Source organism: Sciurus vulgaris (assembly GCF_902686455.1).
Source record: "Sciurus vulgaris genome assembly, chromosome: X".
Taxonomy (NCBI): domain Eukaryota; kingdom Metazoa; phylum Chordata; class Mammalia; order Rodentia; family Sciuridae; genus Sciurus; species Sciurus vulgaris.
This window is the reverse complement of record NC_136471.1, coordinates 92,158,798-92,230,886: the sequence shown is the minus strand read 5'-3', so window position 1 is coordinate 92,230,886 and position 72,089 is coordinate 92,158,798. Positions and strand designations below refer to the sequence as shown.

The 72,089-nt window shown below is 43.6% G+C and overlaps 1 pseudogene across 1 annotated transcript; it reads right to left on the bottom strand.

Annotated features, from left to right (window-relative positions):
- Positions 1 to 23,918: 23,918 nt before the first annotated feature.
- Positions 23,919 to 63,408, bottom strand: LOC306651593 (cyclin-Y-like protein 1; annotated as a pseudogene). The gene is made up of 2 exons: positions 63,169 to 63,408; positions 23,919 to 24,714 (listed from the first exon to the last, which is right to left on the bottom strand). The product of its transcript is annotated as a cyclin-Y-like protein 1 (transcript).
- Positions 63,409 to 72,089: the final 8,681 nt, after the last annotated feature.

The following is a 72,089-nucleotide window of genomic DNA, read 5'->3' as shown; positions in this document are numbered from 1 at the left end:
CATTTCCAGGCCCTTTCCTCACTGCCTGCACTGCTCCCTGCCAGAGTTCTGATGGAGGTCTCTAAGATGTGGGCCTGGCAGACGCCTCCAGGATTCATATAACTCCATCACCACCCCCAGCACTCACCCCATGTATAGACAGCCATCCTCACCACAAGCTGCCTTTCTCCCGCCTCCCTGATGCTCCACTATCACAAACACCCAGGGCCTATGGTGGTGGCGCCAACTGTGAGAAGGACGATGACCTCCATACCCCCTCTAGGGAACCCTGAGCCCGACCTGCTGCAAGTCCTCTGCCTTCTCTTTACACTCCCGCTCAACTGGACTTTGGACAGAGCTGATGTAAGGACCTACCTCCTCACGCTCAGAAGAAAGAAGATTGCTGAAAGAAGGAAGGTACCACTCGCCTCGTTATAGCTCTACGCACATCTCAGTAGACAATAGTGCACATGCGCAGTAACTGACAAACAGAAGGGAGCATGCGCACTGAATTAGGCACCCTTGGTGAGGGCTGGGCTTTGGTCATTTCCTTCTTCAGCAGAGACATCCTGTCTTGCGGGAGATCCTTGTGCAGCCCTTTTTTCCCCTTGCCAGAACTTACTTTCTCCACCAGGAACTTTGAGAATAGATAGCCCTAACTTATCCTTAGGGAAAAATGTGTTTCAGAAAGACCTGCTGTGAAGTAGTAATTATTAAGGAACTTAATACATTGTGTCTTGTTTTGGTTTTTGTTTGTTTTGCTCTACTAGTAATTGAATAGGCGGGCACTCAAATGCTGATTCACATCCCAGCCCTTTTTAATTTTCTTTTGAAACAGCTTCCAATGAAGTGAGGCTGGCCTTGAAGTTGCAATTTTCGTGCCTCAAATTCCTGAGTCATTGGGATTACAGGTATGTGCCAACTTGCCTGTATTTTTCTAAGTGTTTTTTGTTTTGTTTTGTGTTGTTTTTGGTACCAGGGATTGGACCCAGTGACCCTTAACCACTGAGCCTCATTCCCAGGACCTCGTTTTTGAGACAGGGTCTCATTAAGTTGCTTGGGGCCTTGATAAATTGCTGAGGCTGGCTCTGAACTTGAAATCCTCCTGCCTCAGACTCCAGAACCATTGGAATGACACGTGTGTGCCACTATGCCTGAATTCTAAGTATTTTGAACAGAATTCCATTTTTACTGATGCTTTTCTTTTTTCCTTTCTTTTTTTTTTTTTGTCATGATTTAAATGTCTTCTTTGACTCCTATAGAATCAATGCATTCAGACTTATTCCCTTTGGGGAGTACATTGTGTACATTTACCAGAAAGTCAAAGGTGGACTGTTTTCTGTGATATGTGGGTGTGTAGTCTCTCTTGTGCCAGGCTAGCTCATATGTGGGGTAAGGGTGCAGAGTCAAAACCCAGACTCCAGGAGTTGGGTGGAAGTATGCTTGTGGCCAGCAGCCTGCAAACTCATTTATTGTGGGAACAGCTATACACTTTATAGGTTTCTTGCCCAATCAGAATGTGCCATGGGGAATCAGACCACCTGGTTCCTATACCGGTTCCCTTGGTAACACTGAGTAAACTTGGGGCAGTTGTTTCCTTTCCTAGGTAGGAGAAGCAGAATGCTCCTCCCTGCAAGTTCTCCTTACACACTTGAGACATTCACTGCTGCCAGTCAAGAACTAGGATTTCTCCCAACAACTATCAGTAAGAGTTTCATGCTTATAGCAAAGAATTAAATCTGATCCTTACTATCTGGTATTCTGCCAGTACTTCTGCTTGATAAGGGATTATTGGAAAACAAGTCACAGAATTTGAAGATAAACTTGATTCTCCTTAGCTATTCAATACTTTTCACAGAACCCAAGGACTCACTGCAAAACATTTTTGCAAGTTGGAATACTTATATTGAATCCAGGAACAATACATTTTAGACTGGTTTAGAGTGGCTGGTAGCTTATTTTAAAGGAAAGGAAAAACAACTGAGCATGAGTTTTCTGTCTTTAGAACAGTTTGTGGAAAAATGGTATAAAAGCATTCTAAGAATTTCATACCTATTAAATATTTTCTAATACAAAGTTTACATCAAAATGTTTTCTTTGATATTGGTTTACAGCATGTCTTGGGGTCTATGCACTTGGGTAGTATTGAAGTGTTTCAAATACTATAAAACTTATTGACTTTCAATTTTTTATAGATTACTGGGGTCCTAAAAGACCATGCATGTTTAGAGGGGAAAAAAATCCTGGGAATAAAATGATGCACTATAAAATATAGAAATATGTTTACCAAAACTAGTGCAGCCATCATATAAAATTTCAGTATCTATTTGATGGGAATCCCTAGTTTACATTTTATTGTTATTGTTCATTAGACTGAGTTTTTGTGAATGCAGACATTTTTTGCCCACTTGAAAACATTGAAAAAGACATGCAATTTTTAGCTCTATAGTGACTAATGAACTAATGGGTATATATTTGTATTTGGCAAGTGGAGATCTCTCTCTCTCTTTCTCTCTCTCTCTCCCTCTCTCTCTCTCTCTCTCTCTCTCTCTCTCTCTCTCTCTCTCTCTGTGTGCCTGCTTTCTGATCATCATGTGAGCTGCTTCCCTCCACTATACTTTTCTTCACCATTTGAGCCCCAAGGAATGGTGCCAGTCATCTATGGACTGGGACCGCTGAAACCATGAGTCCCTAAATAAACTTTTCCTCCTCTATGATTGTTCTGCTCAGGTCTTTAAGTCACAGTATCAAAAAAGCTGAGTAAAACAGACCATAAAACAAAAATAAGCCAGTTGTTAAGGTAAAATCATTTTCTTTCTTTTTTTTTAGAGACTTTAAATAATTCATCTATTTCTTTTTAAATTAAAAATCATAAATTTACATAGGGCAATGTTGTTTGATTCATTCTGTTATATTTTTCCCTTACCCCACCCCTCTTTTCCCTCTATACAGTCCCTCCATCCTCCATTCTTACCACCTCCTTATCCCTAACCCTAAACCTAACCCTAACCCTAATGCTAACCCCTCCTACCCCCCCATTATATGTCCTCCTCTGTTTATCAGCGAGAACATTCGTCCTTTAGTTTTTTGAGATTGGCTTATCTCACTTACCATGATATTCTCCAATTTCATCCATTTGACTGAAAATGCCATAATTTTATCATTCTTCATGGTGGAGTAATATTCCACTGTATATATATGCCACAGTTTCTTTATCCATTCATCAACTGAAGGGCATCTAGGTTGGTTCCACAATCTGGCTATGCTGAATTGAGCAGCTATGAACATTGATGTGGCTGTATCTCTGTAGTATGCTGATTTTAAGGCCTTTGGGTATAGGGCAAGGAGTGGGATAGCTGGGTCAAATGGTGGTTCCATTCCAAGCTTTATGAGGAATCACTGTACTGCTTTCCAGAGTGGCTGCACTAATTTGCAACCCCACCAGCAATGTATGAGTGTACCTTTTTCCCCACATCCTCGCCAACACCTATTGTTGCTTGAGTCCTTGATAATTGCCATTCTAATTGGGGTGAGATGAAATCTTAGGGTGGTTTTGATTTGCATTTCTCTTATTACTAGAGATGTTGAACATTTTTTCATATATCTGTTGATTGCTTGTACATCTTCTTCTGTGAAGTGTCTGTACATTTCCTTAGCCCATTTGTTGACTTGATTATTTGTATTCTTGCTGTAGAGTTTTTTGAGTTCTTTATAGATTCTGGAAATTAGCACTCTATCTGAAGTATGAGTGGCAAAGATATTCTCCCACTCTATAGGCTCTCTCTTCACATTTCTGATAGTTTCCTTTGCTGAGAGAAATCTTTTTAGTTTTAATCTATCCCAGTGGTTGATTCTAGCTTTTATTTCTTGTGCTATGGGAGTCCTGTTAAGGAAGTCTGATCCTAAGCCAACAAGTCGAAGGTTAGGACCTACTTTTTCTTCTCTAAGAGGCAGGGTCTCTGGTCTGATTCTGAGGTCCTTGATGTATTTTGAGTTGAGTTTTGTGCAGGGTGAGAGATAGGGGTTTAATTTCATTCTGTTGCATATGGTTTACCAGTTTTCCCAGCACCATTTGTTGAAGAGGCTATCTTTTCTCCATTGCATACTTTTGGCACCTTTGTCTAGTATGAGAAAATGGTATTTATTTGGGTTTGTGTCCATGTCCTCTATTCTGTACCATTGATCTACCTGTCTATTTTGGTACCAATATCATGCTGTTTTTGTTACTATTGCTTTGTAATAGAGTTGAAGATCTGGTATTGCAATACCCCCTGCTTCGCTCTTTCTACTGAGAATTGCTTTAGCTATTCTGGGTTTCTTATTCTTCCAGATGAATTTCATGATTGCTTGCTCTATTTCTGTAAGGTACACCATTGGGATTTTAATTGGAATTGCATTGAATCTGTATAGCACTTTTGGGAGTATGGCCATTTTGACAATATTAATTCTGCCTATCCAAGAACATGGGAGAGCTTTCAATCTTCTAAGAATTTCCTGAATTTCCTTCTTTAGTGTTCTGTAGTTCTCATTGTAGAGGTCTTTCACCTCTTTCGTAAGATTGATTCCCAAGTATTTTATTTTCTTCGACGCTATTGTGAATGGGGTAGTTTTCCTAATTTCTCTTTCTGAAGATTCATCACTTATGTATAAGAATGCATTCGATTTATGAACATTGATCTTGTAACCTGCTACTTTACTGAATTCACGTATGAGTTCTAAGAGTTTTCTGGTGGAATTTCCAGGTTCCTATAAATATATAATCATGTCATCAGTGAACAGGGATAGTTTAAGTTTTTCTTTTCCAATTCGTATCCCTTTAATTCCTTTGGTTTGTCTAATTGCTCTGGCTACAGTCTCAAGAACGATGTTGAATAGAAGTGGTGAAAGAGGGCATCCCTGCCTTGTTCCAATTTTTAGGGGGAATGCTTTCAGTTTTTCACCATTTAGAATGATATTGGCCAGGGCTTAGCGTAGACAGGCTTTACAATGTTAAGAAATGTTCCCACTACCCCAATTTTTTCTAGTGTTTTGAGCATGAAGAGATGTTGTATTTTATCAAATGCTTTTTCTGCATCCACTGAAATAACCATGTGATTCTTAACTTTTAGTCTGTTGATATGGTGAATGACATTGATTGATTTCCGGATGTTGAACCAACCTTGCATCCCTGGGATAAAACCCACTTGATCATGGTGCACTATCTTTTTAATATATTTTTGTATGCAATTTGCTAAAATTTTGTTGAGAATTTTTGTGTCGATGTTCATTAAGGATATTGGTCTGAAATTTTCTTTCCTCGATGTGTCTCTGTCTGGTTTAGGTATCAGGGTGATATTGGCTTCATAGAATGAGTTTGGGAGGGTTCCCTCCTCTTCTATTTTATGGAATACTTTGAGGAGTATTGGAATGAGCTCTTCTTTAAAGGTTTTGTAGAACTTGGCCAAGAACCCATCTGGTCCCGGAATTTTTCTTTGTTGGTAGGATTTTGATGACCTCTTCTATTTCATTGCTTGAAATTGATTTATTTAAGTTGTGTATGTCCTCCTCATTCAGTTTAGGTAATTCATATGTCTCTAGAAACTTGTCGATGTCTTCAAGATTTTCTGTTTTGTTGGAGTATAGATTTTCAAAATAGCTTCTAATTATGTTTTGTATTTCACTCGTGTCTAGTGTGATATTTCCTTGTTCATTCCGAATTTTAGTAATTTGAGTTTTCTCCCTCTTTCTCTTTGTTAGTGTGGCTAGGGTTTATCAATTTTGTTTATTTTTTCAAAGAACCAACTATTTATTTTGTTAAACTTTCTGATTATTTCTTTTGTTTCAATTTCATTGATTTCAGCTCTGATTTTAACTATTTCCTGTCTTCTACTACTTTTGGTGTTTGTCTGCTCTTCTTTTTCTAGGGCTTTGAGCTGTAGTGTTAAGTCGTTTATTTGTTGATTTCTACTTCTTTTCTTGAATGCACACAATGAAATAAATCTTCCTCTAAGTACTGCTTCCATAGTGTCCCAGAGATTTTGATATGATGTGTCTTTATGCTTGTTTACTTCTAAGAATTTTTTTATTTACCTCCTGATGTCTTCTGTTATCCATTCATCATATAATAGAGTATTGTTTAATCTCCAGGTATTGGAGAAGTTTCTGTTTTTTATTCTGTCATTTATTTCTAATTTCAATCCATTGTGATCTCATAGAGTACAAGGTAGTATCTCTGTCTTCCTGTATTTGCTAACAGTAGCTTTGTGGCATAAAACATGGTCTATTTTAGAGAAGGATCCATGAGCTGCTGAGAAGAAAGTGTATTCATTCTTTGTTGGATGGTATATTCTATATATGTCCGTTAAATCTAAATGGTTGATTGTGTTATTGAGATCTATGTTTTCTTTATTCAATTTTTGTTTGGATTATCTATCCAGCAGTGCAAGAGGTGTGTTAAAATCACCTAGTATTATTGTGTTGTGGTCTATTTGATTTCTGGAATTGAGAAGGATTTGTTTGATGTACATGGATGAGCCAATGTTCAGGGCATAGATATTTATGATTGTTATGTCTTGCTGATTTATGCTTCCCTTAAGCTGTATGTAATGTCCTTCTTTCTCCCTTTTGACTAGTTTTGGCTTGAAGTCCATATTATCTGAAATGAGGATGGATACTCCAGCTTTTTTGCTGTGTCTGTGTGCATGGTATGTTTTTTCCCATCCTTTCACCTTTAGTCTATGGGTATCTCTTTCTATGAGATGAGTCTCTTGCAGGCAGCATATTGTTGGATTTTTCTTTTTAATCCAATCTGCCACTCTATGTTTTTTGATTGATGAGTTCAGGCCATTAACATTCAGGGTTATTATTGTGATATGATTTGTATTCCCAGTCATTTGACTCATTTTTGTTTTTTGACATGATTTGGTTTCTCCTTTATTTGGCTATTCCTTTAGGCTCGTTCCTCCTGTTGCTGATTTGCATTGTTGTTTTTCATCTCTTCTTCATGGAGTATTTTGCTGAGAATGTTCTGTAATGCTGGCTTTCTTTTTGTAAATTCCTTTAGCTTTTGTTTATCATGGAAGGATCTTATTTCATCATCAAATCTGAAAGTAAGTTTTGCTGGGTATAAGATTCTTGGTTGGCATCCATTTTCTTTCAGGGCTTGGTAAATGTTGTTCCATGCCCTTCTAGCTTTTAGGATCTGGATTAAAAAATCTGCTGATATTCTTATTGGTTTCCCCCTGAATGTAATTTGATTCTTTTCTCTCGCAGCCTTTAAAATTCTGTCTTTATTTTGTATGTTAGGTATTTTCATAATAATGTGCCTTGGTGTGGGTCTGTTGTAATTTTGTATATTTGGAGTCCTATAAGCCTCTTGTACTTGTTTTTCCATTTCATTCTTCAGATTTGGGAAATTTTCTGATATTATTTCATTGAATAGATTGTTCATTCCTTTGGTTTGTTTTTCTAAGTCTTCCTCAATCCCAATAATTCTTAAATTTGGCCTTTTCATGATATCCCATAATTCTTGTAGATTCTGTTCATGATTTCTTACCATCTTTTCTGTTTGGTCAACTTTGTTTTCAAGATTAAATATTTTTTCTTCAATATCTGAGGTTCTGTCTTCCAGGTGTTCTATCCTATTGGTTATGCTTTTTATGGAGTTTTTAACTTGGTTTATTGTTTCCTTCATTTCAAGAATTTCTGTTTGGTTTTTTTTTCAGTATCTCTAACTCTTTATTGAAATGATCTCTTGATTCCCGTATTTGCTCTTTTAAGTGTTGATTGGTGCGATCATTTAATGCCTGCATTTGCTCTTTCATTTCCTCCTTCAATGCCTGCATTTGCTCTTTCATCTCCTCGTTTGCTTCCCTGATTGTTTTAATTATGTACATTCTGAACTCCCTTTCTGACATTTCTTCTGCTGTGCTGTCATTGGGTTTTATTGATATAGTATCTAGGTTTGTTTGGGACATTTTCTTCCCTTGTTTTCTCATATTGGTCAGATGTCAGTGGGACTCCGTGATATGCAGATTTCCTCTATTGGCTTATAGTGTCCTGTCAGATTTCCAGTGTATCACCTCCCAGCCTTCAGTAGCCTGAATTCTTGGAGGAACTTGATAATGCAGTGCTTCTGAAGAAAGCTGCCCCTAGCCCGCTACTGGTTCCAGGGCTTGGAGCTGGCTCTGTGTGGAAAGGCTGTCTCTGGGGGACCTGTTCCGAGAAGCTGGCCGAGTGGGAGGAGCCCACGGCCAGAGTGCCCAGGGCTGCCTAGAGAAGACTCTAGCTGCCCTGCCCTACTCTAATAAGCCTACCAAATCCGGGCCTGCCATCCGGGCCGAGCCTCACCAGGTGGGGGAGACTCACCCCGTGGCTCTATTTTAGTCCGAGTCTCAATGCCTCCCCTTCTTGAATCCTGGGTTCTGGAGCGACTGGAGATGCAGTCACCCTCTAGTCTACCATCTTGGATCACCCCATGGAAAAAGCCTGCAGCCAGATGGGGCAGGTCCGCCTGGAGAGGTCTCTGGCTGCCCTGCCCTGGTCCCAGAGGCTGCTTGTGGGTCGGAGGTCTCTGCTGGTTTGGGGACTTGTGGCTGGCTCTGTGTAGAAAGGCTCTCACTGGGCGGTCTGCTCCAAGAAGCTAGCCTGAAAGGCACTTCCCGCCAGTGGGAGCCAGGCTGCTTGGGGAAGTCCCTGGCTGCCCTGTCTTGGTCCCTGATGCAACCTGCAGGCTGGAGCTCGCCAAGCTGGCTCAGGGACTTGGAGCTGGTTCTGTGTAGAAATGCTCTCACTGGGAGTCCTGCTCCACAAAGCTGGAGAATCTGGCCCTGTGGGAGGAGCCCACCACCAGAGTGCTCAGGGCTGCCTGGGGGAGACTCTATCTGCCCTACCCTACTCTAATAAGCCGCTCAAATCCGGGCCTGTTGCCGGGCCCAGCTTCACCGGGTGGGGGAGACTCACCCTGTGGTTCTAATTTAGTTCGAGTCTCTCAATGCCTCCCCTTCTTGAATCCTGGGTTCTGGATCGACTGGAGATGCAGTCACCCTCTAGTCCAGCATCTTGGATCGCCCCATAATTTGGTTTTAATGTAAGCAAGTTGTGAGATATCTGTAGTGACACACTTCAAGCAAGTAACTTGCAGAGACGAGAAGAATTGCCTGACACATGATCCTGTGTTATTTAGCTTTTTGTCACTGTGATCAAAATACCCAAGAAGGACAACTTTGAGTACAAAAGGGTTATTTTGGCTCATGGTTTCAGAGGTTCAGTCTATGGTGAGCAGACACCATTGCTCTGGGTCTAAGGTGAGCAGAACATCATGGTAGAAGGGCATGGTGGCGGAGGTTTGCATTTTTCATGGTGGCCTGGAAATAGAATAAGGGGAAAGGGCTATGGGGATATGATCCCTTTCTGGGCATCCCTGGTGACCCATCTCCTCTAGCCATGTCCCATGTTCCTATAGTTACCACCCAGTTAGTCCATTCAAACTGATTAGGTTATTAGTCTCATAATCAAATTGTTTTACCCCTGAATATCCTCTCATTAACACCAGAGCATTTGGGGACACTTCATGTTGGAACCATAACAAGGTCAGTAGGGAGGCCTGGGGGCACAGGTCTCAGGGGATGCCAATCCTGCTCTGCCACCTTGTTCAGTGCAGAAAATTCTCCCTGTGGTCCCATCTCCTTGTTCTCTGTGCTTCCTAGCCAACATAAATAGAGCAATGCTCCCCAACCAGGCCCTTCCCACACAAAAGGATCTCAAGGCAGCATTCTCTAGCAGGAGATAAATTGAGCTCATCCACAGAGCATATTTTATGATGCCCACTCACAGCAGGAGATAAATTTCATGTGGAATGAAGTACACACAGAGGAAGTGCTGGGAATGCTCTGATGAATCTTCCTGACCTTGAGAAATGGTAGAGCACTGAAGGTGGTCATGGGCATTCTCAGCAACATGAAGAAGCATTCTTGAGGCATGAAGGTGGTATTCTATGCAGAGAGGGTTGTATTAGGGGCTATATTAGGGTCTGTGGAAACTGGTCTGGGAAAGAACCAGGTTTTACAAAGGCGGGTCCTGTCTGACAGCTGGAAGCGCTCCCTGTGAGCTGGGAAGAGCCCCTGGAGTGTTTTAGGAAGAAATATCATCACAAAAGTTGTGTTTGGGGGTGATGGCATTTCAGGGGCAGAGTGGAACTGAGGGAGCAGGACAGAGCAATAGTTACCACACACAAGGAACATGAACCAAGGCTGTACAAGGAGATAAATCTATTCCAGGTTGCATCTCCGTGGAAGTCCAGGAGTTGAGGAGATGCCCATTCTGCCTGCCCATCATGGGTGGCTGTGGAAAGGGCAGAACAAGAGTAAAAGATATGAACCCTTCTTAGGCATGCCTTTAGTGACCCACCTCCTCTAGTTATGCCCCACCTTCCTGGTTAACTAGTTAACACCTACTTAACAACTAGTTAGTCCATTCAAATTAGGATGAACTTATTAGGATACAACTCTCACAATCCAATCATTTCACCTCTGAACATTCTTGCATTAATACAGGAGATTTGGGTGGACACCTAACATACATACCAATACTGGTGATGTAACAAGTCCTGTGATATGAACTCTGAACTTTTTACCCTGCCTTGCCCAAACCTGCACTTGAGTTGTTTGCATATACCACTCATTTTCCCAAATCTAAATCGCTTTCCTTATCCTTCTTCACCTACTCCCACCATCAAATCAAGGTGTTATACAGACTAATTACTGTTTATAAACTATAAAGCTCTGGTTGTAGCCAGGGTTGCTTGCCTGGGGTCCTTAAATGGAAGAAAGGAACCTGGGGGACATGGGAGGGTCATTTTCTGGTGAAGGGAGAACCAATGAACATGGGGTACCAGGGCACAGAAAAGGCATGGGAACCACTGGCAGCCATACCAAGTCCCATATTTTCTACATTTCCTGTTAATGATGAAATGAATTGCTACAAATGTATGGCTTAAAGCAATGCAAATTTCTCATCTTACAGTTTTGGAGTCAGGAGTTCAAAATCAGTCTCTCTGAACTGAAATCAAGGTGCCAGCATGACTGATTCCTCCCAGGTACTCTAAGGAGATCCCTTACCTCCTTTCCAATTTCCAGAGGCACTGATGTCCTCTGCTCTGTGGCCCCTCCTGTCTTCACCATATATGACTTCAGTCTCTTGTGCCATCATCATTCAGCCTTCTCTCTGATCTCACCCTCTGCACCCAATTAATAAGAGCATTTGCAATTATGTTAGGCCCAGGATAACCTGGGATAATTTTCCACCTCAAGATCCTTAATTCCATCTGCAGAGTCCCTTTTGCCATGTAGGGTCACAGATTCACAGGTATGGGGGATTAGGAGGAGGCATATAAGGGACATTTTTATTCAGTTGACAATAGTTATTAAATAAGAAAAAGATGTTTATGACTTTGTACATGGAACTAATAATGGATCTGTACCTTGGTTGATTTCCACAAACTCTGACTTGGAGTGTCTTGGAGACATTTCTGAGACTCCATTGCAGTCAAATGAGTGTCACTCTCTTTAGCTTCTTTCCACCTGGCCGCAAAGTACTTAGCTTGCTTGTCTGGCCCCTGTGTTTCTGAAGAACGAGCTTTGGGATCATTGTGTTAATGTTCAGGTTACTGTGGCAAGGGAGGTGGTTTGGGGCCTCTCCTTCCTGCTTTCTCCATGTGGCTTATAGGATATAGCTTGGCTCTTCCTCCCATGTCCACACCTTGCTCTTGCAGGAAAGGAGGGTGTTGGTGGAAGCTTTGCTCTCTACTCCCCACTCCCATGCTGTTCAGCTAACCTCTGGCTCCTTCCTCCTTGATTCCTTCCACTCTACCAGGTTGAGGATCTTCTTTTTCTCTCCTTATTTCTCAAAGTCACTGACTTCAGAACTCCAGTGAAACTCTTGCAGATAAGGAGAGAGAAGTGAATGAATGAAAATCTATGTGTCCCCACCATCCCTAAGTGTGGCACATGCAGAACACTTTCTCAGTGATTCCTGAACCACTGGCCTCTGGGGCTCTGAGACATCATGTCACTACCTGTGCAGCAACTCCAAAGACCCTTCTGCTCCTGCTGTGTCCCCATGAAGGCAAGAAGCCTCTTAACTTGTCTTGGTAACTGTTATCCTCCAAAATGAGAGGCTCCAAGTATCAGGGCCCACAGGAGGGCTGCTTGCTCCAATAGTTTAGATGTTATGGAAATAGGTCATGCAGTACACACTGAGATGGTTTTGTGTGTGTGAGTATAGGGGTGTGTGTGTGTGTGTGTGTGTGTGTGTGTGTGTGCGTGCATGAGCATATTGAGCATATGTATGTAAGTATGTACATATGTGTAACTAAAGGTGTGTGCATGGGTGTGCAGGTTTTATGTGTGTATAGATACATATGCTCAAATCTCTGCAAATGTATACATGTACATGTGCATATGCATGCCCATGAGCATTGAGTTTATGTGTGTGCATATGACCTGGAGAGTGCATATCCCCTCTTGGCAGGTTTGGGACTCTTCATAACCCTGGACCTCCTGGCACCCAGCACCAGCAACACCTGTCCCATGTCTGTTGCTCTATCTGATTGACTCACCAGGTTCCATCCTATTTCTAGGACTCATTCAACCACACAACCTCTGTCAGGAGTTCAGTGCTGTGTGATCCCATACACAATTTGGGAGAATTTTGTGACTAATCAGGTCAGCCTACCACTTGCTCTGATGAGATATATGTAAACGAGTAAGTGCCTTGACATAAATTCACATATTTCAAAGGCATTGCTTTTAGAATAATGAGTTTTGTCTGCTCTCTATCCTGACCTTAAGGAATAGGCAATTATGTTGAAAGTATTCATTAAATTGAAAAACACTGGGGCCAAGTTACTGTCCATTTTGAGGATGTGCCCACCCCATGGTTCTGTCTCATGCTGTCTTTGGAAGAAGGGTTTATTTTGTACATGGCTAAAACAGGTCAGTGTGTTTAACTAACCAAGGACATATTTTGCTGCAATTCTTTCTTACTGAAAACAAGGGAGAATGTTGCCTATGGCCAGGATGAGTTCTGTTAAACCTACCCTGGTAGAAGCCTACCTCATGTTTGAACATAGCCATTGCTCCTCTGCCACTTAGGCTTATTTTAAAATGGATATGGTTTCTTTATTTCTCCCTCTGTCCCTCAGTGACCAGGGTGGGGGAACAGAATTACCCTTTTCCCATCCTAGGCCACAAATTTTCTGTCTTTGAGTGCACAACCACCACAGAAACCAAGTAATTCAGGGGTGGCAGCAGAAGATCTAAGAAATAGCCATCTCCCAAATTAACAAACGAATCACAACCCCCAACAGGAAACACCTGGAATTAATCACTTCTTTAAAAACCCTCTGTTCTCCTGGATGGGTGGAATCACAGCCTCTGGGATGGAATCCCCTGTGCTTCTCCTTTGCTAGCAAAGCAATAAGTCTTCCCCCTGCCTCAAAACCGTGCCATCGTTATTGAATTGCAATTACGGACAAGGACCAAGTTTTCAGTAACAAGGGGACTTTTCTCATGAACCATGGCTTCCTTGGTGGGCCACCCACTGTTGTCTGGAGCAGGGGTATCTTTAGCAGTGTTACTATCCTCCTTATCTGTGCTCCAGGGCTACTGGATCATCTGGTGTAGAAAGTGGCATTCTTCTCTCCTTGTAGCTGCTTTGTGGTGCAGGGGATGAGGGAAAGGAAAAGAAATAAAAGATCCTAAACAGCTCACATCTTCTGGGACTTGCATTTACTCAGCCCTTTCATCTCTGGATATCCAGGAGTTTTATTATCTCATTAACCCTCAGAATCCCCAGAGAACAGGCCAACCTTAGCAAGTCAGTTGGGAGTGGCTGTTAGGAGGGTCCCCGGTCATGCACAGACTCAGGCTTCTGGACCTCCTGCTCTATACACATCCTGTACCTCCTCACACATCTGTCTGGATCAGGCTGTGCCTCCCACCCAGTGTGCACAGCTGAAGAGTTCTCACCCTTGTCTCCCTTTTTGGCCCTTCTCCTTTGGCCAGACCAGGGGTTAAGATAGTATGCCTATTCTTTCCTTCCCTTCCATGTGACCTTGGAGGCACTGTACTGGAGATGAGGGGCAAGAAGTGACCTTCCATTGCATCCAGCCATGGAGACAGGGTGGAGTACCATAGCTTCTGTCACTTTTGCTATGTAGCAGCCCAAATGAAGGACTGACTCCTCTCCTGCCACAGCCCTCCAGTGTTTCCCTAGGTGTGCAGAATCCCCCTACCAGTGGGCATTCTCATGATGCATGGAAGGGTGAGGCGGGGTGTATCATCTTTTCCTCTGCAAATCAGCCACCTACTCCAGGAGCTGACTGCAGAGTTTCTATGCATCTTTGCTGTGTTGTGTCATAGAGGCAGCTAGAGTCTGATTCCAGTACTTTTCCAGATGACTTGAAGAATAACCCTAAGGTTTCAGAACCCTCCCCACTGACACCAAGCATTTAATCAGTGGGCTGGTTTCCTTTAGACCACGCAGGAAATATGACTTCTGTGGGACACCTGAAATCATGCATTATCTTGAAACAATGCTAGTATCAATGTTAGTTAATGAACTAATCAAGTATGTATGTTAAATTTTGCCAGCATCTCAAAAGGATCTGCAATGCTGAACACCTGAGTCTTACTTCGGATGGTGCCTTCTATGTTTGATTCATTCCTAGGCCAGCCATCACCACACTTTACCATAAATGCAGGACCTGAGAGTTTCCTAAAGTGGAGACCTGGGACTCTGCCACAGATCTGGGATGGTGGAGCAGGGCTGCGGGTTCTAGGGTGATGATGATGCAGCAGGTGTCTTCAGCCAGACAGTTGGCTGACCACTTTCCCTGGGAGTGCATTGGTCCCTGTGTGTCTTGGAGGAAAGTGACCTGTTCCTTCAATCCTTTCACAGTGGCTCTGCATCTTTGTGAACCTTGGGGTGGAGGGCAGGTGGTTCTGAATCTGAGAAGTTCCAGCATTCTGTTCAAGAATGATAGCAGTTAAACCAGCCATGGCTGGCCAGCCATAGGGATATTCCAGTTAAATCCTATGGTTACCCCCATGTTAGGACCTGAACAGAGCTTACCATAATATCTCCTGGCTTAGGATTTGGAGATTCCTGGAAAGTAAGGCCTCCTAAAACAGAACAGATTAGGAATAGACAAGCACCTAGCCAGTCGTCCAGGAGGGCAGCAACTCACTGAGTGAGAAGTATTTATTGGGCTGGGGTGAAGTTCAGGGTAGAGTACTTATGCAGCATGTATGAGGCTCTGGGTTCTATCCTCAGCAGCATAAAAAAGTATTTACTTTCCATATGTCCAACGTCATGGTGGCCACATGGAACCATGTGCTGAGTCATAGGCTTAGTCAGTGAGCAGCAGAGTAAACCTGGGAGTTGGGAGAAATCCCAGCACAGTGAATTCTTCACTTACAGAGCTCCTGAGTCCTGTCTAGGGTCATCCCTGGCTGGTAATGCCAGGGAAGGTTACTTTTCACTTTTGCTGCAATAACACATTTCTCCAGACTGAGAGGGCCCTTTCTGTCTCAGTGTGCAGTGTTGTGTGATCAGGAAAGAACTATTGATGCTTCCATAAGTCATATAGTTTATTCTTGTATAAGAATTAATCTAGAGTAGTTACACACATTTATGTATTGCCATCTTATTTCATACCCAACATCCCTACAGACACATGGACACCTAACTCCATTTATCTCATGTCTGAGTATTAACTATTAAAAAAAGAAAAATGAAGTTGTGGGGAAAGCATCTTAAAATGTAGACACATTGACCTAAGAAAATGATTTTACTTCTTTTATTTTTTGCAAGAACACATGCATGTGTGTGCATGGGCATGTCTGTGCACACATGGATACCCAGCCATGAACCCTTTGGTTTGAGCTTTTTTGCATGGTGCACTGTCACATAGATACTGTGATCTTCTGTCTCTATAGGGCTGCACATTTCTCAGTCATGAGGAGAAATCCTATTTTTCAGCTATTTATGTAGCCCATTACTAAGCCAGAGACAAATGCCAGTCTTGACTAATCTGCCCTGTCTGTGAGAGTGAATTCTGTGGAGAGATCCAGAATATGAGGAGGAGCCTGAGGGACCAGTAGCCATGGTCTAGGTGCCTGTCCACCTTCTCTTAGCACTGTAGATCTATGACTTGTAGCACACACACTTGAGACAGCTACGTGCCCTGGTGCTGAAATCAATGTGAATGCAAAATCAGCAGCAGTCTTTACTTTCCAGTTTCAGACTGTGGGCTCCAACTTTGTGAATGTCCGAGAGCAAGTGGGTATTCATTCCTCTAAACTGTGCTCTCTGCTGATTGTGCATGTGAGTGTGTGCACATGCATGTGTATACCTGTGTGTGAGTATACATGAGTGCATGTGTGTGAGTAAGCATGTGCACAAATATGTGGGGTGTAAATATGTGTGATGTGTTGCATTTGTGTGCTCATGTATTGGAGCATACCTCTGGGAATGCACACATTTCTCATGTGCATGTCATGTATATGTGATGCATGGGCATATGATGTGTGTGCATGTGTTTGCAAGGGCAGGAAGGGAAGGTGCGAGCCTTGTCCAGTTGTTCTGTGAACAAGCTGGGCTGACTGGTCTGGTTGAGGCCATCTCTTTGCCATGCTATTCCATACACACGTCTCCTCACAGACACATGGAAACTTACCTTCATTCCCAGACCCTTTTTCATGCTAGGGGTCCACTCACATGAACTTCCCTCTCCCTTTCCCACCCACAGGCTACCACTTCTATGCAGGTCTGGTAGTGACATGGGTGTCACCTGGTGGGTGGGACAGTAGCACCCACTCATAGGTCAAGGCCCCATCCCTGGGGTTGAGATCCCAAATCACTTCGGTGTGTGGGTCTTTATTTAGCCACTTGGCATACTGCAAATCCTTACCTGGCTCTCTTCCTTTTCTTTAAATTGGTTCTGGTACAACACTGTGCTTCAACTGGCCTGGGCTACATCAACACAAATACACTCACCTACTGATGCACCCTCATGCACATGCCCAACAACACATGCACAAGTTCACACATGCTCATGTTATTCATGTGCACAAACATAATCATATGCCTCACACACAAGTACATGGGAAAATGCACACATTCACACATGAGCGCATGTGTGTACACATTATCATTCACATACATGCACTCATGTGTATTCCCACACAGGCACACACACACATATGCCTGCACTCACATGCATACACATTAGCATGTTGACAGTTCATGGCTACACAATGCACACACATATGCACACGTGCACATATGCACTTATATTTGCACTTGCATACTCCTACACTAATCTACACATGTAACACAATCATGCATGAATACTCATGTCAACACATGTGCATACACTTGCATGTGCACAGGCTAACACAAAGGGTATGGAAAACAGTCCCAGAAATCCCATGATTGTGGTGCCCAGTAAACATGACCTAAGAAGGAAATCTACTGGTTGGTGTCTCATGACATCCACCTGGTGCTGCTGGTTGTGCAGGCCTTCAGCTGGTAGAGACATGCTAGAGGAGAGATCTTCGAGGAAAGGCACCTGGGCTGCTTGTATGGCCAGTTAAAACTTCCATCTGTGGGCAGGCAGGCAGGAGGTGACCTGCCCAAGAGAAGCACCTGGGCCAGAAGGGGTCAAACAGGGGCCAAATTTCAGGACCCCAGACCCCTGGCCTCAGGCAGGTTGCATACTTGTCCATGTTGAGTCAGCTCTTTTGAGCATGGGTGGACTGCTGAATAAGGGCCCTGTGGTGAGCTCCTGGGGAGTAGGGATGAGGGGCATGAGGGCCACCACAGGTGAGGGAGAGTGTGGCCTAGGCCTTGGATGGTAGCACAGTGGGGCACAGAGATGGCCTGGTCTGCTGGTGCTTGCACTCCCCTGGTTTCCACCATGAAGGTAGGAAGTGCACAGCCAGGGGATTCCCCTCACCTTTATATCATTAAGTGGAGTCATGACCACAGGTGCCTTGTGAGCCCACCTGGTACTTCCCCACCTGCACCTCCCAGCAAGGTGCCTCCCAGCTCTTTTAGCAATAAGTACTTAAACCATCTGCCAAAAGGTCACCCTTAGACTTGCAGGAGAGGCAGGAGAAGCAAGCATTTCATTCTTTTTCTTTTTTTTTTTTCCTATTTATTTATTTATTTTTGGTACTGGGGATTGAACTGAGGGAATCTTAACCACTGAACCATATCCCCAGCCCATTTTAGTTTTCATTTTGAGACAGGCTTTCACTAAATTGCTTAGGGCCTGGCTAGGTTGCTGAGGCTGGTTGTGAACTTGCAGTCCTCCTGCCTCAGCCTCCCCAGCCACTGGTATTGCAGGCATGTGTCACTGCAACTGGCAGAAGCAAGCATTTCTTGAGTTCTTACTGTGTGCCCATGGACAAAAGGCATCCACTAAGGAGTGGTTACATGTTCCACCAAATAAGCCTCTCAGCAGCATACTCATATTAATTAGAGTTCTTCAAGGAGATAGAACCAACAGGATAGATAGAGAGGCAGGTAGATAGATTAGATGTATGAGTAGATAGATTATAGATAAATTGATGATAGATGAATGACTGGTAGATGATAAACAGAGGGTAGATGATAGATGATTGATAATCAGATGCTAGATGCTAAATGAGATATATATGATAGATAAATAAATGATAGGTGATAGATGATACAGATAGATGACATAGATAGATGATAGATAAACAAGAGGTAGCTACCTAGCTAGATTAGAGAGAAAGAATAAGTAGGCAGGCAGACAGACAGATGATAGATGAGATACGATAAATGATAAACATAAAGATAGGTCAACAAACAAAAGAGATTATCTTCTGGCTCACAAGATGATGCAGACTAAGTCTGAGCCCTACAGTCAGCAAGTTCAGTACTCAAGAAGAGCTGATATTCCAGCTTAAGTCTGAAGGCCAGAGATACCTTTATCCCTGCTTAGCCTCAAATGGGAGGCTTGGTGCTAGGAAGGGTCAACTCTTTTGTTTTACTCAGTCCTCCCACCGATTAGATGAAGCCTGCCTCCATTGTGGAGGGAAATTTGCTTACTCGGTCCACTGATTCAAATGTCAATCTTATCTTGAAATGCTCCAATACACCCAGAATAATGCTCCACCAAATGTCTGGGTGCCCATTGACCTACCAAGCAGAACCATGGAATTTGCCATCTCATTCACTCTCTCAGAACCACCAATTAGAATTGGACACTGTTTTCCTCATCCCTTCCTCTGCCTCTACTCACAGATATTGCACGGGGCCCAAATCACTACAGAAGATTCCTGAGAGTTCATTGTTATCATTGTTAGGACTTCCCCAAGACCACTGAGGGTCAGGGAGGCTCACATGCCCTCTTTTGTTCCAGTAGTAGAAGTCTGAGTTAACAGAACAGAATTCTGAAGTTGAGGGAGGCCAATGGGCAGAAGCCCAGGGTGTACTGATTACACAGAGCGCTAAGGAAACTGGCTCCTGGCAGCAGCCCTGATCCCCATCCTCCCCAGCCCAGGTTCTCTGGGACCTATCTAGGCTATGCCTCATGAACTTCTTATTTGAGCTTTGGTGCTGACCCTGATGGGGTTTTTAAATACAGCGCTGGCCAAAGTATTCAGGATCTCAGAGGCTTGTCCTCCTGTGTTTCCAGGCTTCCTGGCATGGGTCTGGATGCCAGGACCCAGGAGTAGAGTGCAAGTGAGACTAGTTTCCTAAACACAAGTTATACACATACACTCCACATAAACTGGTATTGTTTCACATTTTAACATTTCTGAATTCAGACAATTGCAACATGTCAAAAATTGGTTTAGTGGCAGGTCAAATAATGGGATATACTGGATTAGATGAGGGGTAGTGAGCTCCTGGGAATGGAGGTCCCGCTTATCCCACATCACTAGGAGGCCATTTCTGGAGGAATGGAGGGATGGAACCTAGAGAATGCAAGGACTTCTCTCCTCTGTCTGTCTAACCCTTCTTCTACATGAGGCCAGGTGATTAAGCAGCCTGTGGTTATTATACTGTTCCCCAGAGAAATGTCTCACATTTGACACTTGAACCTGTTCATTTTGACTCATTCGTTTCCTTAGATCACTTTTTCTAATATGTGGGTTGAAATCTTCTAGGACATACAGAAAGAGTCCTTGGTAATGGGTTAGCCACCAATGAATGGTACCTCCTGGGTGCTGGGTGCCTACTGGGTGGATATCTGCACCTCAGAGGTGTTGGGTGGACATCTGATACGTCCTGGGTGCTGAGTTCTTTCTGGGTGGATGTCTGACACATACAGAGCATTGGGTTCTATGCTGGGTGAATGCCTTGTACCTTCTGGATGCTGGATGGAGGTCTGGACCTCCTGGGTGCTGGGTGCATGAATGGCATCTTTCATGTTTTCAGGGCTCTGCCATGTTATGGCAGTGTTCTCTCATTTTCTGTGTATAGAACCTTAGAAGCATGTAAGTTACTTCCATTTTGGTCACAGGAATAGTGAGCATTGGGAACTAAATCAGTATCTGAACCCTATATTAGGCCTGGGGGTATTTGGGACCCCTGTCCTCTTTGCTGTAGTTAGTGTGCCTTGGGCGGGCGTTCGTCTTACTGGTCTGGGAATTCTTATCTGGAGGGAGGCCTGAGAGCACCTCCCTGCCCAGAGCCATCCCTTCCAGCAAAGAGCAGTCTGTGCCCTCTCTAGGCTATAGCCCACCTGCCTGTTTCAGCCTATGAAACTCCTACTCTGAACATGACTTGGGAACTGTGTCTACAGAATGAGGCTATCACAGACTTGCCTCATGGGGTCAAGGAAATTTCAGGCAAAGATCTTAGGGCATGTGGCAACTTCCCAATACTTATTTACATAGCTGTGATCATGTGTCTTTAGGATGTGAAGAACTGAGGCAGGAGCCTGAGACTTGGGAGGTGAGGTCTAGTCCCATTTTGTCAAAATTAGCTTTTATCCTTAAATAAACCATTTAATCTCTTAAGTAACTTTTTGTAAGTCAGGATTATTGTTCCTACACTGTCTACCTCTGGGAGTTTTGAAACCATCTGTGGAAGCTGCAGAATGGCAGGCATCTCCCTGCCATGGCCATCAGTATCAGCCTCTTGCAGGATCAGTTGATATGGTTTGGATGCTTGGCTGGCCACTTTGGCTTCTTTGGGAACCATTCCACTTTCTTTTGTTGGCTTTTTCAGACTTGCTCAAAGATTTCATGTAATGAGGTATGGAAAAAGCCTGAGGGCTTATAAAAAAAGAAGCTTATTTAGCTCACAGTTTTGAAGGCTGAAAGTTCAAACAGCATGATGTGGGCTCTAACTGCAGGGTCTCATAGCAGACAGCATCTTGATGGGATCAAGCAAGAGAGGGAGCAGTCACATCATCAGGCAGGAAGTCAGAGAGTCTAGGGAGTGGCCAGACTGGCTCTTTCACAATAGCCTTCATGCAAGGACTAACTGGGATCCCAAGAGAACTATGTGGATTTCATCCTAGCAACTCCCCTACAACCTAATCACTTCCCACCAGGCTCTACATCTTAAAGGACCACCACCTCCCAGTACTGTTATGTGGGGCCAAGCTTCTAACCCATAACCTTTGGGGGAACCAAAGACATCCAACCATTGCATGTCAGATCAACACTCCTGGCCTACTGTATGTGGATGGCCAATAGGAAGGAGTCTGGACCCATGCTTTCAGTCTCTCTTCCTTTCTGACTGGCACCTGTGAGCTCTGGTTCTTGGTGGTTGCTGGCTGTTCCTCATTCCACCTATGAGCCAGACACCTGGAATGGAGACCCAGAGCTCTTCTTCCCACTCCTGGTCCCTCAGAGTCAGCACTGGAGGTGATTTGTGTGCAGGCAGAGTCCCTGAGTTTGGAAACCTGTCTCCAGGGCCACCCTGACACCATGACCTGGGTTCAAATTGCTAACAAACATTTGCTCAAGTATTGTCATTTTGCCCATGGAAGAACCCTAAGGGTCTCATCACTGCCTTTTCCCTTGGCTGGGTTTACCCATCCAGGCCTGGGATTTTCTCCAGGAGTTGATTCTCCTTCCTGGAAAGTAACTAAAAAAGGTTTTTTTAGGGGCACTTTCTTGAGAAATGTGTGGCAACAGAGGCCTGTACCCAGGAGCTGGATGTGGCAGTGGGACCTGACCTGGTTCCACCTGCAGCATAGCCCAAGTACTCAAGACAGGGTGTGTTTTTGCTGTGGAAAGATGGGACTTGACTGTAGAGCTGAAATGACCAGAGACATCTAGTGCTTGACTGCTCAGACTGGAGGATGGCAAGGTTCATGTAAGTTCTATGATACCTACAACCAGGTTAACACTTAGGATTAAAAAAAAAAAACTTTTATACCACCTGCTGCTATTAGGGTTCAATTCCTTTTCATTGTTATATGCAAATTAACACTCCTCTTTCACAGTCTTCCTTTATCAAATCTATAGAAAAGAAATTTAGTTGATCAAAGCATATACAACACAATCCTTCATAAAACTAATTTAAAAAGAGGAGGGTACCTTTTAAAAACTTTTTTAACCTTTATTTCATTATTATTATTTATCTCCACAAATCTTAGTGCAATTTTAAGCTTTGATACCTGTAGAAGTATAAATGCTACAAACTTCAAAACATCATTTGAAAGTTAAATTGTATTTCTTCCAAACTCAACTTTGCAAATTTGGAACATTTGCAAATTTTTTGTTCCAGTCAATGTTTGTCATCCTCAAGAGGGACTAGTAATAAAAAATTGAAAGCTTGATATGTCAAATTTACAAAACTAAGTTTAAAAGAAATGTAATTTAATTTTCAAATGATGCCTTGTAAGAATTTGTAGTTTGTTCACTTTTACAGCAGGGCATAGTTACCAAAGCATAAAATTGCACCAAAACTTTCAAGACCCCTGGTCTCTATCTGTTCAGTTATCAATGAACCACCATGTTGGCCAGCATTATTAAAATATCTTTTAATACATTTACTTATCAAGAGAAAAATTATCAGAAAGTGAGGAGCACCACTAATAGTTCACAAAAAATGCAGCATGGGCCCATCAGAAGTAGTTAGTCAATAAGTGATACATTCTCTTTATGACCCCAAACATGCCAAAATGCTAATAAGTAGTACCTGCAAAATATATGAAAGATGAGTGTTAGCCAGTAGAATTTTTTTTAAAATTGATTGCCAATAATGACTAACACCTCAATGATATGATACAGTGGGAAGGAAAAAACTTCATTAAAACCAAAAAGTGCTATAGTTTGTTCCTAAGTGACTTCATAAGTGTTAAAGTGGGCTGGGAGTGGATGAGTGCATATTTAGTACATGGTAGGCCCTGGTTTTGAGCCCCAGCACCACAAAAAAATTAAAAAATAGGAGTTCCATGTTTTAATGATAATACTGCATCAATTCTAAAGGCATATGCAGCAATGGGGAAGGGGAAAAATAGGAAAAACAAAATGTTATATGGTGAGTGTCTTCTAAAGTCTGAACATTTAAATGATTAATTAAAACACCTTCCATAGTTCACAGATATTGACCTACACAGTACACAAACATCTGCATGTGGGTTGAGAGCTTTTGCTTTAGAGTGGTTTTTGTTAACTCTGTTTACATTGAAAAGGACAGAGAGTGTGTTTGTTGCTTTGACAAGGTCCCATTCTTTCCTAAGGAGTACAACTGTCATTGTCCATGAGTATCTTGAATTCGAGGTCTCTCTTCTTGATGAAAATACTAACTTTGCTGGTTTTTGAGCAAGAGCGGTGATATTTCATCCAGTCTTTGTAGTTGAGAGGCTTATGATGATATTACCCCCTCAATTCTCCCTTTTAAGCAAGGATAGCATTAGAGTGTTGAGCATTCAATGAAATTATCAGCTCTGAAAGACATTCTCATATCAGCTCTACATTAGTCTTTGTATTTGTGGTCAGTCTTGAAATGGCCTCTAGGTATTGTGCACTTTCCTTGCTGAGAAAAGCAAACAGAAAATGCAGGTTGTTGTCATCAGCTAAGGAGCAAAAGTCAAAGCAGTATTTGGCATAAACCCTGGCAGGAACATTAATATTAAACTGGACTAGCTCCAAGAAATGCCTTTCCATCTCATTCAGGTCCTCAACTGTAATGTCCTTGAGGATCTGGCAGTAGTCCACATTCTATACAGCCTGATTATCCCAAACCTTGGAGGTAAGAATGGCTCCCAAAGCAATTATTTTCCAGTTAGTGGGACAAATGTTGGTTTCAGAATAAGTTAAAAGCCTCTCTAAGTAGACCAAATTTACTATTGCACTTTCAGCTCTTATCTGTGCAACACTAAAGAGTCCAAACAAATAAATTTTTGTTTAGGGTCATGCTTAAAATATTCCTCTGGAACCTTTTCTCATGTGAGTGGATGTGATCCCTCATCAAATATATCCAGGGATCTATTTGCATCTCTGTTCTTTATGTGGTAATATATTTCTAAGGTTGCACATTTTATTGATTATTTATTTATAGATTAGGCTGGCTGACTGTGCTGTCATCTAGAAATATCATTGAGCATGAACTATAATTTTTAGTAAGCTACCCTGGAGATACATGGTTTAAATAGGTGCTCTTCCTCTTTTCATGCACATCTGTCTGAGATTTGCTCAGGAAAATTGTGCTTGCCCTTGGGTGGTCAGAAGAGCAAGAAAAAGCAATCATGAAATTCTTTTGAAAAAATAAGAGACTCAGAGTAGCCAAAGCAATCCTTAGCAAGAACAGTGAAGCAGGAGGCATCACAACAGCAGACCTTAAAATATACTACAGAGCCATATTAGTAACGAAAATGGCATGGTATTGGCATCAGGACATGTAGATCAATGGTACAGAATAGAAGACACAGAGACAGCTCACATAAATACAGGTATCTCATTCTAGACAAAGGTGCCAAAAAAATTCATTGGAGAAAAGATAGCCCATTCAAAAAATGGTGTTGGGAAGACTGGAAATCCACATGTAGCAAAATGAAATTAAATTCCTATCTCTCACCCTGCACAAAAATCAACTCAAACTGCATCAAAGACTTAGGCACTAGGACATAGACCATGTGCTTAATAGAAAAAAATAGGCCCAAATCTTTATCGTGTCAGTTTAGGAACTGACTTCCTTAACAAGACTCCTAAAGTGCAAGAAGTAAAATCAAGAATCAATAAACGGGATGGATTCAAACTAAAAAGTGTCCTCTCAGCAAAGGAAACACTCAATGACATGAAGAGAGAGCCTACAGAATGGGAGATAATCTTTACCACACGCACCTCAGATACAGCACTAATCTTCAGGATATATAAAGAACTCAAAAAGCTTAACACAAAAAAAACCAAATAACCCTACCAATAAATGGGCTAAGGAACCGAACAGACACTTCACAGAAGAAATACAATCGGTCAGCAAATATATGAAAAGATCTCTAGCAATTAGAGAAACGCAAATCAAAACTACTTTAAGATTTCATCTCACTCCAATCAGAATGGTAATTATCAAGAATACAAGCAATAATAAATGTTGGCAAGGATGTGAGGGAAAAAGGTAGACTCATACATTGCTGGTGGAACTGCAAATTTGTGTAACCACTATGGAAAGCAGTATGGAGAGTCCTCAGAACACTTGAAATGGAACCATCATTTGACCCAGCTATCCTACTCCTTGGTTTATACCCAAAGGACTTAAAATCAGCAAACTACAGTGATGCAGCCACATCAATGTTTATAGCAGCTCAACTCACAATAGCCAAATTATGGAACCAACCTAGATGACCTTCAACAGATGAATGGATAAAGAAAATGTGTTATGTACACACAATGGAATATTACTCAGCCTTAAAGAGAATGGAATTATGGCATTTTTAGGTAAATGGATGACGCTGGAAATATGCTATGTGAAATAAGCCAAACCCAAAAAACCAAAGGTCAAGTGTTTTCTCTGATATGCAGATGCTAATTCACAATAAGGTTGTGGGGATTAGGGAAGAATAGATGTACTTGGGGTTATGGAGGGGAGTGAAGGAAGGAGAGGGGGTATGGAAGTAAGAAGGATAGTAGAATGAATTTGACATTATTACCATATGTGCATATATGATTACACCACCAGTGAGATTCTACATCGTGTACAACCCCATGAGTGAGAAGCTGTGCTCCATTTATGTATGAAGTATCCGAATGCATTTTATTCTCATGTACAACTAATTAGAACAAATAAAATATAAAAAAATTTAAAAGAGGGGTTTGATTCCAAAGCTAAATCTCTGGGCATCTCTCAGTCACTGATGTGCTATAGGTGGTGGCCCTCACTGGCTCTGAAATCTAAGCAGCCTCCACAGCAGTGGTCGCCAGCACTAAGGTCAGGACCACTGGGTCCCCAGCCACAGTCTCATAGACCTCAGACTGGTAGTTTGGCTCCACCCACCCTGTGCAATGGCACAGCTTGTGGATGGCATTGGGGAACACACAACAGCTCAGCGTATTCCCCAGGGGTCACCTCCCCTCCTCTCTGCTGCTGCCTGCACCTTTGCTCGCCCCCACCCATCCCCAACTCCATGGCATTCAGTGGCCGCCCCCTTCCCCAACAATGGCGGGGCCAGCACCGGTAGCCCTGGACTATGCCTCCTTTGATCACCTACCCATGTTGGCACTGGCCTGGGTAGGGCTCTGGTCCCTGTGGTAACCCCAATGCCACACCATGGCCACCTTCTCTGAGCTGACTAGTCTCTATCTAACACATTTAAACAAAGAAAAAATTACAAGGTAATAGGACTCTGTCAGCAGCATTATAATTGTAGGAATACTTGTGGTCTGTAGTTGACCAAAACATTGTCATATAGCACAGGGCTGTACTTATTTCAGGGTCTTCTGGGGCCTGTCTGTCAGCTTTTCATGACTCCTGGCAGTGCCCAGTAGCTGGGTTAAGTAAGACTCCTGGGTGAATGATCTCTTGCAGGGATATGGCACAGGGGGCACATAATGCCAGACCACACCACAGCACACAACACAATACCACACCATTTCATGCTGTCCCACATAACACCATGAAACACCACACTCTTACAGAGCTGGGGCCTTCTGAGAAACTCAGGCAGTACAAAGACTCCCCGTTCAAATCCTAATTCTTGAGATCAAATCACTAAGATTTCAGAAATGTTGCTCAGAATAACAGGCATGAGTTAATTGAAGGAAAAGGGAAAGGGGATACCCTCAAGAGTGGGTCCTCTTAGAGAGGAGAAGGACAATGAATCTCTCCTGCACTCCAGTTTTATTTGGGATCCCAGAAAACTTTCTGGAGAGTCCAACCCAAGTCTACCTCTTGATTTTTGACTGATAGCAAGATCACATCAGATTTTTAAGTCCCCACTGCCATGACAACTCTAGGTCACCTTGGCGCATGTTTACCAGTTCTAATTGGATTATTTCTTTAAAACTTTTTTAGTTGTAGATGGACACATTGCCTTTATTTTATTTATTTATTTTTATGTGGTGCTGAGGATTGAACCCAGTGCCTCACATGTGCTAGGCAAGGACTCTGACACTGAGCTACATCACCAACCTTCTAATTGAATTCTTTTTTTTTTTTTTTAGGCTTAGAACCTGACTGTTTTTTTTTTTAAAGTTATTCCTAAATATTTTATTTTTTTTATTTTTATTTTTTTATTGTAAACAAATGGGATACATGTTGTTTCTCTGTATTACTCTATGTAAATTTATGATTACACAAATGGTATGCCTTTACGCCATGTACAAACAGAGAAACAACATGTATCTAATTGAATTCTTAATCATACATTTTTAAAGATTCTATAGTTAGGAGGAATTATCAGCACCAGCCTACATTATTCACATTACCACATATTATTCACAAACCACAGAATCTGATCTATAAAAAGGGTCACAAAAGTCTCTCCCTTCATAGTAACTTGTGTTCCTCTTATCAACATTACTTCCTGCTTGCATTTTCTTGTAGATAACAGGTAGTTTGCTGAGAAATGTGCCCACTTAGGTCAGACAGGGCTGCAGGTAAGTTGCTTTTTGGCAATGAAAGCATGTGGGGGTCAGCACAGTGAGCTGAATTATTTTCTTAACGATGTGTCCCCACCATCCTCATCTGTCTGTCCCCTAACACCCACCACACAATGACACACCACCCCATAGCACACAATACCACATCACACCACAAAACATCACAATAATTACATAATTCTATACCTCATCATAGCACAAAACACCACATATCAAAACACAATACCATATCACTCTGTATCATACCACCTAATACCATGAAAAACCACACCACACAACACCACTTCATACCACAATATCCACTATGAAATGCCACACCATACTATGTCATATAATATCACATATCATGACACAATACCACACCATCCTATAACCTACCACATGACATCACACATAACAACACTATGCTATACCATGCTACACAATACCATATAACACCACAAAACACCAGACCACAAAAACATCACTCCCGCCATAGAGTGCCATACAACATTATACCACATAATACCACAAAATACCAGAGCACACAACAGCACACCACACAGTGCCACTTCCCATGCATCTACTGCCACTCAACTCCAGTCTGGTAGTACCTGTTTGTAAGACAACCTTGGGACCAACAGAGGTTTCAGAAGGTGGTGATGACAATCCACCCAGTTGAAGGGAAAAACAAATGTTTGTTTGGACGATTTGCATCTGCTCCTTCATCCTACTTCAAACTGTATGAAAGAGAACTCTGGATTATACTCAGAAACTCCTGTTAACAGCAAAATCTTAAGCAATGCCAACAGATTCCCTAACAGCCATATATTGACATAATAAACACAGGCCCATTATATAGTATTTGTCTTAGTTATGGATAACAAGTTATTGATTACAATAAAGTAAACACTCTTGGCAAAGATCACAAGATCAGGCTTCTATATATAACATGCTGCAGACTGCTTCTGATAGGAGACAGACAGATACCAGTGGTGGGAACTCAAGTTTAAGGGAATAATTCTATAAAAGGAGTCCACTGTCCTGACCCTCACATTCTTTCTTTTCCAAGAAGTAATTTACCTGAAACCCTGCCTGGCTTAAGTGGACAGGATATGCTACATTCCTCAGCAAACTACCTGATATCTGAAGGATAAATGCAGGCCTGAAATAATGTCAATAAGAGGACCACAAGTTACCCTGAGTGGGGATGCTTTTGTGACCCTTTTCCCAGATCAGATCCCCAAACTCAGGAAGATAAGGATAATTCCTCCTAACCAAAAAAAGATTAAGAATTTATGGTTAAGAATCCAATTAGAGAAGTTTTTCAAGATGGCAGACTAGAGGGTGGCTGCATTTCATGTTGCTCCAGGACTCAGGATTCAAAAGAGGAGATTTTGAGAGACTTGGGACCAACTAAAAGCAGCCGGGTGAGTCTCTCCCGTTGGGGAGGCATCCTGGATGGGGCAGTAGTCCCGGAATGCAGGGAATTTTGTGAAGTAGAGCTGCCCGGGGAGACACCCCTCCCCCCGCTGGAGCAGTGAACATGGACAACTGGGAGCATCATAGAGGAGGCCGCTCAGCACAGTGCTTGGACTCAGAGCAACCACGGGGGCTCTGGGCGGCTGCCCAGAGGAGGAGCTGTGAGGAGAGCTGTTTGGACTCAGAGCGACCACTCCTGAACACCAGGACTTGCCCGGAGGAGGAGGAGGAGGAGCACGAGGAGCGCAGCGGGACACTTGGACTCGGAGCGACTGCACCAGAGCTCCAGGCGGTTGCCACAGGAGGAGCTGCGCGGCTAGATGTTTGGACTCAGAGAGACCACTTCTGAACACCGGAGGGCTGCCTGGAGGAGGAGGAGGAGTGCAGTGAGTCGCTTGGACTCCCAGTGACTGCATCAGAGCTCCAGGCGGCGGCTCAGAGGAAAAGGCGAGTGGTGAGTTGTTTAGATTTGAAGCAACCGCTCCTGAACACCGGGGGGCTGCCCAGAGGAGGAGGAGGAATGGGGAGGGTCACTTGGACTTGGAGTGACTGCCCAGGGCTACGTCAGGTGGCAGGAGGAGGAGGCATACAGTGAGTTGCTTGGACTCCTAGTGATCGCACCAGGCGGCCGTCCGGAGGAAGAGGCGTGGGGCAGGTCGCTGGGACTCGGAGCGACTGTACAGGACTCCAGGTGGATGCTCAAAGGAGGGGCCACATAGCCAGGCGATTACGCTTAGGGGCGGAGTGAAGATGCCAGGACTGCTGGAAGATTCTCCGAGGAGAGCAGCCTAAGGAGACTCGTCTGCAAAGGGTGAGGGTCCCAGGCCCAGGAGGTAGGTACGGGCCCCTGGGAATGTTGCAGAGGAAGGCAGCTCAGCCCAGGCAGGAGTTGTAGATTGAGGGGAACCTCTAGGAGGGAACTGACCAGCGAGACCTCCCCACCGGGTGAGTCTTCCCTGCTGGGTGAGGTTTTCCCCCAAGGAGTAAAACCAGAGACACAGACCCAAACAGGCCTTGCCTCATCCCGCAGACTAGTTCCCCGTTGGATGACCATTGGTCAACAAGTGGAGGCACTTCTGCCCACTAACAGGGAATATACCCCACTTGAATGCCACCACCCCTAGAGAGACAGCGTCCTTGTGGAGCACCGCACTATCAACTTCCTCCAAGACTTCAGCCCACTGAAGGCTAAAAGGGGATATACTAGAAATCTTCAGGGAAATTATAAGTCAATAGAGGAAATCCGCAGGATCTCAGCGGTCCACTGATACCTGAACAATATGAGAAAACAAGAGAAGAAAATGCTGCAAACATATCTAGATGTTACATCATTAAAACCCAATGACAGCATGGCAGAAGAAATGACAGAAAAGGAGTTCAGAATGTATATAATTAAAATGATCAGGGAAGCAAACAATGAGATGAAAGAGCAAATGCAGGTACTGAATGATGAGATGAAAGAGCAAATGCAGGCATTGAATGATCGCACCAATCAACAGTTAAAAGAGCAAATACAGGAAGCAAAAGATCATTTCAATAAAGAGTTAGAGATATTGAAAAAAAAACAAACAGAAATCCTTGACATGAAGGAAACAATAAACCAAATTAAGAACTCCATAGAAGGCATATCCAGTAGGATAGAACACCTGGAAGAGAGAAACTCAGACATTGAAGACAAAATATTTAACCTTGAAAACAAAGTTGAACAAACAGAGAAGATGGTAAGAAATCATGAACAGAATCTACAAGAACTATGGGATATCATGAAAAGGCCAAATTTAAGGATTATTGGGATTGAGGAAGGCCTAGAGAAACAAACCAAAGGAATGAACAATCTATTCAATGAAATAATATCAGAAAATTTCCCAAATCTGAAAAATGAAGTGGAAAATCAAGTACAAGAGGCTTATAGTACTCCAAATACACAAAATTACAACAGACCCACACCAAGGCACATTATAATGAAAATACCTAACATGCTAAATAAAGACAGAATTTTAAAGGCTGTGAGAGAAAAGAACCAAATTACATTCAGGGGGAAACCAATACGGATATCAGCAGATTTTTCAATCCAAACCCTGAAAGCTAGAAGGGCCTGGAACAACATTTTTCAAGCCCTGAAAGAAAATGGATGCCAACCAAGAATCTTATACTGAGCAAAACTTACCTTCAAATTTGACAATGATATAAAATTGTTCCATGATTAACAAAAGCTAAAAGAATTTACAAAAAGAAATCCAGCATTACAGAACATTCTCAGCAAAATATTCCATGAGGAAGAGATGAACGCAAAGGAGCAAATCAGCAAAGGGAAGAATTATCCTAAAGGAATTGTCAAATAAAGCAGGAACCAACTGGTGTCAAATAAATAAATAAAATAAAATAAATGAACCAAATGACCGGGAATACAAACCATATCTCAATAATAACCCTGAATGTTGATGGCCTGCATTCATCAATCAAAAGACATAGACTGGCAGATTGGATTAAAAAGAAAGATCCAACAATATGTTGCCTGGAAGAGACTCACCTCATAGAAAAAGATACCCATAGACTAAAGGTGAAAGGATGGGGAAAAACATACCATGTGCATGGACTCAGCCAAAAAACTGGAGTATCCATCCTCATTTCAGAATGTGGACTTCAAGCCAAAGGTAGTGAGAAGGGATGAAGAAGGACATTTCATACTGCTTAAGGGAAGCATAAATCAGCAAGATATAACAATCATAATCATCTATGCCCCAAACAGTGGCTCATCCACGTATGTCAAACAAATCCTTCTCAATTTCAGAAACCAAATAGACCATAACACAATAATACTAGGTGATATTAACATGCCTCTCTCACCACTAGACAGATCTTCCAAGCAAAACTTGAACAAAGAAACCATAGATCTCAATAACACAATCAATAATTTAGACTTAACAGACATTTATAGAATATACCATCCAACCAAGAGCAAATACACTTTCTTCTCAGCAGCACATGGATCCTTCTCTAAAATAGACCATATATTATGCCACAAAGCTAATGTTAGCAAATACAAGAAGATAGAGAATCTACCTTGTATTTTATCAGATCATACTGGATTGAAGATAGAAATAAATGAAAGAGTAAAAAACAGAAACTACTCCAACACCTGGAGATTAAACAATATGCTACTATATGATGAATGGATAACAGAAGATATTAGGAAGGAAATTAAAAAATTTTTAGAGGTAAACGAGAACAAAGAAACATCATATCAAAATCTCTGGGACACTATGAAAGCAGTACTTAGAGGAAAATTTATTTCGTGGAGCGCATTTAATAAAAGAAGTAAAACTCAACAAATCAATGACCTAACACTACAGCTCAAAGCCCTAGAAAAAGAAGAGCAGACCAGCACCAAAAGTAGTAGAAGACAGGAAATAGTTAAACTCAGGGCTGAAATCAACGAAATTGAAACAAAAGAAACAATACAAAAATTGACAAAGTAAACAGTTGGTTCGTTGAAAAAATAAACAAATTGATAAACCTTTAGCCACATGAACAAAGAAAAGACTAGAGAAAACCCAAATCACTAAAATTCGGAATGAACAAGGAAATATCACAACACACACGATTGAAACACAAAACATAATTAGAAGCTATTTTGAAAATCTATACTGCAAAAAAAATAGAAAATTTCGAAGACATCAACAGGTTTCTAGAGACATATGAATTGCCTAAACTGAATGAGGAGGACATACACAATTTAAATAGACCAATTTCAAGTAATGAAATAGAAGAAGTCATCAACAAAGAAAAGTCCAGGACCAGATGGGTTCTCAGCCGAGTTCTACAAAACCTTTAAGAAGAGCTCATTCCAATACTTCTCAAAGTATTCCATAAAATAGAAGAGGGGGGAACCCTCCCAAACTCATTCTATGAAGCCAATATCACAATGATACCTAAACCAGAAAGAGACACATCGAGGAAAGAAAATTTCAGACCAATATCCTTAAATGAACATCGACAGAAAAATTCTCAACAAAATTTTATCAAATTGCATACAAAAACATATTAAAAAGTTAGTGCACCATGATCAAGTGGGTTTCATCCCAGGGATGCAAGGTTGGTTCAACACCAGGAAATCAATAAATGTAATTCACCATATCAATAGACTTAAAGTCAAGAATCACATGATTATTTCAATAGATGCAGAAAAAGCATTTGATAAAATACATAACACCTTCATGCTCAAAACACTAGAAAAAATAGGGATAGTGGGAACATTCCTTAACATTGTAAAGGCCATCTATGGCAAGCCCATGGCTAATATCATTCTAAATGGTGAAAAACTGAAAGCATTCCCCTAAAAACTGGAACAAGGCAAGGATGCCCTCTTTCACCCCTTCTATTCAATATCGTCCTTGAAACAGACCAATGAAATTAAAGCAATACAAATAGGAAAAGAAGAACTCAAACTATCCGTATTTGCTGATGATATGATTATATACTTAGAGGAACCAGGAAATTCCACCAGAAAACTTTCAGAAGTCATAAGTGAATTCAGTAAAGTAGCGGGATATAAGATCAATGCACATAAATCTAATGCATTTTTATACATAAGTGATCTTTGGAAAGAATAATTAGGAAAACTACCCCATTCACAATAGCCTCGAAAAAAATAAAATACTTGGGAATCAATCTCACAAAAGAGGTGAAAGACCTCTACAATGAGAACTACAGAACACTAAAGAAAGAAATCAAAGAAAATCTTAGAAGATGGAAAGATCTTCCATGTTCTTGGATAGGCAGAATTAATATTGTCAAAATGGCCATACTACCTAAAGTGCTATACAGATTCAATGCAATTCCAATTAAAATCCCAATGATGTACCTTACAGAAATAGAGCAAGCAATCATGAAATTCATCTGGAAGAATAAGAAACCCAGAATAGCTAAAGCAATCCTTAGCAGAAAGAGTGAAGCAGGGGGTATTACAATACCAGATCTTCAACTCCACTACAAAGCAATAGTAACAAAAACGGCATGGTATTGGTACCATAATAGAAAGGTAGATCAATGGTACAGAATAGAGGATATGGACACAAACGCAAATAAATACAATTTTCTCATACTAGACAAAGGGGCCAAACATATGCAATGGAGAAAAGATAGCCTCTTCAACAAATGGTGCTGGGAGAATTGGAAATCCATATGCAACAGAATGAAACTAAACCCATATCTCTCACCATGCATGAAACTAAACTTAAAATGTATTAAGGACCTCGAAATCAGACCAGAGACCCTGCAGATTATAGAAGAAAAAGTAGGTCCAGTTCTTCAACATGTCGGCATAGGACCAGACTTCCTCAACAGGACTCCCATAGCACAAGAAATAAAAGCAAGAATCAATAACTGGGATAGATTCAAACTAAATAGCTTTCTCTCAGCAAAGGAAACTATCAGCAATGTGAAGAAAGAGCCTACAGAGTGGGAGAAAATCTTTGCCAATCATACTTCAGATAGAGCACTAATTTCCAGAATCTATAAAGAGCTCAAAAAACTCTACACCAAGAATACAAATAATCCAATCGGCAAATGGGCTAAGGAAATGAGTAGACACTTCACAGAAGAAGATCTAAAACCAATCAACAAACATATGGAAAAATGTTCAACATCTCTAGTAATAAGAGAAATGCAAATCAAAACCACCCTAAGATTCCATCTCACCCCAATTAGAATGGCGATTATCTAGAATACAAGCAACAATATGTGTTGGCGAGGATGTGGGGAGAAAGGTACACTCATACATTGCTGGTGGGGCTGCAAATTAGTGCAGCCATTCTGGAAAGCAGTGTGGAGATTCCTTAGAAAACTTGGAATGGATCCACCATTTGACCCAGCTATCCCACTCCTTGACCTATACCCAAAGGACTTAAAATCAGCATATTACAGAGATACAGCCACATCAATGTTCATAACTGCTCAATTCACAGTAGCCAGATTGTGGAACCAACCTAGATGTCCTTCAATTGATGAATGGATAAAGAAACTGTGGTATATATATACAATGGAATATTACTCAGCCATAAAGAATAATGAAATCATGGCATTTGCAGGCAAATGGATGCAATTGGAGAATATCTTGCTAAGTGAGATAAGCCAATCTCCAGAAACTAACGGATGAATGATATCACTTATAAGTGGATGATGACATATAATGGGGGGAGGGAGGGGTTAGTGTTAGGGTTAGAGTTAGGGTTAGGGAGGGGGGCAAGAATGGAGGAAGGAAGGACTATATAGAGGGAAAAGAGGGGTGGGAGGGTTGGGGGGAAGGGAAAAATAACAGAATGAATCAAACAACATTACCTTATGTTAATTTATGATTACACAAATGGTATGCCTTTACGCCATGTACAAACAGAGAAACAACATATATCCCATTTGTTTACAATAAAAAAATATCTCATAAAAAAAAGAATCCAATTAGAATCAGTCATCATGGGTCAAGGTGACCTAGAGTTGTCACGGCAGTGGGGACTTGAAAGTCTGATGTTATCCTGCTGTCAGTCATAAGTCAAGAGGTGGATTTGGGTGAGGTTCTCTGGAAACTTCTCTGGAATCCCTAAAAAACTGGAGTGCAAGAGAGGTACACTGTCCCTCATCTCTCTGAGAGGACCCACTCTCTCCCATGAGAGTGTGAGGAATAGAAAGTACAGTGGTACATAGTATTTAGATTTAAATGTAAAATGTCTTAGGATGAAGAAAAGCAACTGAACAGAGAGAAGAATGGAACTGAAAAAAGAAATTCTCAAGCTATATGACACAGTTATATTAATTTCTGGTGCGCCATACTAGAAATAATGTGGCTTTGGCATCAAGCAGAGCTGGTTTAAGATCCTTCATCTTCCCACTGCCAGTTCTGTAGTTTGGAGAGAGTAGCTTATTTTATGGAAATTACAGGACCTTTCTTTCCCCACTTTCTTGCTTCTCGGGTTACAGAGTATAATTGAGGTGTCAGATAGAAAGTGTCATGGCAGTGGTTGAGAAAAACTGTCCTGCACTCAATTGGAGCAACTGTCAACTGACTTGGTACTTTTGGCTGGGTCCTTCACTCCTTCATCTCCCTGTTTCTCCATGGAGTGGGCATGATTTTCCACCATATATTAAAAGGACTCTAAGGAAACACATTTTGAACTCTAGCTGACACCTCAATTTGTTTCTGTGGCAGTGGGGAGACAACTGGAATACAAGGTACCCAGTGTATGGAAACTTCCTTTCTCCTCAAGTTGGTTCAACATATGGTTTATTGATGGACAAAAAGGAATCCCTTTTCTGATTACCTCTTATTATTTATAACCTACCAAAGCTTGCTGGCTTTCACATGTTCAAATGAATATGGGAAATCATTATTATTTTAACAAACATTTTTCATAAGCCCAGTATGTATAATACCCTAGAAAAAAAGAAGGCAGTAAGTCATGTGCTTATTTAAGAAAAAATACAAACCCAATAAATTAGTAGATTCTATATGCTGCGTAGGTTGAAAGGCCAGCCTCAACCTTGAGGTAGGAGCATTACAACTTTTCTTGCTAGATGTCCCTCATCCCACCATGCCCTTCAGTCTTCCACTTGCTCCACTAACTGTGATACAGGCTAGATATTCCATCTTCTAGCATTGGCATTCACAATGGTGTTTTCTTGAACTTCATCTCCTGAGACCCAGATGAGATCCTGATAGGTGAAGTTCTGTGTTGCTAGGAACAGGAACCAGAGGCTGCCATGGTGAGCATCCCAGAGACAGTACTGAGGGAGGCATAGAGGATAAGAGACTCAAGCAACCCAACATGAACAGTTCTGGAAGCTGTGTGCTGCTGAGGTGCTTTGATGGGCCAATAAACTACATACCTCCTTTCAAAAAGGAGTATTTAGGAAGCTGAACATTCAGTTTTACAGAGGATGATCTATCTTACGGATCTTGGAAGCATGCCCACCTCCTTCAGTAAATCTTCCTATCTGGAAAGTTTAATGTGTGTGCTGCCCTGTTACAGAGGCCCCATATTCCTAAACAGAAACAGATGACTGTAGAAAGCTTTCAGAAACCCTCTTCAAACGGCAAATTAAAACATCTGTCAGATGCTGGGCAGGCAGACCTACAAGACCACTGTAGTTGGGCCTGCCCATCATGACCATGGGGGGGGATTAGTAGGTGGATGGAGGGGACAGGAGAAAGTGCAGTTCTGCTAGTCAGTCCTCTTTCAGTCATTCCTTCTTCTCTGTGGTCAGGATTCACAATTTCCTGCTGGCCTATCCCATGTCAACTGGCCCATTTAAAGTCCTACAGCACTGCCTGAGGTCCTACTGACCTGTGTGATATCCTATTGGCCCATCTGGAGTCTTTCGTGAAAGTCCTCTTTTTTTCTTCTCATTATCAATTGTCACTGCAGACACTGACAAGGGTGCACACACTTGTCTGTTGTCCTTGTCCCTGTCATGTGTCAGACACTATAGGATCCCTTCCTTTACCATTGCCCCCATTCAGAAATTTGACCTTCATGATTATTGGACCACACATCACACATGAGCTTTGTGGGGGTAAGGTGATAATCTCTTGGAACCATAAGAAGGAGACAACACAGTCCCTCCTTTAAGGCACAGAATTAATTCCAAGATTTTGGTAGCAGAGAGGGATCAGAAGAGAAGTTTGTGGTGGAGTTCTTAGGGCCTTTCTACTTTCTTTAAAATCAAGCCCATGAACTAAAGATAATAAAGTAGAGGGTTGGAAGTGAGTCTGGGGCATGGGTGATAAAATCTGGACTGCAGTTTAACCCAAAAGTAAAAGTGCAGAAATGGGCATACAAAAAGAATCTAAGCAAGAGGAGGGCATGGAGGACAGCAAACATAAACTAGGGAGTATATGGGAGAGACATGGAAGAGTGGCATGGAATAAGAGGAAGGTATGGAGGAAAATATAGAAGAGAGACATGGAATAGGGAGTGTGTTGGAGGGATATGAAGGAGGGACATGGAATGGAACAGGAAAGAGGATGTGGAGGAAGGACATGGAGAAGGTTATAGAGAAGGAACATGGAGGAGGATATGAATCAACATGGAGGAGTACATGGAAGAGGATGTGGAAGAGGAAAGAGCAAGAAATGGAGAAGGATATGGAAGAGGGACATGGAGGAGTGCATGGAGGATGGGGAGGAGGGAAATGGAGGGGGATATGAAGGAGGATGTGGAAGAGGATGTGGAGGAGAACTTGGAGAAGGACATGGAGAAGGGACATGAAGTAGGTTGTGCAGGTGTGTTCAAGTATGAATTCAGGTTGTATAGTTTTGTTTTAGCGAATGCAATCCTCATTGGTTTATTCATATTAACATATGTGATGTATTTGCTTGTCTGTGTGTGTGTGCATGCACAGTGTGCACATGTCAGTACCCAAGCAAGATGAGGAATTGTGGTGGCATGGTGGATTTGGGCAGTGACCAGAGGCCTGATGGTCAGATCTTGGAGGTGGACAGCAACATCCAGGTATTTTTACATCCTCCTATGTCAGTTCACAAGGTTCTCCAGACTATGTACCTCCCCATTCCTCCTGGACATGTCAGAAGAACTGAATATTTGTTCAGTAGGATGCCACATGGCTGCTGTGTAGTTGGAAACCTCTGCCAACCTCTCAAATGTCTATGCCCTGGGACAGAGTCTTTGTGAATTTGGAAACAAAATACTTTCTCTCCCATTTTCTGCTACTCATGAGACTTGAAATCTAGAGGTAGCTTCCTGGATGGAGGTATTGGGGACTGCTACATCCTGTGTAGCTTGGCCAGTTAGATCTTCTGGTCTCATAGGGTCTTGCTGCCAGGGGAATGTTTGAGGTCACAGGAGTGGATGGGCTCATCCTGAAATGGTGGAGAGAGAAAAAGAATGGGTCTCAGAGGCAGGGAGGCCAGAGCAGACCAAGAACTCTATTGGCAGTGCCAGACAGAGCAGGATTCCTCACCTGGGTGGGGCTTCTGCTTGGTGGGGACAAACTGGTCAAGAGTTACAGCATCAGACCTGTGGTCACAGCACATCTCCATGGGTAGAGGCACCAGGGCCTCAGTGTGTTGAGAGTGGGTGGGACCAGCCTCAAGGTGGAGGTAAGAGGCTGAACAAATCTGCCATGGAAGGTGAATAGGAAGGTACAGGGCCCACAAGTGAACAAAATCTTGAGGAGTGACTCCTCTTGCTCCTCCAGGGAATGATGGGCAGGTCAGCTGGAAGGAGGGGTCATGAGGGTGAGGGATGCCATGCAGGCATTGGTCAGGTGTCACCTGGGCCAGACTCAAGGCATCAGTATCATCTCAAGCCAGGCAATGCTTCTGGTACACAGAAGCATGACTGGTGTATTTGGTCTGGTCTTCTCATGGAAGTAACTGACTGAGAAGCTATGGGTGGTTCAAGTCATTTCAGTCAGATTTCAATAGGTGCTTTCTAAATAGTCTTGAGTCAAAGTGTGTCTATGTCCCAAGGCAGTAGAGACAGTAAGAGTTTGTTACTGTGAGCATCTGTAAGGGGAGTGTCTCTATAACTCTGAGCCCTGTAAGAGGGTCTCCATCACTCTGAGCTCTGTGGGGGAAGGTCTCCATTACCTTGAACACTCTGGGAGTTTCTCACAGCAATGGACACCCTCTTTCAGGAATCATGGGGATGGAGACCCTCCCACAGAACTCCACTATGGAAACTTCCCAAGTGAATACAGGTGGGGACTTACCTGTCTGACAATGTCATAGGAGTCTGGGAGGCTCCTGGAAGGGGCTTTAGGACTAATTCTGGGTTGAACTCAAGTGCAAGACCTCAGGTGCTTGGGCTGGGCCCCCAGAAGGCCTTGGGTATGAATTTCAGCTAAGTGATCCCAGAGAATTTCAAATGGCTTGAAATAGTGTAGGCAGCAGGATGCACATAATCTGTTGTATTTTGTATTATTTATGAAAAGCTCAAGTGGCATCCTGGGATACAGTGTCCAGGGTGGATGGAATCTTCCATGACCTGATTAAAATACAGGTGGTAGCCACATACCTTGTGGACAATGCTTCCCTGCTGTGCATGGAGGTGGGTGGGACTGGCCCACACCTGCTCCTTGTTTTCCTCCCAAATTCTATCCAAAGGGTGGAATCTAGCCCTGCTCCTATCTCAGGGCAGTATCTCTGCCATCTTGGTTGTCTTTGTTTTGTTGTGGTACTAAGGATGGAACCCAGGGCCTTTGCACATGCTAGGCAAGTGCTCTACCACTGAGACACATCCCCAGCCCTTTTGAATTGTTTGTTTTGAAACAGGGTCTCACTAAATTGATGAGTCTTGCTTCAAACTTGTGACCCTCTTGTTTTATCATCCTGAGTAGTTGGTATTATAGGTGTGCACCACTGTGCCCAGGCACTTCTTGTTTTCCCAAGGAGTTTTTAAGATTTTCTTATTGTAGGTGATGAAATAAAGCAAGGAAGCCCTGGGAGAAACCCAAGTGAGAATACTTGTCAACAGAACATGCTCATTTGTCTCCTTAGATAACTTTATTTTCCACACATTCCTTGTGTTACATGGTCCAAGGGGCAGGAGGAGCATGACATTGCCAGATGTTGTCATGATCAGGACCTACTCCCCTCTGGCCTCCTCAGGGGTATGCACATCTGTTTAATGAGCTGCATTTGCAGGGGTGCACTATGATTGTCACCTGCCAGTGGGACTGTAAGTCAGAGTAGTATCTTGAAGTGACTTAGTCTGGTCAAGGCTCTGTTCTGCTGGGGACATGATCTTCCCTCTTACAGACAAGCACATGGAAGAGGTGGGGTGGAGGGCTTTGTGCCCTGAGGCCCTCTGAGTAAGCAGTGATTCTGGATGCTGAGGTGGTTTAGCCTGGGTGTTTGCCAAGCAGCCCACAGTCTGTGGGAGTCAATGCAAACTGCCCACATATATGGATACAGCCTTGGCCTACTCTTAGCATTGGGCCACAGCACCTTGGTCCAGTGATTCCTAGGACATAGGACTCAGTTTCCTTGTCTGAATGTGTGGGATGAAGGAATCCACATTTATGACACCAACAGAATGTCCTGCCCTACATTAGGCCAGTACTTTTACCTATAGTCAGCTCCACTACCTGGTCTGGGATCCCTGAAATGGGAGAAATGACTACCCATAGGCTGCATGACCCTAAGCACAGTCAGCACTTGTCCTTGTGAATTAATGATGGTTATCAGGAACATGCTCTTGGAGGAAAGCCTGCAGCTCCAGTCGCATCTCTGTGCTGCATAGATAGTGCCTCTGAAGTCATCATGGTGGCCTCAGATTCCAGTGGAACCTGTGCTCTCTCCAAGTTGTGCTGCTCCTAGATTCTTTGTGCCCTGTGAACCAGGTCTGGAACCAGGCCTCACCCCATCTCCTCCCTCTTTGTTCTCCATATTCGCTGACCACAAGCCCTGTTAATCCCACTTCTTAGTCCTCTCTACTCACTATGGCCCTAGGTCAGGTTTTCCCACTACAGCCTAGATTCCTCAGTGAATATCCCTCCAGGTTTGTCCTAATACAATCCATTTCCCACTCCACAGTTAAAGTGATCCCCTCCCAAAGATCTGATCATGAGACTCTTTGTCTAAAGTCTTTCAATAGGTCCAGACTATGATTTGAATGTGGAGCCTTAGTCCCTATATGACCATGTGGTATGGGGCCTATTGGCAGGCAATGAAGTATCCTTTGGAAAGTGGATGTGTTAGAAAAGTGAGTTAGTCCCTTCTGTTCTCCTGTCCCTGGCTTGCTCTTACCCTTACCTTCTGCCATGCTCTAATGCAGCACTAAGGCCCTCACCAGATGCCAGCACCCTGATGTATGACTTCCCAGCCTCCAGAACTGTCTGTATAGATTGCCCTGTCTGTGCCATTCTGTTACAGCAACACACAATGGCCTCAGAGAGTCGCCATGTGTCAAGATACATCCCAATCCTTTGTGCAGTATGGCTCCCACTGCCAAGCTCAGGCGCCATTGACTACCAGCTGCCTGGCCCTTGCCCTCCTGTTCCTGGGTCTCTGAATTTGCTGCATTGCTCTTTCTGTCATCCTTGTGGTCTGGGTAACTAGAGTGGAACCTGTGTGTGTTGCAAGCAGGCCTGGGGCCCATGATACCTCTGTCACTGTAGTGCTACACCTTTACCTGAAGCCATGTGCTGGCTGTGCCCTCCTGTGGACAAGCAGGGCTTGTGGTGGTCACTGGGTCTATCTCATCAGCTCTTGCATCCCTGCACTTACATTGGTGCTTGACATATAGCAGGTGATTAAGAAATATTTTGAATATTGAACTAATGAATAAATGAATGGAAGAAAAAGAGGCCAGGTTGCTGAGAATTTAATCTATGATGCGTGAAGGAATAAGGGTTGTCTTGTTATGTTTAGTTTTAAGAGTAAACTAAGAGAGGTTTTCAAGATGGCGGCCTAGAGGGTGGCTGCATTTCATGTTGCTCCAGGACTCAGGATTCAAAAGAGGAGATATTGAGAGAATTGGGACCAACTCAAAGCAGCCGGGTGAGTCTCTCCCGTTGGGGAGGCATCCCGGATGGGGCGGTAGTCCCCGAACGCAGGGAACTTTGTGAAGTAGAGCTGCCAGCGAGATGCCCCTCCCCCGGCTGGAGCAGTGAACTCGGACAACTGGGAGTGTTGTAGAGGAGGCCACTCAGCACAGCGCTGGGACTCTGAACAAACACGGGGGCTCCGGTGGCTGCCCAGGAGAGGGGCGAGGAGGAGAGCTGTGTGGACTCAGAAGACCGGGGCCTGCCCTGAGGAGGGGGAGGAGGAGCGTGGCCGCTTAGATTCGGAGTGACTACACCACAGCTTCAGGCGGTTGCCAGAGGAGGAGCTGCGCGGCAAGCTGTTTGGACTCAGACCACTTCTGAACACTGGGGCCTGCCCTGAGGAGGAGGAGGAGGAGGAGGAGGAGGAGGAGGAGCGCGGCCGCTTGGACTCGAAGTGACTGCACCAGAGCTACAGGCGGTTGCCAGAGGAGGAGCTGCGTGGCGAGCTGTTTGGACTCAGACCAATTCTGAACACCGAGGGGCTGCGCTGAGGACTAAGAGGAGGGGGAGGAGGAGCGCGGCGGGTCGTTTGGACTCACAGTGACTGCATTGGAGCTCCAGGCGGCTGCTCAGAGGAGGAGGCGATTGGTGAGTTGTTTGGACTTAAAGTGACCACTCCTGAACACCAGAGGGCTCCCTGGAGGAGGAGCACGGTGGGTCACTTGGTCTCGAGTGGCCGCACCAGAGCTCAGGCTGCCCAGAGGAGGCGTGCAGCGGGTCACCTGGATTCAGAGCCACTCAGAGCGACCGCTCCTGAACACGCGGGGGGTTACCTGGAGGAGGAGGAGGAACAGGGCGGGTCACTTCGACTCGGAGTGATTGCCCAGGGCTACAGGTGGTTGGTGGGAGGAGGAGGAACAAAGTGAGTTGCTTGGACTCCTAGTGACCGCATCAGAATACTGGGTGGCTGTCTGGAGGAAGAGGAGTGCGGCAGGTCTCTGGGACTCAGAGTGATTGTATGGGGCCCCGGGTGGCTGCTCAGAGGAGGGGCCGCATAGCCAGGTGATTAGTTGCAGAGCAGGGTCCCAGGATCTAGGAGGCTTCTTGGTGGAAGAGCCACACAGAGACACGCTTAGGGGTGGAGCGAAGGTTCCAGGACTGCAGGCAGATTCTCTGAGGAGGGGCAGCCTAAGGAGATTCATCTGCGAAGGGTGAGGCTCCCAGGCCCAGGAGGTAGGGCCGGGCCCCTGGGAATTTTGCAGAGGAAGGCAGCCCAGCCCAGGCAGTAGCTGTAAATTGAGGGGAACCTCTAGGAGGGGAACTGACCAGAGAGACCTCCCCACTGGGTGAGTCTTCCCTGCCGGGTGAGGTTTCCCCAAACGGACAGTAAAACCAGAGACACAGGCCCAAACAGGCCTTGCTTCAGCCCGCAGCCTAGTTCCCCTTTCGAAGACCATTGGTCAACAAGTGGAGGCACCTCTGCCCACTAGCAGGGAATATACCCCACCTGAAGGCCACCACTCCTAGAGAGGCAGCTTCCTTGTGGAGCACCGCATTATCAACTTCCTCCAAGACTTCAGCCTACTGAAGGCTAAGAGGGGATATATATAGAAATCTTCAGGGACATTGTAAGTCAATAGAGGAAATCTGCAATATCTCAGCAGTCCACTGATACCTGAACAATATGAGAAAACAAGGAAAGAAAATGCCACAAACAAATCTAGATGATACATCAATAAATCCCAATGACAGCATGGCAGAAGAAATGACAAAAAAGGAGTTCAGAATGTACATAATTAAAATGATCAGGGAAGCAAATGATGAGATGAAAGAGCCAATGCAGGCATTGAATGATCACACCAATCAACAGTTAAAAGAGCAAATATATGAAGCAAAAGACCATTTCAATAAAGAGTTAGAGATATTGAAAAAACAACAAACAGAAATCCTTGGAATGAAGGAAACAATAAACCAAATTAAGAACTCCATAGAAAGTATATCCAGTATGATAGAACACCTGGAAGACCGAACCTCAGACATTGAAGAGAAAATATTTAACCTTGAAAACAAAGTTGAACAAACAGAGAAGATGGTAAGAAATCATGAACAGAATCTACAAGAACTATGGGATATCATGAAAAGGCCAAATTTAAGAATGATTGGGAATGAGGAAGGACTAGAGAAACAAAGCAAAGGAATGAACAATCTATTCAATGAAATAATATCAGAAAATTTCCCAAATCTGAAGAATGAAATGGAAAATCAATTTCAAGGGGCTTATAGTACTCCAAATACACAAAATTACAACAGACCCACACCAAGGCACATTATAATGAAAATACCTAACATACAAAATAAAGACAGAATTTTAAAGGCTGTGAGAGAAAAGAACCAAATTACATACAGGGGAAAACTAATACGGATATCACCAGATTTTTCAATCCAAACCCTAAAAGCTAGAAGGGCTTGCAACAACATTTTTCAAGCCCTAAAAGAAAATGGAGGCCTACCAAGAATCTTATACCCAGCAAAACTTACCTTCAAATTTGACGAGGAAATAAAATCCTTCCATGATAAACAAAAGCTAAAAGAATTTACAAAAAGAAAGGCAGCATTACAGAACATTCTCAGCAAAATATTCCTTGAGGAAGAGATGAAAAACAAAGAAGCAAATCAGCAAAGGGAAGAATTATCCTAAAGGAATTGTCAAATAAAGGAGGAACCAAGTAGTGTCAAATAAATAAATAAATAAAATTTTAAAAATGAACCATATGACCGGGAAACCAAATCATATCTCAATAATAACCCTGAATGTTAATGGCCTGAATTCATCAATCAAAAGACATAGACTGGCAGATTGGATTAAAAAGAAGGATCCAACAATATGTTGCCTACAAGAGACTCACCTCATAGAAAAATATATCGATAGACTAAAGGAGAAAGGATGGGGAAAAACATACCATGCACATGGACTCAGCAAAAAAGCTGGAGTATCCATCCTCATTTCAGATAATGTGGACTTCAAGCCAAAGTTAGTCACAAGGGATAAAGAAGGTCATTGCATACTGCTTAAGGGACACATAAATCAGCAAGATATAACAATCATAAACATCTATGCCCCAAACAGTGGCTCATCCATGTATGTCAAACAAATCCTTCTCAATTTCAGAAACCAAATAGACCAAAACACAATAATACTAGGTGATTTTAACACGCCTCTCTCACCACTGGACAGATTTTCCAGACAAAAATTGAACAAAGAAACCATAGATCTCAATAACACAATCAATAATTTAGACATAACGGACATTTATAGAGTATACCATCCAACCAAGAGCGAATACACTTTCTTCTCAGCAGCACATGGATCCTTCTCTAAAATAGACCATATATTATGCCACAAAGCTTATGATAGCAAATACAAGAAGATAGAGACACTACTATGTATTCTATCAGATCAAAATGGATTGAAGTTAGAAATAAATGAAAGAGTAAAAAACAGAAACCATTCCAACATCTGGAGATTAAACAATATGCTATTATATGATGAATGGATAACAGAAGATATTAGGAAGGAAATTAAAAAATTCTTGGAGGTAAATGAGAACAAAGAAACATCATATCAAAATCTCTGGGACACTATGAAAGCAGTACTTAGAGGGAAATGTATTTCATGGAGTGCATTTAATAAAAGAAGTAAAACTCAACAAATAAACGACCTAACACTATAGCTCAAAGCCCTAGAAAAAGAAGAACAGACCAGCACCAAAAGTAGTAGAAGACAGGAAATAGTTGAACTCAGAGCTGAAATGAATGAAATTGAAACAAAAGAAACAATACAAAAACATGACAAAATAAATAGTTGGTTCATCAAAAAAATAAACAAAATTGATAAACCTTTAGCCACACTAACAAAGAGAAGACGAGAGAAAACCCAAATCACTAAAATTCGGAATGAACAAGGAAATATCACAACAGACAGGATTGAAATACAAAACATAATTAGAAGCTATTTTGAAAATCTATACTCCAACAAAATAGAAAATTTCAAAGACATCAACAGGTTTCTAGAGACATATGAATTGCCTAAACTGAACGAGGAGGACATACACAATTTAAATAAATGAATTTCAAGTACTGAAATAGAAGAAGTCATCAAAAGCCTACCAACAAAGAAAAGTCCAGGACCAGATGGGTTCTCAGCCGAGTTCTACAAAACCTTTAAAGAAGAGCTCATTCCAATACTTCTCAAAGTATTCCATAAAATAGAAGAGGAGGGAACCCCCCAAACTCATTCTATGAAGCCAATATCACCCTGATACCTAAGCCAGAAAGAGACTCATCAAGGAAAGAAAATTTCAGACCAATATCCTCAATGAACATCGATGCAAAAATTCTCAACAAAATTTTAGCAAATCGCATACAAAAACATATTAAAAAGATAGTGCACCATGATCAAGTGGGTTTCATCCCAGGGATGCAAGGTTGGTTCAACATCAGGAAATCAATAAATGTAATTCACCATATCAATAGACTTAAAGTCAAGAATCACATGATTATTTCAATAGACGCACAAAAAATATTTGATAAAATACAGCACCCCTTCATGCTCAAAACACTAGAAAAAATAGGGATAATGGGAATATTCCTTAAAATTGTAAAGGCCATTTATGCTAAGCCCATGGCTAATATCATTCTAAATGGTGAAAAATGAAAGCATTCCCCCTAAAAACTGGAACAAGGCAGGGATGCCCTCTTACACCACTTCTATTCAACATCTTCCTTGAAACTCTAGCCACAGCAATTAGACAAACCAAAGAAATTAAAGGGATACGAATTGGAAAAGAAGAACTCAAACTATCCCTGTTCGCTGATGACATTTTTATATATTTAGAGGAACCTGGGAATTCCACCAGAAAACTCTTAGAACTCATAAGTGAATTCAGTAAAGTAGCAGGTTACAAGATCAATGCTCATAAATCCAATGCATTTTTATACATAAGTGATGAATCTTCAGAAAGAGAAATTAGGTTAACTACCCCATTCACAATAGCCTTGAAAAAAATAAAACACTTGGGAATCAATCTCACAAAAGAGGTGAAAGACCTCTACAATGAGAACTACAGAACACTAAAGAAAGAAATTAAAGAACACCTTAGAAGATGGAAAGATCTCCCATGTTCTTGGATAGGAAGAATTAATATTGTCAAAATGGCCATACTACCTAAAGTGCTATACAAATTCAATGCAATTCCAATTACAATCCCAATGACGTACCTTACAGAAATAGAGCAAGCAATTATGAAATTCATCTGGAAGAATAAGAAACCGAGAATAGCTAAAGCAATCCTCAGTAGAAAGAGCGAAGCAGGGGGTATCGCAATACCAGATCTTCAACTCTACTACAGAGCAATAGTAACAAAAACGGCATGGTATTGGTACCAAAATAGAAAGGTTGATCAATGGTACAGAATAGAGGACACGGACACAAACCCAAATAAATGCAATTTTCTCATACTAGACAAAGGGGCCAAAAATATGCAATGGAGAAAAGATAGCCTCTTCAACAAATGGTGCTGGGAGAATTGGAAATCCATATGCAACAGAGTGAAACTAAACCCATATCTCTCACCATGCACAAAACTAAACTCAAAATGGATTAAGGACCTCAGAATCAGACCAGAGACCTTGCAGATTATAGAAGAAAAAGTAGGTCCAGATCTTCAACATGTCGGCTTAGGACCAGACTTCCTCAACAGGACTCCCATAGCACAAGAAATAAAAGCAAGAATCAATAACTGGGATAGATTCAAACTAAAAAGCTTTCTCTCAGCAAAGGAAACTATCAGTAATGTGAAGAAAGAGCCTACAGAGTGGGAGAATATCTTTGCCAATCATACTTCAGATAGAGCACTAATCTCCAGAATCTATAAAAAACTCAAAAACTCTACTCCAAGAATACAAATAATCCAATCGACAAATGGGCTAAGGAAATGAATAGACACTTCACAGAAAAAGATCTACAAGCAATCAACAAATATATGGAAAAATGTTCAACATCTCTAGTAACAAGAGAAATGCAAATCAAAACCACACTATGGTTCCATCTCACCCCCATTAGAATGGCGATTATCAAGAATACAAGCAACAACAGGTGTTGGTGAGTATGTGGGGAGAAAGGTTCACTCATACATTGCTGATGGGGCTGCAAGTTGGTGCAGCCACTCTGGAAAGCAGTGTGGAGATTCCTTAGAAAACTTGGAATGGAACCACCATTTGACCCAGCTATCCCACTCCTTGGCCTATACCCAAAGGACTTAAAGTCAGCATACTACAGAGATACAGCCACATCAATGTTCATAGCTGCTCAATTCACAGTAGCCAGATTGTGGAACCAACCTAGATGTCCTTCAATTGATGAATGGATAAAGAAACTGTGGTATATATATACAATGGAATATTACTCAGCCGTAAAGAATGATAAAATTATGGCATTTGCAGGCAAATGGATGAAATTGGAGAATATCATGCTAAGTGAAATAAGCCAATCTCAAAAAGCCAAAGGATGAATGGTATCGCTAATAAGTCGATGATGACACATAATGGGGGGAGGGAAGGGTTAGTGTTAGGGTTAGAGTTAGGGTTGGGGAGGGGGCAAGTATGGGGGAAGGAAGGACTATATAGAGGGAAAAGAGGGGTGGGAGGGGTGGGCGAAGGGAAAAAATAACAGAATGAATCAAACAGCATTACTCTATGTAAATTTATGATTACACAAGTGGTATGCCTTTACGCCATGTACAAACAGAGAAACAACATGTATCCCATTTGTTCACAATAAAAAATAAATAAAAAAAGAGTAAACTAAGGTTTTCTCTCAAATGTCTTCTCCTTTAGGCTTTCTTTGAACTCCTAGACAGAGCACCTACCTACAATCTCCCTTAGCCCATCCAACTTAATTATGAAAAAATAAATTTCTGTTTACAATTTATTTATATATCTATGTATCTGTCATCATTAAAAGTCTAATTATCGATCATCTATCATTTATTTATATCTGTATATAACCATCTATACATTTATCATCTACATTTATGTATCTATCAACATCTTCATCATGATCATGTATCTAATTGCTAATCATCTATCAATTATTTATTTATCTCTCATCTGTCAAACATATACACATGTATCTACCAATGTATCCTATAACTGTATATTTATACATGTATCTATGTATCTGTTTATCTACTAATTTATTTATCATGTTTCTATGCGTCTATATATCTAACCATGTGTCTATGTATCTGCATATCTACCAATGTACTATGTATATAACCATGTATCTGCCAAAGTAACCATTCATGTATCTATCTATGCATCTTTGTATCCATGTATGTACCTAGTTATCTATCTTCCTAACAGGCATCTATCATCATCATTATGGTGTACCTAATCAAAATCATCCATATATTCATAATTTATCTATGTATTTAGCATATATCTATCATCATCCTTATATATCTGATCACAATCATCTGTGTAAAACTCAGCCTTCTCCTGATAAATGGATGATGCCTTGCTCACTCTTTAACTCTCAAGTTAAGTGAGCAGAGACTCAGTGCTTATTCCTCTGTGCTGTTCAACCAGTGCATGATGATTGTTCAATATCTTAAGGGCCATGATGTCTGAAAATGATACTGGTCTTGGAGATCAAGAAGGGGTCTTTGTTCCCTCTGTCTTGAAGATTAAACATCCTAAAAAGGCAGAGGCAAGTGTAGAAAGCAAGTTTTATTTAAGAAAGAGACAGGTAGCCCACAGGAGTATTGCTTCTTACTCTTTTATAGATCTCAAGAATCCAACAAGTTGAAGGTTTGGATCTACTTTTTCTTCTATAATCTGCAGGGTCTCTGGTCTGATTCCGAGGTCCTTGATCCATTGTGAGTTGAGTTTTGTGCAGGGTGAGAGATATGGGTTTAGTTTCATTCTGTTGCATATGTATTTCCAGTTTTCCCAGCACCATTTGTTGAAGAGGATATCTTTTCTCCATTGCATATTTTTGGCACCTTTGTCTAGTATGAGAAAATTGTACTTATTTGGGTTTGTGTCCATGTGCTCTATTCTGTACCATTGATCTACCTGTCTATTTTGGTACCAATATCATGCCGTTTTTGTTACTATTGCTTTGTAATAGAGTTGAAGATCTGGTATTGCGATATCCCCTGCTTCGCTCTTTCTACTGAGGATTGCTTTAGCTATTCTGGGTTTCTTATTCTTCCAGATGAATTTCATAATTGCTTGCTCTATTTCTGTGAGGGACACCATTGGGATTTTAATTGGAATTGCATTGAATCTGTATAGCACTTTTTGGAGTATGGCCATTTTGACAATATTAATTCTTCCTATCCAAGAACATGGGAGATCTTTCCATCTTCTAAGGTGTTCTTTAATTTCTTTCTTTAGTGTTCTGTAGTTCTCATTGTAGAGGTCTTTCACCTCTTTTGTGAGATTGATTCCCAAGTATTTTATTTTTTTCAAGGCTATTGTGAATGGGGTAGTTTTCCTAATTTCTCTTTCTGAAGATTCATCACTTATGTATAAAAATGCATTGGATTTATGAGCATTGATCTTGTAACCTGCTACAAGACTGTCAGGCCTTCCACCCCCTGCCTCAGTTTGTTAAGGAATGTGACATTTCTTGTCCCCGCAGGCCAGGTGCGGCTGCAGGCAGATTGCTTTTTGGCAAAAAAAGCATGCAGGGAGTCATACAGTGGGCTTATTTTATAGAATTGTTCTCTTAACTTCTTGTTCCCTCCAGCCTCGTCTATTTGTCCCCTTACAACAGGAAGGATCTTTTTCTGTACTGTTCCAGGAGGTATCAGCAAGACCTGTGGGTGGAGGTTCCAGGGACTTCTGAGCTCCCAGCTGGCCCCAGAAGTGGACTGTACTTCTCCAGGGAGGTAAAGAGATTAGGAGGCTGTCACTTCAATTTTTAGTGGAGGCAACAGGTGCAAATGACCTGACAGTGGGGTCTGAGCCTCCAAGTGCCTCCAAGGTGGCCCAGTCCTCACACTTATAGCTCCATCCACTTCCTCCTCAGTCTCCCAACCCAGAGAGGAAGGAAATAAGTGCTTTATATATATGCTTTGATTTGATGTTTCAGAACAAAATACTTCAAAAAGAGAGTCAAATGGGTATGGTCTCTCAGGTCCAGCTTGCTGGCCTAGTGGAACTGATAGCACTGTTTACCAGTGACAACCAGTTCTGTTTCCCCAGGTGTTGAGTTCCATTTCCCCATGTGTAGAAAGCAAGTTTTATTTAAAGAACAGTAACACAGAATTATGGGCAGAGAAGGGGACCCAGAGTTGGTATCCAAAGAAGTAGGAGTCTCCTGTCCCTTTTATTAATTTTACATTCTCTTTGTTCTCGTGCTCTCCTTCCCTCCCATGTCTCCCCATCCTGCATAAAGGTGGGAAGCAAACGGGCATAGGGGAAGGGCCAAATGGTAGAGTAATACAGGCAGTAAGGCAACAGCCAGTAGGTATCAATTAACAACTCTTATAACTCTTACAAATCCCTGCTGGGAGGAACAATTCCTGGTGCACATTATCTTAGCAACAGGTTGGAGTAGGAGTAGGGGGAAGGGATTTGGAAGAACTAGGGGGAAAGGGCAGCATTTGATTTTCTTTTCAACCAGCCTCCACATTCCTAATCAGACCTAATTATTTATTTAGCTATATTGGCTGTCGTTTTGTCCCTCAGCTTTAGAACTGTTAGGGGACAGACAGATGAGGATGGTGGGAACATGAGGGCAATTGAATGATTATGTAAAATGGGTCCACTATGTGAAAAGTGAAAAGCACCCAGAAAAACCACTCTGGATGCAGGAACTCATGCAAGAGATTTTATTTCGCAGACAAGCAGTGTCTGCCCTGGAGAGAGAGAGAGAGAGAAAGAGAGAGAGAGAGAGAGAGAGAGAGAGAGAGAGAGAGAGAGAGAGAGAGAGAGAGAGAGAGAGAGAGAATGGATGGTAGGGGAGTTTCTCTTAAGTAGTCAAATTTTGCAGGCTAAGGACTATCGGGCCAGTTGCTGATGAAGAAGTTTGTGGGCTTTTGGTCATCCCACTGGCATCTCCTGGGCCTAGTCAGGCATCTCTTTGGCCTAGTCACAGTATGCAGAAAGGAGAGAGACAAGGGGAAAGAGGATGGGAGAATGAAGAAAATCTAAAATGTATCAAAGGGGCTGGATACGTCCACTTCTTGGGATACATTTCTTCCTGCCAGGAGAAGTGTGTTGCTATATTTTAATTAAAATTTGCTCTCTACGCTTGCATGGGCTGCTTCTCTAATGTCCAAACTTCAACATTTGAGGAAGCAGAACTCCTCACTGATAACCAGCCATATCATTTTTAGTCACTGATAAAAAGGACCAATTGGGAGAAGTGCTGCATTGATCTGATTTCTTTCTTAGTTATCATTAAAACAATACATTCCCTGAAAGCTGGGTCTATTTCTCAGAAGTCATTGCCTGAATGAGTCCTGTGAGTGTTTTAATTTCCTGGAAATGGTTTGAGTCTGGCCTCAGCTCAGGTCTAGCTCAGAGCACTTGGGTCCTTCAGAGAGGAAATAGCTGAGAGGCCACTTCATAGGCCCTGGGGCTATAGGGCAGAGGCATCCATGGCCTGGACAGAGGACAAGAACTCAGATCCAAGTTCAGAGAAGCGTTTACTTTCTCTGGACTCCAAGGAAGCACTCAGCATCCTTTCTCCTCTTCTCCTGGGCACCCTCCTAAAGCCTTGGCTGTTATGCAAATGACCTGGGGAATTTGGTGAAAAGGCAGTCACTCAGGTTTTGCAGTGACTGTTCCTAGAGCCTTCCACCACCCTCCTCACCCAGTCAGACCCAGGTGACTAGCTTCTCTGGATGTGGCCTTGAGTCTGGGTCCCCCTTACAGGGGCTTCAGGTCTCCTTCCAGAGGGTGCTTTGGCTCCATAGCCAGGAACAACCTTTGTAATAGGTGGACACACAGGCATGCTATTCTGTGGGCACAACATGTGTATAAGGCAAGAAGGATGAGCAGCGTGTGAACAAGAAAGAAAGGGAGGAGAATAGAAAGGAGGTTAGTGAGGAGCAGGGGAGGTTGGTCACCAGGGACCTCCCATTGCATATATGCAGTTGGTCTTCTGCCCCTCACCCACTTCTTGGGGTGAAGGGTCTCACCATCCAGATATCCGGACAAGGAGATGACAGGGCTTCAGGGGTGCCCTGGAAGTGAATGGGAGGGATGCCCAGGAGGCCTCCTCTGTGGGCCAGTCTCAACCCAGATGAGATGGGCCAGGCCTCCCACTCTTGAGGGGAAGGAGAGCTGGTCTGGCTACCTCATATTCTCTAGAATATCCTTTTGTAAACTAAGTGAAGTATTTCTTCAGCACAGCCAGATTAGATTGTAAGGACCTAGGCTCTTTCCTGGGCATCCCTCTAGCTGCCACAAGCTGCTTCTGTTCATGATCCCTAGAGCTGATCTGCTTTGACTGCTCCCCAGACAGGAGGAGTGATGTGGAACAAGCTCTCACAGAAGCCTCAGAGCCAAGACCTGTCCCTGGCTCCACTCCCTTTATGGCTACACCAAGCTCCTCCCACCCCAGGGCTTTTGTGCTGACTACCCTCAGGAACCAGCTTAAACCTTCCCTCCTGAAGGCATGTTGCTCTCTAGCATGTCCCCATGCTTTGTTTCCAGCAACCAATTACTACTACCTAAATGACCCTGTTTATTCATTTGCTTACTGATTTATTCATCCATCTCCCCTGCCAGAGATCTACTCCAGGGAAGCAGAAACCTTTGCTACCCCATGACTCTGCTTAGCATCTGAACCCAGATGGTAAAGTGCTTTCTTATAGGAAGTACTGTTAGAAGACATGCTCTATCTGCCACTCAGGTTTTAGGATGAATTGGAGAAGCCTGACATGTTGGGGTGCCAACACTGAGAAGAGTGGGGAAGGCCTCATCCTCAAAATGCAGACGATCCTTGCTCTACCTCTGAAATAGAAAATATCATACAGAGGGGTATTACTGGAGCAGGGATATTTGCTGCCTCAAGAGTGGGCAGCCAGTGTTCCAGAAACATACATATCCTGGCATGATAAGCATTCTGTGTGAAGTCATGGGTCAATGTTTTTCAAAACCAGGATATGCATTTATTCAGCATCATTGAAACATTGATGCTTCCAGAATCATAAAACATACCTGAATTACCAGGTCTGCAGTTGAACACTGTGATCCAGTTTCTCTGTATGGCCATTCTGAGTCACTCAACCTCTCTGAGTCATGTTTCTGATGTGTGAAATTGTGCAAAGGTGGCAATTATCTGACAGGAATATGATGAATAGTTTCTGATGAGCATTGAGCAGGTGCTGGCACATGAGCCATGTGCTACTAGCACCAGCAAAGCTCACATCAACTCTGGACACCCAAGCATAGGGAGGTCAGATGAGTCTGAAACACTTGTAGCCCTTGATCTGCTCATTCACATAGTGCTTCCATCTCTCCTGTCTTCTGTGAGTGGTTTTCCTTCTTGGCTTCACCTCCATCTTAACACCAGTTTTTCCAGGGATGTGAAGCATGGGGTGAAGTTTCCATGAAGGTGAGGAATCCTTCCCAGCATCTTTAAACCTAAGTTTTCCCAGTTCCCAGAGCTTCCCTGAGCTGTCCTGGAATCCAGTGTGCTCAGTGAATAACCATCAAATGAGTGAATGAGGGAATGAATGAAGAACAGATGTCTTAAGCTGGGGCAATTACAATGTGCCCAAGGACATATATGTCGTTTGAGTTTGGGTTTTTTGGGGGGATAATTGTATCCCAAAAGTTTCTGGAGGTACTGGGGCACATCAGTGTATGGAGATCTCTCTGAAGGACTTGGTGGACTCCTGATGGTCTAAGGCTACAGACCTCAGCTGTATGTTCTTCCACCTACTGTTTAGCATGAACCTGGGGCTTTTGGGAAGGAATCTTCATGTGATGAAGGTTCCAATGCAGTGGCACAAGAAGGTGAGGCCCTGGCTCAATCACCTGGACTCTGAATGTAGTTTCCTACTTCTGGTTGCAGGAAGGAACTGAGAGGCCCACTCCTGCCACTGAAGAAGCCACAGTGTAGGGGGCTATATGGCAAAACTTGCAGGTGGTGGTGGGTACAGAGGATCTCCTGGGGCTAAGAGCAGGAAGGGAATAGTCATCTCAGTCCTGCAACTGCAAGAAGGATATCATATGCAAGAAGGAGCTTAAGAGAAGCCCCCAGATCATATGAACATCAAAGGCCAATAACACCAATTCCAACCTGTCTAGACTCACAGCAGAAAATGAAGTTGCAGGGTGCCCAGACTTTTGGTTGGGAAAACTATAGATAATGAGGGTCTTTTTCTATTCTCCTTTGTCTGGTAATGTGTTTGCAGCAACAGAAAACTAAGGCAAATAGAAAATGCCATATCAAAGAAGGTCATCAGTGGCTGGGCACTGTTTTCCCAAGCTGAGGAGTAGGACAAAATGGTTGATGTGCACTCCCTGCAGTCCCTCAGGACCAGCCTATTTTATGCAGCCCAGGAGGCAATTCTGATTTCTCAACTCTGGCTGCAGGGTGTTTTCTATGTCAAATTCCTTAATATGAACAAGCAATTCTGTCCTGAGTTCAGATTTCCCTCATCAGTTTGGGCACAAGATTGTTTTGCAGGACACATGCGGCAACAACTTACGGATGTGGGGTGTTGCCTCCTCCCCTTGGCTGGGCAGAGTGGATCTTTCCTCCTGGACACTCAGATGCCTGGGTTCCCTTTCAGGTTGCTTCTCTGTCTTCCCACAGGGTATTATGTTTGCTTTGTGATTAAAACAATCATTTTTTACATCTATGCTACAGATGACAAAAGAAACAGTTCTTGAAACAAAAATCTACTGGCAGGAGCTGGCTCCACAGCAGGAAGCAGAGTACCATCTGGAGGGTTATGGAAAATAATATTCACCCAAGGAAAAACAGAGAGAGGTGCAGCTTTGGAGGAAAGAGGGGAAACTAGCCAAGGACTAACCTTCCAGCAAATCCTTTCCTAATAACAATGGGCCCTAAAGGAAAGGGGTCGATACTGAATGCTGGGACCTGAACCTTGACCTTCCCCCATGTCAAATTAGTCCTAAATGGAGGCACAGCAAATATTGAAACTCTGGAAAACAATGGATCCCAGAGAAAGTAAAACAATGGGCAAGATTTGAGTACTCATCTCTTGGGATCTGGACTCCTATCTCCCCAGACAACAATGAATTTCAACCTTTTTACAACTATCAACCTAAGTTAAATTTTTAACCTGTACAACTAACCCCTGGACTACATGTGCATGGTTTCCAATGATTACACTGTCCTCACTGTACCCTATAAAACCAAAATCCCCTCTGTAACTGACAGCCATTTTCACATCCAGAAAATGAGCCCTGATGGTGCCCAAGTTGAGGTCTGTATCTGTCCTCTTGCACTTATACCATCTGTGTGCACTCAGTGAGGAGGGAGCATGGACTTGGAGGACAATGAGGCCCTTAATTGGGACCTCATTGTGGCAGGCTAGCTTAGTGGCTAGATCACATCTGAATTCCAGCTTTACCACTTACTATCAGACAAGAGCAGTAGCACAAGCTCTTAGTATCTTGCCTTCCTCATCTGCAAAGTGGGGTGACAGGCACAGAGCCCAAAGATGGGCTTGTTAGTGGAAAGCTTTCAAAACTTCCAGGAACTTGCAGAGCATGCCATCCCTAAGGAATATCACTGACACAGCCCACCCTAGAAATGGCAGTGCCTGCACAACATACATTGTATTTTCTTAATTAGCGACTTGCTGATAGGAAGGACAGGATAGGATGGTGAGCCTGAACACACTGTACATCCCCCAACAGAAATTACTTACAACGTACATGTTTTTTAGCAGCATAGGACAATTTGCAATTTATTTTGGTGTTAACGCAAATAGACTGCAAACCAAGACAAACACTCATTGATATAATCACCCTTTGATTCAGGCCCTTTTTATGCTAGTATTTGTGCTGAGGAAGGGGGAAAGAGCACTGAAAAGTTGCCAATGGAAAAGTGTGTGTGCAAAGATGGGGTGGGGATGGGGCTCTATAAACCCTGGGCCCGGGTACAATAGTCTGCAAGGTCACACCACTTCCTGTCGGAGTCCACGGCCTGGGGGTGTCTGGTGGGGGCCAATGGTGATGTGTCCAATGGCAAGGAGTCCCACCGTGAGGTGTCCATAGTGAGGGGTCTGGTTTCCCAGTGACTGGGAAATAGTGAGCACCTGTCACCTGAAGCTTAGAAAATTGAGATTCAAGGTTAAGCAGTTTTGTGACAGTGTGTGGAGAGCCACACTTGATGTGGGGATGGGAGACCCTTGAGGTTGTCCAGCCCTGCTCCTGCCTGTCCCTTGGTTTAAGCACCTGTGTATTCTAAGTGGGGATCAGAACACTGCTCTCCCAGCTCCACACTTAAGATCTGGAAGTCCTGAAGTTTCTCTGACTGGATTTAATTCTTTGTTTCTAGAGAAAGGAAGTTTTCTCTAGAAGATTAAATAAACTGGAACCCCAGTTTTCTGGTTTTCTGAATCTCAGAATCAGGGACAAGGTATTTCCTTTGGGCACCAGGCTTCTCCAGAGACTATGGAAGTAACTTTCATCATGCTGCATGTCTGGCTAAATGCTCCCCTAGTCTTTCCTCTTGTTGATGGAAGAGTTAGGTTTGGGACACTGGCAACATCCTTGGTGAACTTTGTGGGAGAGGTTTGTATTCTATATCATCCATGGAGCCAAAGACCAGAAACAAGAAATAACAGGGGTTCAGGGAGATGCTGAGGTTTGCATGAGGGTTGCATCCCCTCCCTCAGCTGTTTACTCAGTCTCCTTTATAGGCTCTTTCCCAGTGCCCAGCACTTTCCTGGGTATTGTGCAGGTAGGTGATGGTCTGGGTACAGCTCCTACCTCCCCGAGGTAAGCAACCAGTCAGAGAGACAGACATGAAACCAACTCATACAGCACTGGAGAGCTGAAGTTAGGGCCAGAAAACTGAAGATGGGCTTGGAAATAGCAAAGCACCATTAACATATCAATTACAAAAAATTGTCTCAGCAGAGAGGAAAACTGAACTATACAAAAGGTAACTTGCCTGCAACATCAAAAGCAACCACAGCAAAATGAAAGTCATATCTCTGAGAACCTGCCCACAGCTTCAGCAGGGGAACCAGGGCCTCTGTTGGCAATACTGGCAGTTTAGGCAAAGGGAGTGAATTTGCAACTCCATGTATAGGGTATTTGATTCTTCAAGAAGAAAACACCCTTCCAGTTTATGTACTATTTGCCATCACCTCAAAGGTGAGCAAATCATGTCCCTGCTACAATGGCAAGATGGGGCAGAGCCCCTTCAGAACCTAGGTCTTCTGTCAGGACCACTTGTGGAGGGGCTTCCCTGACTCTCTGCATGGAAGGTTCAGTGGGCCAACAAACTCTGCTATCAGCATCAAGGCCTCTGCAGGAGGTTGCCTGCAGCTGCTTTTGCACTGTCCAGCTAATTCACCCTGCCCAGGAAGAAGGCAGGGCTGGGCCTGTGTGTTGGGAGAAGCATCTCTGGATAGAAACTCTACAGAGCAGGTGAGGCCCTGCCCAAACATGGGAGTCAGGAGGCCATTCTCTGGACTGGTGAGAGAGGGCCTAGTTCCAAGGGGTCCCAAGACTAAGAAGGCCCCCAGTGTTCCTCTGGGGCCTCTCCCTGCAGGGAGGCAGGCTGCACAGTCTACTTGTGAAGGTTCAGGGTTGCCCTGTGGTTCCTCAGAGACATTCCTTCCGTGGATGAGTGGGCCAGAGGAAAGGTGTTAGGAGTCCCTTGGCGTCTGGGCTGGAGCCATTGAACTAGCCTGCAGAAACAGGAAACCTAAGCCTCCCCACATTGGCTCAAAGTCCTAGTTGGTGTGAGAGGAAGAGTCCTGGTGTTATCAAATGCAGGTCTAGAGGCTCATCCCATGGAAAAAACAGTATCTGAGCAATAAGTGTTAAGGAGAAATACAGGCTTTATTCTGTGGCCAAAGAATGGAGAAGAGGGAGCTCTGCCCACAAAACAGTTTCTCAACTCCAGGGGTTGTGAGGTTATAGATACAGGATAGCAATAATAAGGGAAAGGGGTAGGCTAATGTTTCAGTCAGCTTTTTCATTGCTGTGACTAAAAGGATCTCACCAGAACAATTTTAGAGGAGGCAATATTTGAGGGCTCACAGTTTCAGAGGTCTTAGTTCATAGAAGGCAGCCTCCATTCCTCAGGACTTGAGGTAATGCTGAACATCATGGTGGAAGAGTGTGGCGGAATGAAGCAGCTCAAATGGTGATCAGGAGGCAGAGAGAGAGGCTCCGCTTTCCAGATACAAATATATACCCCATGGTCACACCCCCAATGAAAGACTTCCTCCAGCCACAACCCACCTGCCTCTAGTTATCACTCAGTTAATACCATAAGGGATTAATTCACTGATTAGGTTAAAGCTATAACCCAATCTTCTCCTCCAAACCTTCTTGCATTGTCTCACACGTGAGCTTTTGGGGGACACCACATCTAAATCCTAACAGCTAATTAAGGGGAGGAATATTCATGTCTTTTCTGGGGACAGGTGGAGGTCTTCCAGAAACTGAATGCCACTCTTTTCACTCCTTTCATGGTCTGGTGCTGCTGGTCATAGTTGCTGATAAGTGTCTTTAGCCTCAGATGAGGAAGAAAGAGACACTAGGCAAGTCCAGGTCAAGTCAACTCTGTAGTGTGATTCCAGACAAAACATTTCTCAAAGGATCAACATGTCTACATGCAAGGCTGAATAGAATCTGACCCACAAGTTAAGGCACCAAGAGACAGACAAGATATGAAGACAAAGAGGCCAAGCCTTTTCATACCCTTCCAGGCACCCATGGGACATCTGCAGGCCCAAATGAAGAGTCAGAGTTTTCAGCAAAAGTGGCCTCAGGTCCCTGAAGAGTGACGTAGGCCCAGACACATGACTTGTCGTTTGATCATTGCAGGGATTAGATGAAACTTTTATTGATTTTCCTCCTATTGGTTACTCTGTTTCCAGCTTTTGTTATCAGGGCTGATAGATGTTGTCAAAACCTTTACCCTGGCAAATAAGACCATGTGTTAGGATGGAAAAATTCCACCATGAACATGAAGTTCCACTTATAGAAATAATGAAAGGAAAGATTTTCTTTCATGGGCTTCTGTCTTTGAGTCAATGGGCTTTCACATGATTATTGGCAGGCATATCTGCCTAGTTATTTTTTTCTTTTATTAGTTATATATAACATTCAGGTTCATTTTGACAAACTCATACATGCATGGAATTTAATTTACTCCATTTCAGTCCCCTGTGCTCCTGCTTTACCTCCCTTCCTCTTACCCCTTATTCTCCTTCCTCTGTTCTGCTGGTCATGTTATTTATTTATTCTTTCATTCATTCATTCATTCATTCATAGATATGTGGAAAGGTGGAATTCCCTGGGGTATATCTATACATGCACACAGCACAATTTCGTAAATTCTTTCTGATTGCCTCCCCTTTCATATTCCTATTCTTTCTTTCAAGCTCCTTATTTTACTTCTTTGATCTTCTCTACATCTTTATATTTGACCATCCTTTGTCCATTTATTTTGTTCTAGCTTCTGCATATGAGAGAAAATCTTCAACCTTTGATTTTCTGAGTCTGGCTTATTTCACTTAGCATGATGCCCTCCACTTGCTGACCAATGCCAAAATTTCATTCTTCTTTATGGCTGAGTTATATCCAATTGTGTATAAACATTAAATTTTCTTAATTCATGCATGTAGTGACAAGCATCTGGGCTGGTTCCATAAGTTGGCTATTTTGAACTGTGCTGCTACAAACATTGAGGTGGCTGTATCACTACAGTGTGCTAACTTTAGTTCTGGATAAATATCAAGGAACTGTATAGCTGATTAGTATGGTGGTTCCATTCCTAGTTTTTTGAAGAATCTCCACACTGCTTTCCAGAGTGATTGTATTAGTCTGTAGTCCCATCAACCATGTGTGCATGTACCTTTTTGTCCACATCGTCATGAGCATTTATTATTTATATTCTTGTTAATTGCTGTTCTGACTGGAGTGAGATGAATTATTATTGTGATTTTGATTTGCCTTTCCTCAAGTGCTAGAGATGTGGAACGTTATTTTTTTTCATGTATTTGTTGGCTATTTGTGTTTCTTCTTTTGAGAAATGTCTATTTAGGCTTTTTTGCCCATTTATCGATTGGGCTTTTTGTTGTTTTTGTGTTCTTTTTATATTCTGGATATTAATTCCTGTGATGTGAGTAGGTTGCAAAGATTTTCTTCCATTCAGTAGTCTTTCTCTGCATCCTTATCATGTGGCCTCCAAGGGCTGTTGGGTGTCTTTCCCATTCCTGATTTGACAAGTATTTTTTAATCCACTCACTTTTAAAAGTTCATTCTAAATGTCCACATTAGCTCTCATAGGAGCAATTCTTTTCCACAATCATATAGCAGTGTTTTACATAGTTTGTAAATAAAAGCATTTAGTGCCTCATGTGTCTCCCTCTTGAAACTTAATGTATATAATTATAACAGGCATAGATCATTTGAAATATATTATGGTTTAGATATAAGGTGTCCACAAAAATCATGTGTGAGACAATGCAAGAATGTTCATAGGTGAAATGACTATATTATGAGATTTGTAACTTAATTGGTGGATTAATTCACTGATATGGATTAATTGGATGATAACTGTAGGCAAATATAGTGTGGCAGGAAGAAGTAGGTCATTGGGACTGTGCCTTTGGGGTTTATATTTTGACCCTGGTGAGCGGAGCTCTCTTTGCTTTCTGGTTGCCATGTCCTGAGCTGTTTTCCTCTACCATGTCCTTCTGCCATGATGTTCTGTGTCCCTTTGGGCCCAGGGCTATGGAGTTGGCTAACCATGGACTGAACTTCTGAAACCATGAGCCAAAATAAACTTTGCCTCCTCTAAGTTTTTCTTGTCACGGCTTTTGGTCACAGTGATGTAAAATCAAACTAAAACGGAACAAGCTTGATGAGCATACAACTCTACTGGACAGAGTAGGCGTACATGAGAATCATCATCATCACTGCCACTGTCAGCATCATCATTATCACCATCATCATCATCATCATCACCATCACTGCCATCACTGTCATAATTACCATAAATTTCCATTGATATCACCAACATCACCATCACCATTGCTATCATCACTGTAACCGCTATCATCACCATTGCCACTCTCACCACTGTAATCATCATGAACATCACCATCACCATTATGACCATCATGACCATCATCACCATCGCCACTATTGCCATCATAATTATCACCTTCATAACCATCACCATACTGTCACCATCATTCCCATCACCAACATCATCACCATTACCATCATTGTTACTACCATCATCACCACCACCACCACCACCATCATCATCATCATCATCAAGGTTAACAGTTTTGAGTATTATATTCTGTGAGTGTGAAATTTGGATATCAAAAGTGGGGATTGGATGTCTCTAGTGAGGATAAGATGTCCACAGTGAGGATGGGAGGTCACCAGTGAGGATAGGAGATCTAGAGTGAAGACTGGAGGACAACAGAGAGGATAGTAAAGAAACAGTGAGTGTGAGAGGTCATCAGTGAGAATGGGTAGTCTATAGTGAGGATAGCAGGTCTACAGTGAGGATGGAGGTCAACATTGAGGATGGGAGATCAACAGTGAGAATGGGAGGTCAACAGTGAGGTTGGAGGTCAAAAGTGAGGATGGAAGTCAAAAGTGAGGATGGAGGTCAACAGTGAGGATAGGAAGTTAACAGTGAGTGTGGAAGGTCAACAGTAAGGGGAGGTTAATACTGATGGTGAGCTGGGCATGGTGACACATGCCTCTAATCACAGAGGCTTGAGAGACTGCGGCTGGAGGATCACAATTTCAAAACCAGCCTCAGCAAAAGTGAGGCACTAAGCAACTCAGTGAGACCCTGTCTCTAAATAAAATACAAAATAGGACTGGGGGTGGGATGTGGCTCAGTGGTCGAAGTGTCCCTGAGTTCAATCCCAAGTACCCCAAAAAAAATAGTGGTGGGGGAGGTCAACAGTGAGGATGGAGCCAGACTTAGTGGTGCTCTAGCCAAGACACACATCTGTGGAGCACAGGTGTACAGTGAGTTAAACTCCTCACTATCCAGTCCACCCTCCAGGCAATTGTGCTCACCCAAGGGTCCAGCTGGCCAAGTCCCTGTGGTCCAGAGAGTTCCCAAGCTACCAGACCTGAGCTTAGCCCACAGTGGCAGGACAGGTTCTATGCAGACAGGGCCACATCCCCCAAGGAGCTTGCTGCCTTGGCTCCCACCCTGCCCAAGCTGCCCATCCCTTGATCCCAGAAAGGTCCCACATGGTGGTTCCCAGCCACACTTGCTTCTAGCTCCAAGTTCTTTCCTGTTAAGTTCTTATTTTCCTGGTGCCTCAGGAGTGAAGTGTGACCTTAAGGAAAGCAGAAAATTAAATTGAAGCTTAATGAATTCTGGATGTGGTCTTTGAAAGAAGTGCATGGAGCCACAGTCCAAAGCTAATCACTGGAGAAGTTCCGTTTTATTTTTAAAATGCACACACTTATGTAGGGCCAGGAAGAGGCTTATTGGGTGGGGCATGAAACGGGGTGAGATTTGATTGGGAAAGCCTTGTTGCTGGGGGTCTGGGTAGGGTGTCAAGCGCTGATTGGGTGTGAGTTAGCGCCAGTGGAAAGAAGTTATGAGGAGTAAAATCAGGAAGAGAAGCTTGGCAAGTGCCATGTTGGCACCTAAGGGGACGGGGGGTTGACCTTATATTCCTCCCTTTCTTGTTTTATATTGGAAGGGGGCGTTGTTCAGTCCGGCTACTTTGTGCTGAATGGGGGCAGAGTCAGGGACGGGGTGGGAGAATCAGGAGGAACATGGTCAAGAAGCCCCATAACAAGGCTGAAAAAGGGAAGGTTTCTTGGGGGGTGAGGTTGGTGAATGTCCCTTGTAGCGGCCTCAGGTGGAATGAGCCAGGCATCCTGATGGAGGGCCCCTGGGAAGGAGGTCCATAGGTTGGTTACAGCTCCCTCAACAGGTAGTGAGGTGTTCCCGAGAGGAGGCGCTGGGCTCATCTGTTGCCAGTAGCTAATAATTCCTGAGGAGAAGCTGGTTAAAAGCCTGGTTAGAGATTTTACCCACTTGGTTCTGAAGGAACTTAATGATACAGGGTAGAAAGAGACAGGTGAGAAAAACGATGGATAATGGTCCTAGAATGGGCCATACCCATGTTAGAAGGGGAGACTGGAACCACAAGGAGAATGGGGAATTGGGGGGTGGGATCTTTGTAGGTGTGCTGCCAAATTACGTAATTTGATGATATTTTGTTCCACTAGGCCAGATTCATTAATATAATAGCAACCTTCTTCTTGAAGGAATACACAGATTCCCCCTTTTTCAGTCGTAAGGAGGTCCAGAGCCCAGCAATTCTGGAGAGTCACCTGGGCCAGGGAGGTTACCTGCTTTTGCAGAGAGGCGAGGGAGGAGGCAGTAGAGGAGAGAGCGCTCTCCAGCCGGGTGTTGATATCCTCAGCAGCCCATAAGGAGTGGGCAAGGGCACCTCCTGATAGACCTGTCCCAGCAAGGGAAGTGGTCAATGAAACACCAACCAGTATGGGTAGGAAAGCTGCGGGCTTAGCACGTGAGGGTGGGGACATAAGGAACCAAAGTTCCGAGCTGCTATAAAGGGTAACTGTGGAACAACTGTAACAAGGACACAAGGGGAGGTTAAGTTCTTAAAGAGAACATTTGTGAGGCTTCCGTTACACCAAAAGAAATGTCCAGGTTGGGCATAAGTAGTATTGTTAAGACTGATGTTAATGGCTCATGTTCAGGAACTGGCTCAAGAAGGGAGATGTGGGAAAAATGAAGCTTTAAGGGGTTATGAGGAGAGGTAGAGCAAGAGTATTTCATTTGAGATCCGCAGGAAGATGTCGCCAAAGACTCCAGGTGAGTTTCTTCAGGGCCCAGGGAACTGGAGATTGGCTTTAGCCTGGAAATATGAATCCATGGAGTAAGCCGATTGTTAGGAAGCGCCAGCTTGGCACCTGTCGGAGTACACAAGATCACCGAAGTTGGGCCCTCCCATTTTGGTTTGAGGGGGTCTCTCTCTCCCAGAGGACGATAGTCCACAAACTGACCAGGTGTTAGAGGGAGGGAGTTCTGGGAGAGGTCGGGGTCAGGGAGAAGCCAGTCTTGGTGCTTCCATAATTCAGTTTGGAGGTGGAAGAGAAGGGGTAGGGCATAGTCCTCGGGAAGGGGCCAGGCTTTTGGTGAGATGCCAGGAGGAAGAAGGGGGCGGCCGTACATAATCTCAAAGGTGGAAAGGAGTGAGGGTTTCTTTGGCAGAGCCCACAGGCAGAGAAGGGCCAGAGGAAGTAGTTTTACCCAATCCATACTTAATTCCATGGTGAGCTTTGTAAGGATATCTTTGAGAGTTCAGTTTGTTCTTTCAGCTTTCCCTGATGCTTGTGGGTGATAAGGACAATGGAAATGCCAAGGAAAGGACAGAGCCTGAGTGAGAGACTGGGTGATCTGTGAGGTGAAGTCCAGGCCATTGTCAGACTGGATCGAGGTGGGCATTCCAAATCGAGGAATGATTGGAGTCATCAGCTACTGTAGAGGCTCTTTTGTTGGATGTGGGAAAGGCCTCGACCCAGCCAGAGTAGGTGTCCACTAGGACCAGCAGATATTTTATGTGTTTAACCCTGGGCATGTTGGTAAAATCAATTTGCAGTCTGCCTCAGGGGTGTGCCTGCGGGCTTGGTGAGAGGGAAAAGGTTTGGGCCGCAAGGGTGTGTTGGTGTTGGTTTGCTGGCAGATGGGACATGTCGAGGATATGTATTGTAAGAGGGCTTTGTTGTCCGCAGAGAGGGAGAAGAAAGATTGGAGGAAGGTTGCCAGGCTTTGGGGGCTAGAGTGGAACAGGGAATGAAGGACGTGAAAAAGGTGTTTATGGTCTTCCTCGTGCATATCGCCAGAGGGGGTGAGCATGAGCACAGTGGAGGGGTCTAGGGTTTTGAGGGCGGCTGCCCATGCCGCTTGGTCAGCCCTAGAGTTTCCGACTGTGATGGGAGAAGAATCAGATTGATGTGCCTTGCAATGAGTGACTCCAAGCCTGGAGGGCAACTGTGCAGCCCTGAGTAGGTGAGAAATAAGTTTGGAATTGGTAACAGAAGTGCCCCTGAATGTTAGTAGTCCTCTTTCCTTCCATATGGCAGCATGGGACAGCAAAGTGTGAAAACATATTTAGAATCTGTGTAGAGGGATAGAGCTTTCCCTGCTCCGATTCACAGGCCCAAATAGCTGCCAGAAGTTCTGCCTGTTGGTTAGTAGTGCTTGGTGGGAGAGGGTTGGCTTCTATTATTGTTGAATGGGAGACCACAGCGTATCCCACTCTCTGTGTGTCATCATGCATGAATGAACTACCATTCATAAACCAAATAAGGTTGGGATGTGGCAAAGGGCCTTCGGAGATTGAAGTGGGACAGGGTGAAAAGGTTTCTAAGGTTTCTGTACAACTATGTATGGGGAAATCAGCTGGGGGGAGGGAAGGTCAGGAGCACAGAGGCAGGGTTTAATGGAGGGCAAGGTTTAAAGGATACCGCCGGATTCTGGAGAAAAGACACAAGTAAGGAAAGCACCCTAGAGGGGGGGATGTGACTGGCGTCCCTCGTCGGTTAGCAAATCTTTCAGGCGGTGTGGTGAAAGAATGGTAAGAGGGGATCCAAAGGTCAGCTTATGAGCTTCCTTCTGGAGGACCTGGCTGGCAGCTAGGGCTCACATGCAGGGTGCCCACCCTCTAATGGTGGGATCTAGCTGTTTAGAAAGATAGGCTACTGGAGCAAAAGTGGGGCCATACTTTGTCCTAAAACCCCCAAACCTTGGCCTCCCTTTTCATGAACACACAAGAGAAATGGTTTGGATAAATTAGGCAAGTGAAGGGCCAGAGCTTGAAGGAGCACTTGTTTGAGCGTCTGAAAAGGCCGTCCAGCAGTTGAAAGTAGTGGCTCATTCTGGGGGCCCTTTGCCATATCGTATAATGGTCTAGCTAGGAGGGAAAGATTTGGAATCCATGCCCTGAAGTATCCTGCCAGTCCTAAAAAAGATAAAATTTCGGCCTTGGTTATTGGGGTGGGGAGAGAGCTAATGAGGTGTTTCCTGTCAGTGGTAATAGCCTTTTTTCCATACGAAATAAGGAACACAAGGTAGGTGACCATGGGTGTAGAGATTTGCGCCTTTTGGGGGGAAGCCCAATACCCCTTTTGGGCTAGGTGATTGAGTAAGTTGATGGTGTCAATGTTGGAGATTTCAGTCGAGGGCTACAAAGGAGGAGATCATCAACATACTGAAGGAGGGTGGAGTCGGGCAGGCTGAGTGGAAGCCTTCCAGGTCCGCTGCCAAAACCTGCCCAAAGATATGGGGACTATCCCTAAAACTCTGAGGAAGGACAGTCCATGTGAGTTGTTGAGAATGTCTGGTTCTTGGTTCAGTCCAGGTGAATGCAAAAATGTCTTGGGATTCGGGTGCAAGGGGAATAGAGAAAAAGGCATCTTTTAAATCAATAACAGAGAAATGGGTAGAGGTGGCCGGGATCTGGGAAAGAAGAGTGTACAGGTTAGGGACCAGGGGGTGGATGGGAATAACAGAGGAATTAATGAGGTGAAGGTCTTGTACCAACCGGTAGGTACCATTAGGTTTCTTAACCCCTATTATGGGGGTGTTATAGGGAGAATGGGTAGGCCGAAGGTATTTTTTAGTTATAAGATCATGTATGATAGGCTGGAGGCCAAGTAGGGCAGCGGTGGACAAGGGATACTGGGATTGACTAGGAAACTGGTTGGGATCTTTAAGGTGAATGTGGACGGGAGGGCAATCGACTGTGGAGGGGCTTTGGATGTCCCATATGATAGGATTGATGAGGTGGGTTGGGACAGGAAAGTGGATGTGTGGATGGCCCTCTAGTGGCCTGGCCCAGTCAGAGCAAAAGGGAATTGTGGGATCGTCTGTCAGGAGGGCCATTAGGAAGTGTGGAGTGGGGGAAGATGGTGGCTGTATAGAGATGGTGGTTTTGAGGATGGAGAGGATATCCCTACCAAGAAGTGGCACTGGACACTGGGGCATGACAAGGAAGGAATGTGAGAATGGGAAATTTTCTATGGTACATGTAAGGGGAGGGGTCTTTAGTGGAAGTATAGATTTCCCTCCTACCCCAACAATAGGAGAGGATGATGTCTTTGTGGGTCCCCAAAACTCCCTCAAGATCAAAAATGTGGCTCCAATATCTAAGAGGAAGTTAATACAGCACCCATCCACACGAATTTCCACCCTGGGTTCCTGTTCCTGCCTGTCAACAGTGATGGCCAGGGAGGAGGACCCAAGGCCCCATCAATCGTTGTGTGCCAGGCCCAGGAGGTCAGCGTTAGGGTTCCTGGCCACAGCTCCCCTTCGGGAGGTGGGACAGTCTGATCCCCAGTGACCCATTTGTTGGCATTTCGGGCAAGGGGTAATAGGGGTCCTTGGGGTGGGACATGCTTTCACCCAGTGGCCTTCTTTTTCACATTTGAAGCAGGCACCTGGAGGATTTTTACTTTGTGGATGATGTTGGTGCCATGTTTGGGGGGGTCCTTTGAAGGACCTGAGTGAGCATCTGAAACTTACTATGCTCTGCCTTTTCATATCTCTGGTATTTGCGGTGTTCAGCTTCCTCATCACAGTTATGGAAGACCTTGAAAGCCATAGCCAGAATTCCGATCTGAGGTGTTGTGGACCCTTGTTCAAGTTTTTTTTTAATTTAGCCTTAATGTCAGGATAACTTTGAGATAGAAAATAAGTCATAAGGATGTGTCTACCATCGGGGGTCTCGGGATCTAAATTGGTATATTGTTGGAGAGCCTTAATGAGATGATCTAAAAATTCAGAAGGGGTTTCATCTTTTTTCTGCATTATTTCCTGGATTTTTTGCAAATTAACTGCCTTATGGGTGGCCTTCTTAAGGCCAGCAACTATGCAGGCAGCAAACTGATTTCTCAGCTGCACTCCGGCTGCAGTGTTATAGTCCCAGTCTGGGTCCTGTTCAGGAACCGCATGGGGGCCGGTGGGATGGTTAGGGTTAACATGATGGGTGTCATCTGCATGGGCTTGGGCTAATTCCCATACCGGCTTACATTCTTCAGGAAGAAGGGTATGGGCTAGAAGCATGTAGATGGCATGGTGGGTGAGACTGTAAGCCTGGAGGACCCACTGGAATTCCCGGATATATGTAGTGGGATCAGTCGTGAAAGAGCCCAATCTCTTCTCAAGCTGGGTGAGATCAGTCATGGAAAATGGAACATGAACCTGAATAACCCCTTCAGGTCCAGCGACCTCTTGAAGGAGTGCCAGGACGGGAATGGGTGGTTTGGGAGTGTGACCTAGTGGCTGGAGGGCTGAAGGAGTTAGGGGCAGGGGAGGGTGATGGTGAAGAGGACTCAGGAGAGGATGGTGAAGGAGAGGAAGGGACAGAGGGAGGTGGGCGAGGGTGGGGGGGTGGTTTGTCCACGGGATCGAAAGAGGAAGTGGCAGGCTTGGTGGTAGGGGAGGGTTTGCAGGTGAGGAGAACCTGATGAGGGCTGCAGGAAGAACAGAGATTGGGGTGAGAACGGAGGAAGGTAAAGGCTTCAACATAGGGGATCTCCTTCCACTTTTTCGAGCGGTGGCAGTGATTGAAAAGACCCTGGAGAATTTGGGGGTTAAGGGAGCCTTCGGGAGGCCACCGACTGAGATCGTCTAACAGGTACGAAGGCCAATCTTGGGTGCAGAATTTAATGAGGGTTTTAGGTTTAATACCTGGAGTGAGTGAGAGACGAGCCAAGTTGGAGAGTAGGCATTTTAAGGGGGAGTCATTTGGGAGGGAAGAAGAGGCCCCCATTGTTTACAGCGGAGAGGAAGTGAGGGAGATGAGAGGCAGAGGAGGGGAGGGAGAGAGAGAGAGAGATCTCTGGACAGGGTGAAGTGAATGGGTGACTCATTCAGGCATCCCCAAGGAGCGAAACCATTCACAGGACTTGATAGAGTTGGTGGCAAGGGAAAAGTCAGGTCGTCACCCGAGATTTTCCCTGCCGGGGCGAAATGGCAGAGGTCACGGAGTTCCTAGCGCTAGGCTTTTGCCAGCCAGCATGGAAGAGGAGAGGAGAGAGGAGAGAAAGTTCAAGAGAAGAGAGAAGAGGAAGGGGTCTGTTGTTCCCTTCCGCCCAACTGAGGGAGGAAAGAGGCGCCTAGGAGTCCAACGTGGTGGTGAAGGCCGAGGTGGGGTGCAGTCTCCTCCCTATAACCAGATGTCAGGGGCTGCCAGACATCACGGCCAGACATCCTGCGATAGTCAAGTTAAGGGCGGCTGCCTCCTGAGGGGTGACTCACCTAGAAATTGGCCGGTGGTGGTTGCAGGGTAGCCAGCACTCAAGAAGGTGGACGAGGGCGAGAAGCTTTGGCTAGGTGGATGGAGGGCGTCCTCGATATTTGAGGAGTTTCCCCTCCTGGGTTTCGGCACCAATGAAAGAAGTGCACAGAGCCACAGTCCAGAGCTAATCACCAGAGAAGTCCTGTTTTATTTTAAAAATGCACACATATATAGGGCCAGGAAGAGGCTGATTGGCAGGGTCATGAAACGGGGTGAGAGTTGATTGGAAGAGCCTTGTTGCTGGGGGATGGGGCGATGGTTGATTGGGTGAGCCTTGTTGCCCATAGCCTGGGCAGGGTGTCGAGCACTGATTGGGTGTGAGTTCATGCCGGCGGGAAGAAGTTATGAGGAGTAAAATCAGGAAGAGAAGCTCAGCCAGCGCCATGTTGGCACCTAGGGGGGGTGGTGGTCTTCACTTGCTGCCACTGCAGAGATTAAAGGCCACTAAGCTTCCCCTTGCTCTAGGTCTCAGTTTCCTATTGTGTCATAGAAG